Source organism: Rutidosis leptorrhynchoides, chromosome 4, assembly GCF_046630445.1.
Source record: "Rutidosis leptorrhynchoides isolate AG116_Rl617_1_P2 chromosome 4, CSIRO_AGI_Rlap_v1, whole genome shotgun sequence".
NCBI lineage: Eukaryota > Viridiplantae > Streptophyta > Magnoliopsida > Asterales > Asteraceae > Rutidosis > Rutidosis leptorrhynchoides.
In genome coordinates this window covers 93,210,289-93,282,377 of record NC_092336.1, presented here as the reverse complement: position 1 = coordinate 93,282,377, position 72,089 = coordinate 93,210,289, and the positions used below count along the sequence as shown (strand labels likewise).

The 72,089-nt window shown below is 36.7% G+C and overlaps 1 protein-coding gene and 1 non-coding gene across 2 annotated transcripts; one reads left to right on the top strand and one right to left on the bottom strand.

Moving 5' to 3' along the window:
* The first annotated feature begins 18,921 nt into the window (after positions 1–18,921).
* LOC139840813 (uncharacterized) lies at positions 18,922–19,602 on the top strand. Its single transcript, XM_071831057.1, has 2 exons — positions 18,922–19,347; positions 19,447–19,602. Exons 1-2 carry the CDS (start codon positions 18,922–18,924, stop codon positions 19,600–19,602), a joined length of 582 nt encoding a protein of 193 aa, XP_071687158.1.
* Positions 19,603–33,608: 14,006 nt separating this feature from the next.
* On the bottom strand, positions 33,609–33,715 carry LOC139845766 (small nucleolar RNA R71). Its single transcript, XR_011758524.1, has one exon. It is a non-coding gene; the product is annotated as a small nucleolar RNA R71 (small nucleolar RNA).
* Between the last annotated feature and the right edge of the window lie 38,374 nt (positions 33,716–72,089).

Here is a 72,089-nt window from a genome sequence, read left to right as displayed (position 1 = left end):
AAACTATATTCCTACACCGAAACCCGTCTTCCCTCCTTGGTCGATAGAGATGCAGCCACCATATCCTACGTATGACCCTGCCGAAGCATTCTATAGCACTTATGGTTATGCGTGGAACCCCTATTGGTACCAATATCATCCTTAGTTTACTTATTATTTTTTATTATTTTGTAATTTGTAATTATTGATACATTTAATATTTTTGTTAATATTGTAATCATTTTTATAATTATCTAACTTTTATTCTTAGATTTTAATAATTTTTGAATGTGGGGTAATAAACCAAACTTCAAAAATATGTATATATGTTTGCAGTTTATCTTATGTACACAACAGGGTAAAACAACGCATTTTCAAAGACTGGCATTAAGTTCAGCAAAAGCAACTAATTTTGACGACAAGATGCAAAATATATGTGAAATAACAACAAGACGGAATGAACAAATGATGTGCACCATTTATCATTCAGCAAACAAACGCCAATATATTTGGAAACTTTGGTAAAAATTTAATCATTTTCACACAAATCACCCTCAATAATTTAAATTGTTACTGATTTCTTGCAAATGAGGGCATTGCAAGATCTTAAGTGTGGGAAGGGATTAAATTCTTTCGGATTTTAAAATTTTTATATTAAACACTTGGTTACCATTAAAAATACTAGTAAAGCAGTAGTTGTATTAGAATCTAGTGCTCTCTGATAAAAAAGAACAGCCCTAGTCTTATATACTGACTACCCAATTCTAGTAAAATTTTTCAAAATTTTCAATTAAATGAATTAAAATCATGTTTATACATATTTATGAACGATAAAACTAGGTTTTAACACCGAAATTATTGTTACCTCGGAACGGACATAAATTGAGAAACAAACTAAAATGTTAAAATTCATTTAAAATGGAATAGAGGACGATAAAAAGGAAAATAAAAGCCAAGTGTGGGAAAATTTACCAAATTATTTTAAACATATGTCACATATATCTGTAACAAATAACTGAAAATACTTTTGCTTTGGACTAAACTAAACTGTTTTACCCAATGAAAGAAAAGAAGAGATGGATCTACACGATGAATCAATTCCATCATTAAAAGGAAGTAAAGTCTTCCGAAAAAGACACGCGCTTCTTGATTTAGGTCATGAAGTTGTCGTCCAGACCAGCTGTAGGTTGACGAAAAATCTAGAAAAGTCATCACTAAAATCAGCAGGAAATCCACGGACCTCAGCATCAAACAGGGTCGCCAAGTGGTCAGATTTATCCTAACCATGAGAAGGATTTATCTCGTACAATGGGGGGGCACCATGCAAATTAGCTGGATAAGACTAATGAATCAGATCCCCAGAAAGGATAATCTCCTTAAAGATTAAAAATCAGCTTTTAAGACTGATATTACTCAATCCTAGAGATTGACCTTAAAGATTGAGAATTACAAACTCATGGAATTCAATGATATCTAAGCTCGAGCTTAAACGAGAAAATATTTTGATCAAAATTACAAACCGATTTGTTTTCTGAAAACCCTATTTTCAATACGTTCATTACGATTGAACGTAAAATCCTAGGAATTCACCTGGAATTCATTAGGTCACCTGAACTAAATCGGGTGTCAACCGTAAGAACGGTGGTTGCATAGCATGGTCAAAGACAGGACCTTGTGCCAGACCGACAAATTATAAGGGTGAGCTTTACTATTGCTCCTACCAAGGATAGTAATTGCGTCCGACACGTTATAGACCATAATCAAAAGCATGTCACGGGACATTGCCTTAAACAGTTGCTTGTTCAACGCTTTCCTTTACAACCGGACGGTAGTTTGCCGAAAGGTAATATACGGAACAAGTAAACTGGACGTGTTGCTTTCCAAATACAAGGTTAGCAAGTGGGTGACACAAAACCGCAAGTTTTGAGCTAAAATTTTCAAATCTGAAACCCACCAAACCCACAAAAATATTTTGCAAACACCGGTAAAGGGTTATTCCGGAAAACTTATCTAGGGTAAAAACTAGATTTAATTTTCAAAAGATCAAATGTTTTCATAAAGATCCAATTTCCTTAATGGATCTAAATTTTTATAGTCATGTGGGACTGTAAACCATATCGTTACTACCATTGTTTATACCGCCGTATAGAAATCACTGATGTACAAAGTGTGAAGAATAAAGAAGTGATTCTAGTATTTCAAGACGATATTGCTTGAGGACAAGCAACGCTCAAGTGTGGGAATATTTGATAATGCTAAAAACGAACATATATTTCATAGCATTATTCCTCAAGAAAGACAAGCTTTTAGTTGCAATTGTTCTATTTACAAGTGATATTCGTTTAAATAATAAAAGATGAAGACAAAAGACAGATTCGACGAATTGAAGACGCAAACGACCAAAAAGCTCAAAAGTACAAAAGACAATCAAAAAGGTTCCAATTATTGATAAGAAACGTCTCGAAATCACAAGAGTACAAGATTCAAAACGCAAAGTACAAGATATTAAATTGTACGCGAGGACGTTCGAAAATCCGGAACCGGGACCAGAGTCAACTCTTAACGCTCGACGCAACGGACTAAAAATTACAAGTTAACTATGTATATAAATATAATATAATATATAATTAATTATATTAATTATATATATATTATATATATATATTAAAAACCGTCGGCAGCAAGAAACTCCAAGGGTGTGAGCTGTAAATATATCTCCGCGACTCGCGGAGTTTTAAGGGCATTTTGCCGCGAGTCACGGAGCCCCAATTTTCAACTCTGGCTATAAAGCCAACCGAATTCTGATCAAATTTCATATCTTATTTTCTCTATCTCTCTCAATATATACGATATATATATATATATTTATATTTTAATTTTAATTTTAATTATAATTCTAATAATAAGGGTATGTTAGCGAATGTTGTAAGGGTGTAAGTCGAAATTCTGTCCGTGTAACGCTACGCTATTTTTAATCATTGTAAGTTATGTTCAACCTTTTTATATTAATGTCTCGTAGCTAAGTTATTATTATGCTTATTTAGAACGAAGTAATCATGATGTTGGGCTAATTACTAAAATTGGGTAATTGGGCTTTGTACCATAATTGGGGTTTGGATAAAAGAACGACACTTGTGGAAACTAGACTATGGGCTATTAATGGGCTTTATATTTGTTTAACTAAATGAAAATTTGTTAATGTTAATATAAAGATTTACAATTGGGCGTCCCTATAAATTACCATATACACTCGATCGGACACGATGGGCGGGGTATTTATATGTACGAATAATCATTCATTTAACCGGACACGGGAATGGATTAATAGCCACTAGAATAATCAAAACAGGGGTGAAATTACATTCAAGGGTAATTGGTGTAATTGTTAACAAAGTAGTAAAACCTTGGTTTACACGCAGTCGATAACTTGGTGTATTCATTAAACAAAGTATTAAAACCTTGTTACAATTCGAATCCCCAATTAGTTGGAATATTTATCTTCGGGTATAATAATAATTTGACAAGGACACTTGCAATTTATATTTATGACTGATGGACTGTTATGGACAAAAACCAGACGGACATATTGAATAATCCAGGACAAAGGACAATTAACCCATGGGCATAAAACTAAAATCAACACGTCAAACATCATGATTACGGAAGTTTAAATAAGCATAATTCTTTTATTTCATATTTTATTTCCTTTATTTTATATTTAATTACACTTCTAATTATCGCACTTTTATTTATTGTTATTTAATCGCACTTTTAATTATCGTACTTTTTAATTATCGCAATTTTATTTTATCGCATTTTTATTATTCGCAATTTCATTATCGTTATTTACTTTACGCTTTAATTTAAAGTCTTGTATTTATTTTTTTTACATTAGGTTTTAACTGCGACTAAAGTCTTAAAATCGACAAACCGGTCATTAAACGGTAAAAACCCTCCTTTATAATAATAATATTACTTATATATATTTGTATTTTTATAAAAGTAAACTAATATAGCGTTGAGCTTTGTTTAAAGATTTCCCTGTGGAACGAACCGGACTTACTAAAAACTACACTACTGTACGATTAGGTACACTGCCTATAAGTGTTGTAGCAAGGTTTAAGTATATCCATTCTATAAATAAATAAATATCTTGTGTAAAATTGTATCGTATTTAATAGTTTTTCCTAGTAAAATAATAACTATTTTATATACACCTCGCTCGACATCAGTTCCCCTCTCCAACCGATGTGGGACGGATGTAACACGGATGTTACACCCATTCTTGCAAAATCACTACATACGAGCTTGCAAGATCTAAAATAGCAAATATGAACTCAAAACAACAATTAAAGTGAGTTAAATGCTTACCACTATAAGTACAAACAAGGGAGAAAGCAAGAACAAGCAATTACCAACCCGATCTAGTGATTCACTTCAAAAACCCACTAAACCTCATCCTTCTCTCTCTAGTCTCTCTCTAGGTTTGGAGAGAATAATGTTGTTGGTGATGAAGTAAAATGAGCCACCAAACAACCCTAGATCTGATTATAATTGTCTTGGGACGTTCATACGCGAAAAGACGAGTATACCCCTCATTTAACTCATTAAAAGGCTGAAAAGCATCAGATCATGTCTATTGTCGCGCCGCGGAGCAAACCCTCCGCGCCGTGGCCCAAAGGGTGATTTTAGATCCTTTTTAAGCTTTCTGGCTCTCAAAATAGGCAATTGTCGCGCCGTGGCCATTCTGGTCACGCCGCGGCATTTGCCTATTTCATCCGAACTTCAGTAAACTTGTTTTGGCCATAACTTTTTGACCGGAACTTTGTTTTCGATGAATCAAATATCTTTGGAAATGTAATAAGATTTCCTTTCTAATGGTAAGGTTTTGAAATATCAACTCAAACTTTATTTGGGGTCGAAAAGGTACGTACACACCTTGTAACTCAAACAACGTCCAGTTTTCTTCGACATTCGAACAAGAAACACGTACACGCTTGGTACACTTCATGCACTCATCGTACAATCATATTTATACTATTATACAGCCAAGTATGAACATTCTAAAGATCATCACGTACCTTGGACATGTATGATGAAAAACGGGATGTTATAAAGTGGTTAAGTAGGAGATTGTTAAACTCCTTGATGCAGGTCTTATCTACCCTATCTCTGACAGTTCTTGGGTGAGTCCGGTTCAATGTGTGCCCAAAAAGGGTGGTATGACTGTAATCACAAATGAAAAGAATGAATTGATTTCTACCAGGACTGTCACGGGTTGGCGGGTGTGCATTGACTATCGCAAATTGAATGGTGCCACCCGAAAAGACCATTTTCCCCTACCCTTCATCGATCAAATGTTGGAGAGGTTGGCGGGAAAAAGTTTCTATTGTTTTCTTGATGGTTTTTCGGGATACTTTCAAATCCCTATTGCACCCGAAGACCAAGAGAAAACAATGTTCACGTGCCCGTATGGCACATTTTCTTATCGACGTATGCCCTTCGGCCTACGTAATGCCCCTGCCACCTTCCAAAGGTGTATGGTGGCGATATTCCATGATATGATCGAAGACTACATGGAGGTGTTTATGGATGACTTCGCAGTCTACAGAGACACCTCGAGTCATGACTTCATAATCTTGAGCGTATGTTGATTCGGTGTAAAAAAGCCAATCTTGTGCTCAACTGGGAGAAATGCCACTTTATGGTTCGTGAAGGCATCGTTCTCGGGCACAAAATTTCCAAAGTTGGAATTGAGGTAGATAAGGCGAAAATCGATGTTATCGTCGGGCTTAAAGCCCCTACCGATGTCAAAGGTGTTCGAAGTTTTCTTGGACACGCCGGGTTTTACCGGCGGTTTATCAAGGATTTTTCCAAAATTGCCACGCCCTTGAATAAACTTCTCGAAAAGGATGCTCCTTTTGTTTTCTCTGAGGAGTGTCACAAAGCGTTTAATCTTCTTAAAGCAAAGCTCACTAATTCACCTATCCTTATTAGTCCGGATTGGTCTATGCCATTCGAACTCATGTGTGATGCAAGCGACTTTGCAATCGGATCCGTCTTGGGGCAACGTGTTGGTAAACATTTTCAGCCCATTTATTATGCTAGTAAGACATTGCAAGGAGCACAACTTAACTATACCACTACCGAAAAGGAACTCCTAGCAATTGTATTTTCTTTTGACAAATTTCGTGCATATCTCATACTAGCAAAGACAGTTTTGTATACGGACCACTCGGCACTTAAGCATTTGCTCACTAAACCCGATGCTAAACCGAGATTGATACGTTGGGCATTGCTTTTGCAAGAATTCGATGTTGAAATTCGGGATAAAAAGGGTGCTGAGAATTTAGCGGCCGATCACCTTTCACGTCTTGAAAACCCCTCCCGTGAGGTTCTCGATGAGACTACGATTCATGATAATTTTCCCGATGAATATCTCATGAAGGTGGAGGAGTGTGAAGACCCTTGGTTCGTTGACTTTGCTAATTACTTGGTTTATAGGTTCTTATAAAAAGGTTGGTCACATCATAAGCGTAAGAAATTCTTTAGTGACCTTAAATATTATTTTTGGGAGGACCCTTATCTTTTTAGGCGTTGTTCCGATGGAATGATCCATCGATGTGTTTCCGGAGAAGAATGTGAGCGCATTCTTGTCCAATGTCATCATGGACCGACGGGTGGGCATTATGGTCCCCAAGTTACGGGGCGAAAAGTCTTTGCGGTCGGTTTTTATTGGCCTACTATCTTCAAGGATGCCCACCGAATATGTCAATCTTGCGATGCTTGTTAATGGGCGGGCCAAATCACCCAACGAGATGAGATGCCTCAAAATGTAATTCAAGTTTGCGAGGTTTTTGATATTTGGGGGATTGATTTCATGGGCCCGTTCCCGAAATCTAATAATAAGCTCTACATTCTTGTTGCCATTGATTATGTTTCAAAATGGGTCGAAGCGCAAGCTTTGCCCACTAATGATGCACGGGTTGTAGTTTCATTCCTTAAACAACTCTTTTCTCGGTTTGGTGCCCCAAAAGCTTTAATTAGCGATCGGGGAACTCATTTTTGTAATGGCCAACTTGAAAAGGTGTTGAAACGATATGGGGTGACCCATAAAGTTTCGACATCCTACCATCCTCAAATGAATGGACAATTCTAAAATACCAACCGAGCTTTAAAGAGAATTCTTGAAAAAAAAATTGGTTCAAATCCTAAGGAGTGGTCGTTCAAGCTCGATGATGCCTTATGGGCATTTAGAACGGCATACAAAACGCCAACTGGAACCACTCCTTTTCGGTTACTTTATGGTAAAGCGTGTCCTCTCCCGGTGGAGATAGAACACAAAGCTTTTTGGGCTCTCAAAACGAGCAATCTTGATCTAAAGGAGGCGGGTCGTCTTCGTTTGAGCCAATTAAATGAGTTAGAAGAGTTAAGGCTCGATGCTTATGAAAATTCGTTGATTAGTAAGGAAAGAACAAAAGGAAGGGGATCGTGTTCTTCTTTTCAATTCACGTTTTCGTTTGTTTCCCGGAAAGTTAAAGTCTAAGTGATCGGGACCATTTATTGTTCGTAAGGTTTATCCCCATGGGGCGATTGATTTGGTTAATTCAAAAGGAGAAGAGTTTAAGGTGAACGGTCATTGGATTAAACATTATGTCGATGGACCACAAGAGGTGGACGATGAGATTAAACTCATCTTTACCTCTAACGACGCGTGATCATCTTGGTTATGATCTTTGTTGTAGAGTTTGTATATTATTTTTGTAGTTTGTATTTTTCATGCTTGAAACAGGTGCAATATGATCAACGTTATGTCTCTACTTCATGGAAAATTGAGTGAGATGAGTAAAACGAGCCATGTGTGAAAAAAAGATGGGAAAAATCGTAACTGGGGTTGCGCGCCGCGCATCAACACGCGCACCGAGCAGAGGTAAAGAAAAATATCTGGGGTTTTTGCTTAATTTCTGATGTTGTTTCATGTTGAAGCGCGCACCGCACATACCCACGCGCACCGCGCAAATTGTTTTAGCACAAAAGCGCACCGCGCATTTATGTGCACCGCGCACAACAGGTACCAGCCCCCGTCGCTGTTTAAATGACCCGAACCCAAAATTGTTTTAAAACGAAATTAAACGGGTCGAGTCGGTTTTTAAGGACTTTTAGGGTTATTTTATACCAATTTACACCCACTCAAACACACATCAACACATACGATCAACACCTAAGCTAGGGTTTCTTCAATTTTTCAAATTTTTTGTGATTTTCTCTCAAATTGATTGTGAATCATGCCTCCTAGGGTCCGTTTCTCTTACTCTTACACTTAATTTCATCTTTATTTGTGTTAGTTATGCTTAATGCAAATTCTGGTTTCCTATGACCTCAAGCTCTGATACCAACTGTAATGACCCGTCCAAATCCATTAGGATGAATACATCATTCATCGATTTCACAGTGAGGTACTGACCTCTACATGATACGTTTTGTAAACATTGCATTCTTTTAAAAAGGCACACCACAATTGAATATCAAATTCCAAGGTTTTTGACGTTTGATGATTTCTACATATAGACAATCACCGTAAAAAAAATAGTTTACAATACTACATCCTTTGATAATCTAGTTCAAATAAGATACATGGTAATGATTTTGTGAATGCAGCGTTTTCTTGAATAAAGCATGTATGACTCCATGCGCATAGCTTGTATAACGTATAAACAAACAGCGGAAGACTTCTAAGAACCTGAGAATAAACATGCTTAAAAGTGTCAACACAAAGGTCGGTGAGTTCATAGTTTTAATGTTGCGTATAATCTGTATATAAAGGTGGATCACAAGATTTCAGTTGTTTCATCCAGAAACATTTATCAAAATATTCTACAAGATTGAGCACCCTGGTAACTAAACTTTAACGTTATAATAAGTACCCCTGTTTTAACATACATGCAACCAACATGTACAATACACGCAATCCAACGTGTACTAAACTCAAATAGCATACGTCTGTTTTATAGTTCAGGCTAGGGTTTCTATACCTGGAAAAGACGGGGATGTCAAGCCCTATGGATCCATATATAACTACTCGCGCCCACCAGTTCTTATAACCGGCAGTTACTAGTTACCAAAGCTAATGGATTTTCGGTTTAAACTCGATGTAGAATTTAGTATGTACTTGTATCCATTGCGTTTAAAATAAAGTGCATGTATTCTCAGCCCAAAAATATTTAAAGCATTTAAAAAGGGAATCTATAAACTCACCTTAGCAGCACATAAGGTCATTCACCAAAATGTGACCGAAACTCGAAATGCAAAATAACCGTAGATCTCAACCTAGAGAACATATGTTGGTCAATACATGTCTAACAAGCTAGGTCGGGTCATAGTGTATCACAATCCTAATGCTCGAGACCGACATGCAAAAGTTAACAAAAGTCATCTCAATAGTCAACCTGACCCAATATGATCTTTAAATCTATAGATGTTTATTATCATAGTAAGTCTTGATAATTGAACGAATTTATAGTTTATCAAACTCAAAATATTATTTATTTCAGGAGCTATATTATATTTGAATTATCATGGCAATCGATAATATTTTATTATTTCACATAGCTTTCCAATACTTGTAAAATCAGAGTATAGTGTTTATAAAGCTTTAAAACATGATAAGATAGTCAACTTTGACAATTGTTCAACAAAACGAGACGTGCTTTATATAGAAATTCATTTACTCGATTAGTAATATTTGAAAATCTAATTTATCAATCTCATAGACAAGTTGTTTAAATATTAATTTACAGTTTCAAACACAATTTCAATTAACGTCAACCATAATTCAGTTGACCATATCTTTTAATTCTTTCATCGAAACTATTCAATATCTAAATGAAAAGTTATTGATTTTTCGCCAGCTTTCCAACGACATGCATATCATATATCTTATCTCAGTAGCATGTGTATTAAACTAATGATCTATCATAAACTATTTAACGACGAAAGTAAGCATACAAGCATGCATAATTCTATACACTCGAGCACTAGTTAGGGATACACTATTAATATATAAAAGTTAAGTTATGAGTGCTCACGTATCAATATTGTGATTCAATATTGTAGGAAAGTACGTAGACGCAACGGAGATGATAAACACTAGATTGACCTTATGAGCATACCTCCGAACCATACCCATAACCTCCATAGCTATAACCCATAATTTTCTTAGCACTATCCTTCTCAAAAACCCATTTTGAAAACATGCAAGCAGAACCTCGTCGTAGTATTTTATGTATAATACTAATAATAATAATATTACTAATACTAATATTAATAAGATTAATAATATTATTAATCTTTAATAATAATAATATAAATAATATATAATATAAATATAAACAACAGAGGGAGTAATTATATCAGTGTATGTGTGTGTGTTCTCGAGCCAAAATGTCGAATTTATATATGTGGCCAGGAATCTCACCCCATGCGATCGCATGGGAAATGTGAGTGGAAACCATGCGATCGTATGGCCCCTAGTTCCAGCTCATGATCGTTTGTTGTTTAGCTTGTCGACATATTATTATATAATATATATAATATATTTAATTTATATTAATTAATTATATATTATATTATATTCACGTGCATAGTTGACTTGTAATTTTTAGTCCGATGACTCGTACGTTTACGCTCGACTAATGTCTCCGTTTCGGTTTCTTGAATGCTTTTTCGTACGCTTAGAAAACTAGTACTTTTCATTACGCGACGTGTACCTTTATCAAAAATTAAACTTAATCATTGATAAACTATGTCACTTGAAGTGTAGCTTTAATCAATTAAGTGTTTTGGTTATTTGCTTTTATAAATCAACGCCTCGTTATTTATCAAAGCATATTTAACAATATTTGTTTAAATCAAAACGTTTTATGACTAAGTTAATATATATATATATATATATATATATATATATATATATATATAATATAAAACTTTACTTAAATTCTTCTAATTCTATTTAATCAATTTCCCTTTATAAATAACAGATTACAATAACTCAGTTTTTGAAATCGTTTTCATACGATTGAAAAATAGATCAGTCGAATATTATGAAATCTAGTTACTGACTTTTGTCTAACCTTCATCAATTGACACATTTGTTCTTACTTGTAAATCACTTTATCAATTATTCCGAATATCGTTAAAAAGAAGAGGTTTTCTAATTCAAAGTGGACCTCTCAACAGAGACCCGTAATCATAACATAATGTATCTTGATAATTCAATCATTTGATATTATCTTTTAATTCCGTCGACAAATACGTTCATGTAAAGTATTATACATTTAATACTTTGTTAATGTTTTCCAATTAAGATAACTATATATAATATATACATATCTATACACATAAATATTCGTGAATCATCGAGTACAGTCAAAAGGGTAATTGAATATAGGAACATAGTTCCAAAAATTTTGAGACCAATATTACAGACTTTGCTTATCGTGTCGGAAACATATAAAGATCAAGTTTAAATTTGGTCGGAAATTTTCGGGTTGTCACAATGTTTGCGAGTTTAAATTTAGCTAACTCTAACTTTTGAGCTTTTGTGGTTGTTTTGTGGTTAAAATTGTGAATGCAGGGTCAAGCAAAGCATACTAGAAAAGCTTCAGGTTCTTCATCACAAGCACAGGCACAACAAGAGGATCCTAGGGATTGGATTGAATACGTAAGGAATGAGAATCCGACTGAGTTTGCAAGGATAAATGCTAGGGTTATTGGTCTCACTTGGTATTTTGATTGGAGCTTCCTTGAGGAGGCTCAAGTTCGCCGAGAGGTTGATACTTTGCTGATGTTGTCTTATAATAAGACGACTCTCCGCCCGTGGGAGAGGGTGTTTTCGCTATGTGATGATATTTATCCATTGTTGTACAAGGAATTTTTCTCTTCGTTGGTAGTTACTAATACCCGCGATCCTAGTGAGCGTAATTTTATGCGGTTTCATTTAGGTGGTCAAAATCAAGCGATGAGTCGGTCCCAAATTGCTCGAGCTTTAGATTTATATCCGGAATTGGATGATATCCAACTTCCGAATTATTTGATTAGGACTGAATTTTACAAGCAGGAACCTTTTAACAATGTTGCTTTTTGGAGTAGATTAACTGGAGGTGAAATTTTTCATGCAGGAAGAGTAGGGCATGAGAAAATTAAATTACCATTTGATAGGTTGTTGCAAAGGTTGGTGGCTTGTACTTTTAATGCGCGGGTGAATGGGAATGAGAAACCGAATAATAAGGATTTGTACATGGATCAAATCAAGAGGGGGAAGCGTACTGATATTGTTGGTTCTATCGCTACTTTCTTAAGTAAATGTACAAGCGATACGGCTCCGGGAAAGAAGCTTTTGGGGTGTCATTATATTACTAAATTCGCGAGAAAATTGAATGTTGATTTGAGCAGGTTGCGTACTATAGATCAGAGTATGCCAGTTTTTGGTTCGATGTTCTATATTAATGGGAAGATTTTGATGCATGGGTTTGAGAATCATTTGGTTATGTATCGGGAACCTATGGGTTCTGGTGCGGCAGGTACGAGTGCAGCTGGAACTGCGGGTGGTTCGTCATCGGGACCTAGCACAGGAGCTGGTCCATCAGCTAGTACACATTTTGCAGGTTCTTGGTTCCCGAGTCAGGAAGGTTGGGACAGTTTGATAAACAGTGTGAACATAATGGGTTTAGATTATGGAGATGTTGCGGGTCTGGTAGAGAATCATGTGTTTCAGTATACTATGGATCAAGCTGATAATTCGGAGTTTCAGCGTGACATTCGTAGGCATAATGAGGTGGTGGAGAGACATAATGATGAGGTTAGTCGACATCATGAACGGATGTGGCAGAGTCAGCAGTGAACGGAGGAGCTCGCAAGGGCTAATCATTATGATATTGGGATTATTGCATATGGTGTTGATTGGGGACGCCATAACTCGCGTTTGTATTTTTCTAACCCAGAGCAGTATTATGGTACGACGAGTCAGGAGTCGGTTTATTACTATGATCAGAACCGTCCTGAGCATCCGCCGCGTTATAATGAGACAACAGCTATGAGGGATGCGCAGTTGAGGTTCCAACAGGAGTATCCGGACGGGTGTCCGAACAGGAGCGGTTCGGGAACCTCCGGATGGCCGTTTGATGACTACCAGGGATGAGGGCCTGCGTGCCTGTTGAGCATGTTGTATTTTGTTTGAAAACATTTTATTTGGTTATGTACTAAGATAATTATTTACTTTAATTATGTACTGTAAAATTATTCGAGGACAAGGCATTTCGGTTACCGGGTGGTGCCACCTTGTCCCGTTTTATGTAGTTTCTTTTATGTTTGTTAGGTTTGTGGTGAAACGATTTTCAAGTCTGGCATTAAGTTCAGCAAAACTGCATGATTGATGATATTGGTGTAAGGATCGGGAATGGACGATGTTCTTATGCTGGCAGTCAGTTCAGCACCATCTGTCACTGGCATTCCGCGATCAGTGGTTAAACTCGATAAGTTTTTATTTTCTTTCTCACCTAACCCTTTCGTTTTTAATCTATTTTTGATTTCAAGTAATGGGGACATTACTTGATCTCAAGTGTGAGGTGGGGATGTAAAATCTCTCGGGTTGGTTTTCTAAGGAATTATCAACATGTATGTTTTGAATCTAAAAGTCTTGACGTTTCACGGGTTTTGGTTGAAAAAAAAATGAAAAAAATTCGGAGAAAAAAAAAGAGAAAAGTTAGAGAAAAATAAAAAAAAAATAGAAAAACAATTGAAAATTCAGCCAAAACCCTTGTGTATGAAAGTTGGTTTTGATATGGCTTGATATTTTATGGCATATTTCGTGACTTCAAAGAAGCCAAAAGTGTTTCACATGTTCATTTTCTTGGACATGAAATTCTACGAGTTCGAAGAACTCAATAGTAGGTCACCTGTACCAAAACGGGTGTAAACCGTGAGAGAGCGGTGATTGCATAGCGTGATTATGACCGAATCACGAGCCAGATCAAAAAACATTTGGTTACTTGGTATAGCAGACTTCTGAAACTATACCATTTTATTATTACATCATCTAATGGTGTGATACTGTGGGAAGAGGAGCCTTGAGCTTCACCAGTGTTGTCCTTTTTAGGAACAATAGCTACGTGCTTGTGTTTGCTTAGACAACACAACCCATAGCCAAAAGCTATGGCACCTAAAGGTTTTTGTGATTTATCGGAAGTAAAGTCTTCTGAAAGATGTTTCAAACCGAGTGTCAATTGAAATAGATTGGCACTTCCGAGTGAGTTAGATCCACTCATTAAGGAAGTAAAGTCTTCTAACCATTTCACTTGGTACGTATACCTCTTAAGCTGTACCATTTCATTACCCATCATATCACGATGAGGTACTGTTAGAGGTGAAAGTCTTGAACTTTCAAAACATGTTCATTATTTTGAATGTGAAATCCTACATGAACATAAAAGTTCATACGTAGGTCACCTGCACCAAGGCGGGTGTCAACCGTATGAACGGTGATTGGATCGTGTGGTCAAAACCGGGCCATACGCTAGATCGAAAACTTATTTAGGGCGATCCTCATTGTTTCTCCTAACAAGGATAATGTTGCGTCCGACCACTTTATTTAACCATATAGGATGAATCCATTCCATCCTTAAGGGAGTCAAGTCTCTCGACCGACACACTTGATGACTTATGTCATAAGATGTAGTCCAGACCAGCTGTAGGTTGACGAACAGTCTTGAAAAGTCTTCTCTAACATCGGTTGGAAATCCACTAGGCCTCAGCATCAAACAGGGAGCTAGTGGTCAGAATTATCTCAATGAGGGAGATTTGTCTCGTAAAACGGGCCGGGGGGGAGGACACCATGATACACAAAATGTCAGTGATTCATCAAATCCCCGGAAGGATAATCTCCTTAAAGATTAATCAGCTTTTAAGCCTGATGAACTTCAATCTTTATGATTGACTTAACGGATTAGATGATTACCTCATGATTATCGATGATATCCGGACATAATGTGTATCCTCCTAAGCACATTATTTTCTTACCGACATCTCGCGATGTTAGGTACTGTGGGAGGCATTGGCTTGACCAATCGCGGGGTAGCCCGTACGGTTCTTTGGTTTGCTTGTTTCATCTTCTCGGCTCATGACTTCTACTTGTATCCCTTGTTTCATATATTTGAAGACATTATCAGGTTCGAGATCTTCTATATTTATTTGGATTACATATTTGGTACACTTGTTCGAATTATTATCATTGTGCCGATACTTTATTTGGGGATGTTGGAGATTTTGGGATTACAAGTGGAAGTCACATTGTTGATATATTCTCTTCAAACCGTACCCACGCTAGTTTCTCTTTTGGTTCATGTTCATTGGTTCTACTTACACTTATGAAGACGTTATCATTTAGTAGAAGATTATTTTCGAGTCGGATTTGCTTGAGGATAAGCAAGACTCTAGTGTGGGGTGATTTGATATTGCACATTTCTCGTATATTTATCATGGCAATATCCATCATTTTCTGTCCATTCGGATACGGTTTTGGTTATTATTCGCGATTATTTGGAAGATTATGATTTGAGAGCCGAGAAGTGTTATTTGATTGATTTATGGTATTTAGGGCGCGTTTACAGTAGTTTCTATGTTATCGGGTGACTTTGGTTGTGCTTTAGTCGAGTTATAAGTAAAAATGGGAAGAATTGTTGTGTACAGGGATGCGCACCGCGCTGGGGAGTGCGCACCGCGCAAATGTGCTTCAAAACATATCAGGATCTTTCAATTTTGTTCAGCGAATTTTATTTGGAGTGCGCATCGCGCACTTAAACGCGCGCCGTGCGTTTTCAGTCGGCCAAATTTTAAAACCTATAAAAAGGGTGCAGTTTTTTATTCTAGGGGTTATCTTTTTGGCAGCCGATTTTGAGAGCATTAAGGGCGATTTTCAGTCACTTTTGGGGAATTCCAAGGTCACTCTAACACTCCAATCATTCCGATTTCAAGGATCAATCTCAGCACTTATCAAGATTCATCGTGTTAGGTTGATTCTAAATTATCAAACAATGTTTTCTTTATTATTTCTTATCTTGATTTCTTTTGTTGCCATGGTTATTGGCTAAGTTATTTAATGTTTGTCTAGATTTATAAACCTATGTATTGGATGCTACTTATCAGTTATTCGTTTAATTTATGATGATTTGATGTTTGAATTAAAGAACGATTCTTATTAAAGCTAGACTTTTCGATTCAATTGGTTGTGTATTTGTTTGATAGGATGAGAGTTCATTAATTTAATGCATAAATTTACAATTGGGTTGTCTTAATTGATTGTTTGCTTACTCGGAGACGAGAGTAAATTGAATTCAAGAGGCTAGACGAAATAGGGGTGAATTATACACAACGAGAGTTGGTGTGATTGTGATTCGAGTCTTCATCTCAGTTGAAATAATTGGTCACAATTAGGAGGTCTTAGGCTACGGGGAATTCCATGTCGTGTAATCTTAATTGAAGTGTTTGCGCTGGGGAATTCCAGGTGAACCGACTAGATAATTCACATAAGTTAGATAACAACTGGGGCTTAACCTAAATGCATCCAATACTAGATGTAAAAGTTCTAGACAAGCATTCGTTCTCCTATTTGATTACAACTATCTCGTTTTTATTTGCTTGTTGCTTTAAAGCTTAAATCTTAAAATACCAAAAATATTGTTCTTTTCTATTCTTAGATAAAATCATTACTGATTTGGCTAATCGTTAAATAGCCACACAAAACTATTATCTAAAAATTTCCATTTTAATAGATTAATTTAGTTTAATTTCATTAGTAGCAACCTTAATTTTCACATTTAAACTGTCCTTGGAACGAATACGGATTTACCAACTTTATACTATTGCACGATCGGGTACACTGCCCGTTAGTGTGTAGTAATCCTTTTTAACTGGTATTTTCCATTATAAATTATAGACGCAATTTCACACATTAAGTTTTTGGCGCCGCTGCCGGGGACAGTTGTGTCGAAAATTAAGATTGTTATCTAATTGTTCTTAGTTTAGTTTTAATTATAGTTTATTATTACTTTTCGTTTATTCTCAGTTGAATCGATGCGTTTAATCAGTTGTTAGTTGTGATTTCGCAGATAACAGGTAGTGCATGCCACATACGCGTTCTTCAAATTCTCCTATTCTTCAGCCATTTGACGAACCCGAAAGAGAGTTATTTAGAGCGTTAAGTCAAGAGAAACAGTCTATAGTGGATTCATCAGCTTCTTCAAGTGATAATAAAATTCATTTGAGTAGTAGTTCTGAGACTGTGGTGCCCGATACACCACCTGAAATCAACGAAGCAGAAGACTCTTACGTTTCATTAGATATTTTCGAGACTGAAGAGATGGCTGATCAACCACCTCGTCCTCAGACTATGGCAGAAAAGTTAAAGGCCACCCGAGCTGGCCAAGGCCATTCGATTACTCAACCAAACATTGAACAACCTTTCCAAATCACAGGTCCAATTCTGAGTTTGATAGCTATTGATTGCCAATTTCATGGCAAGGATAGTGAGGATGCTAACGAGCATCTTCGTGTTTTCAATGATGTTTGTAACTTATTCAAGCTGAATCAGGTTACTGATACTTCGATCAAAACAAGGCTTTTTCCCTGGACTCTTAAGAGAGAAGCTAAGAGGTGGTTAGATAGTCTTGGGATGGGTTCGTGGATAAGTTTTTATCAAAGTATTTCCCTACGTCTCGAGCTGCTAGACTTCAAGCAGAAATTTCACAATTCAGACAAAAGAGCAGTGAAACACTATTTGATGCTTGGGACCATTATTCTAACATGTTACGCTTGTGTCCGCAACACGGGTTGAATGATCTACAAAAGGTCCAGATTTTCTATAAGGGTTGTGACATACCAACTTGCCAGAGCATTGATCAAGCAGCATGAGGTACTTTAATGGATAAGACAGAGGAAGAGGTGCTAGAAATAATTGATAAGCAAGCTGCCTACTCTCACGAATGGCATCAAGATCATGAGTCATCCCGTTCAGCTTCAGTTAAGAGAACCGAAACCACTGGTGCGTATGATGATTTTGGGTCTATAAATGCTAAGTTAGATAAATTTGGTAGGCATTTAAAGAAGATGGATAAGGATATTCATGGTATGAAGGTTGGTTGCGAATATTGTAGGGGATTACATTTAACAAAAGATTGTGATGCGGGGTTATCGATAGGTCAGAAAGAAGAGATAGCATTCATCAGTCAGCAGAATAATAATCAATTTCAAGGGCGTGCTTAGTTCAACCGCAACTTCAATAGTCCTTACAATCCTCAAGGTCGACAAGGGAGTAGTAGTAATAATTATCAGAATCAGCCGAGTGGAGGATTTCAACAGCAAGCTCCCGAATATTTTCAAAAGCCCCAAGCCGAAGAGAAAAAGTCTAATCTTGAAGCTATGATCGAAAAGCTTGTGATATCTCAAACTCAGCTTGTTACAACTGTTACTCAAAATAATGAGAAGAATGACCAAATGTTTCGGAATCAACAAGCCGCTATTCATAATTTGGAACAACAGATTGGTCAGCTTGCTAATCAAAGGAATGAGAGGAAACCAGGAGAGCTACCGAGTAACACGGATGCTAACCCGAAGAATGGGCACGTTAATGCTATCACCACCCAAAGTGGTTTAGCATATGATCCACCAAAGAAACCCGATGATTATGATTTGCGAGTTCCGTTAGTTAAGGATGGTGAACCGGTAGTTGTTAATGAACCAGAGGGGGATAAGGAGCCAGAACAGGTGATTGAGGAAGTCGCAAAGGTACTAGTAACAGTCGCTGCTAAACTGGTAGTTAAGGAGTATCAACCACCGCTCCCATACCCGAGGAAATAGAGGTTAGAAAAGTTAGAGGCGGAAAAGTCAAAGTTTATGAAGTTGATTAAGAAAGTGAATGTCAACTTGCCTTTTATTGATGTTATTGCGGGGATGCCCAAGTATGCTCAATTTATGAAAGATTTGCTCACCAACCGTAAAAAGATGGAAAGCATTTCATCCGTGACTTTGAATGCAGCATGTACAGCGGTGGTGACAAACCAACTTCCCGAGAAGTTGGAAGATCTGGGTTTTTTTACTATTCCTTATTTATTGGGGGATCTTACCTGTATGCGGGCATTGGCGGACTTGGGTGCTAGTATTAATTTAATGCCCTACTCTATTTACCTTAAACTAACACCTGGGAAACTTAGACCCACACGTATGGCCATACAACTAGCTGAACGCTCTATTAAATACCCTCGTGGAATTATAGAGAATATGCTAGTTAAGACCGGGACATTAGTTTTCCCCGCTGATTTTGTTGTTCTAGACATGGAAGTGGATGAAAGGATTCCACTTATTTTGGGTAGGCCATTTTTGAATACCGCTGGATGTCTAATTGATGTTTATGGCCAACAGTTGACCCTTAGAATAGGTGACCAAAAGGTGACTTTTGCTATTGATAAGGCATTAAAATACCCTGTGTCCTTAGATGATACTTGTTATTATTTGCAAACCGTGGACACGCATGTTGAGTTTTTGCAGGAGTTTCCAGAATTGCAGGGAACAGGATAATGTGAAATAGCAAATGGTGAAGAGGATATGTTGGATGAGATGGATTTGATGACCACCCTAATGGCTGAAGGTTATGAGCTAACCGAAGAAGAGCATGATGAGTTGGAGAAAGCAAATGCATACAGGAGTAAAACTTCAATTGAAGAACCTCCTGAATTAGAGTTGAAACCACTCCCAGATAATTTAGAGTATGCTTTTCTTGAGGAGGAGTCTAAACTCCCGGTGATTATTGTTGCCGATCTTTCTGTAAGTCAAAAATCTAAACTTGTTTCTGTGTTAAAAGCCCATAAACCAGCTATTGCATGGAAAATTTAGGATATCAAGGGTATAAGTCCCTCTTATTGTACACACAAAATCCTAATGGGAGATAACTTTAAACCGTGTGGGTAACGACAGAGGCGACTAAACCCGCACATGCAGGAAGTGTGAAACAACCCCAATCCGTTAAACCAAAAAAGGAGTACATTTTTTTTATATAAGTTAGGTCCCAATAGCATCCAAGTACACAACCATTTCAAAATAGTTTTCCGAATATAATTTATCATAATAACACGTTAACGTTTTATCTCGACTCTTGGTTTACAATTGACATCATACATCCTTATGAGAATGTATTTCATATACAAGGTTTGATTCGACACAACCAAACAATACGACCTCAAAACATTTATTCAACATCACGGTTAAGACACAATAGCCCAACCCGATACCAAGAGCATAATACCGAGGATCTACTAAACCCCCAATCCACATCCATATCCGAAAGCTACCCCATCGAGCCCAAGCGCTCCTACGCATCTAGTCTAATGACTAACTAGCTTCACAATCACAATACCTGTAAAAAGGTAAACAACGAGAGGGGTAAGCTTGAAGCTTAGTGAATGCAATAATTATACATATACATATATAATCTACTTACTTGCATGCACTTACGCAAATACCGCATACGAGCTAGCAACTCAACAACCATGCAATCACAATGCATACTAAAGTACCCGCAATTCAAAATAAGCTAGCATCACCAATAGCATATAGTTCACAATATAATATGCTAAAACTACAACACATAACACAATATGGTTAACCATACCCACGCTATGGTGCTACCGGATCTTTGGTTCACACCATACGTCGCATGCTATGGTGCTACCGGCTCTTTGATTCACACCACTACGCATTTGTCATGATGCTACCGGCTCTTTGGTTCACATCATAACTCTGAGTCATACTCACTCTAAGGTGCTACCGGCTCTTTGGTTCACACCTTAACAACTCGTGCTATAGTGCTACCGGCTCTTTGTTTCACACTACAACACACATACCATGATGCTACCGGCTCTTTGGTTCACATCATAGTACACTTGCACATGCTATGGCACTACCGGCTCTTTGGTTCATACCATAGCACACAAATAAATACACTATATACATACACGTATAATTATTCCACTCACCTCGAGACGCATGCACAAGTCATGTATGTAAAGTCGCCACCAAACGCAACCGAGCAAGCTTTTACCTAAAATATACATATAGGTATTCACACAATCAACACACATTCCCTTCAAGAGAATTTAACGCAAACGCCCTTAACCAACGGTTTATACCTACCTCCACAATCCGCCCATTTAGACTCCTAAGTGCAAAATACACCTTTTTATACATTTAACGACACCCGAAGGTCCAAAACTAAAGAGACTAGTTCATGCATTCCAGAAATGCCCAAATTCATCAACTTTAGCCATTAAACACATACTATCTCGTATACTACCCAAAAAACCCATTTCATGGTTGACCAAGTTTGACTTTATGGTTAAAATGCCAATTTGAACCCGAAATCGTTTTCAATGGTCTACTACCTCCAAATACGTCATTTAACACTCGACACTAGTGTATAAACATTCGTTTGACCCAAACTTGCATCATTGTCAATTTTGACCCAAATCGATTCATCCATTTTGACCTATGTTCCAAAAACACCTCTAATCACTAATAACTACTGATTAACTAACCAAAACACCATTTAGCACTTTAATCGAACCTTTAAACACTTAGTTTATCAAAACTCGATCCCAAGACATCATTTGACAAATGAACAAGGTCAATACTCGTTTTATCTAGTAAGCAAGTTCTCATGAACTTCAAAATCACCAATACTCTTCAAATCTAGACTCAAATCATCTTAGTGTTCATAAAACTTTCATTAATTAAACCAATTAACCAAAATTGACATTACATTTGTGTTCTTGCACTCTTTACAAAAAATCCACTAACCCCATTCTTGCAAAATCACTACATACGAGCTTGCAAGATCTAAAATAGCAACTATGAACACAAAACAACAATTAAAGTGAGTTAAATGCTTACCACTATGAGCACAAATAAGGGAGAAAGCAAGAACAAGTGATTACCAACCCGATCTAGTGATTCACCTTCAAAAACCCACTAAACCTCATCCTTCTCTCTCTAATCTCTCTCTAGGTTTGGAGAGAATAATGTTGATGGTGATGAAGTAAAATGAGCCACCAAACAACCATAGATCTGATTATAATGGTCTTGGGATGTTCATACGCGAAAAGACGAGTATACTTTTCATTTAACTCATTAAAAGGCTGAAAAGCATCAGATCATGCCTATTGCCGCGCCGCGGAGCAAACCCTCCGCGCCGTGGCCCAAAGGGTGATTTTAGATCACTTTTTAAGCTTTCTGGAACTCAAAATAGGCAATTGTCGCACCGTGGCCATTCTGGTCGCGCCGCAGCATTTGCCTGTTTCATCCGAACTTCAGCAAACTTGTTTTGGCCATAACTTTTTGACCGCAGCTCCGTTTTCGATGAATCAAATATCGTTGGAAACATAATAAGATTTCCTTTCTAATGGTAAGGTTTTGAAATATCAACTCAAACTTTATTTGGGGTCACACACCTTGTAACTTAAACAACGTCCAGTTTTCTTCGACATTCGAATAAGAAACACGTACACGCTTGGTACACTTCATGCACTCATCGTACAATCATCTTTATACTATTATACAAGCAAGTATGAATATTCTAAAGATCATCACGTACCTTGGACATGTATGATGAAAAAAGGGATGTTACATCTCTCCCCCACTTAAATTGGATCACGTCCTCGTGATCCTAGTCACTTAACCAATCCGAACCTACACTCTATAGTCCTTCGAAACACATCCAAAATCGATGTCCATAACAAATCCAATAACAATTTCCATTAATCCGAAGTTTTCACCACACACTAATAATCACTAGCGTGCATTACCGCAACATGCGATATTTCACGCGCTCAACGTTCAAACTGCCCCCATTAAAACTTTGTACTTTAACAGTCCATAACGCACCACTCAACCGGTCAATCAAGTATGTTCTCTATTTCAAGAACGAACCTCCCTCATTTCCGCAACCGGATTATTCCTTCAACGAAGAAATTTTGGTATCACCAAAATAATCACTCTAGGGAACACAAACTTTTCCATCGATCGATCCGCAAACAACCACCAGTCTCTGGATTAATCCAGGATGACAATAATACACCACGAACTAGGAAAAACATCAACACTCGACACAGGGTTTCTCCCTTAAACCCTACAACACATTATACACTACGGCTTCCTAGTAATAGCATGGAAACTATTCGTGTACCAGAATCTCGTCAACGGCGAATTATCATCATAACAATTCGCAATTTGCCACACTACCCACAAATATATTCACCTATGCGGGGTGAATCCTCCTTCCTAAACCGTCCGTTAAGGATGGCCTCGACATTTAAATAAAACTAACGGGTCATATCACTAGGGTACACACCCTTGCAAACAACAACATCCGCGTGTCTCGACGTGAGACAATCAGAACCGGCGCTCCCCGCCTCACAATCATCCACAAAGTGGAATAATCCACTGAAGATCCTCGCGATCACGTTTCCCTACAGGAAAAATACAGCAAACACCACAATACTAACATGTACCTACTCAATAGTACCATCCGGGTTTCATAGCAACTTAGATTTTCATTATGAGGGCACCCGCAATGACAACTTCATTCTCTCACTCCGAGATCTCAAGCTTTACATTTGGTCCCATACCGCACTCTGGTACTACACGACCACCTTGCTTAAAAAGAATTACACTTCATTCGATCCCATCATCACAACTCTACACATAACATTCCAAAATTGTAACTCACAATCGTAACGCAAGATCTCGAGTCAATATCAACAACCCGTCACTCTTCCTCGTTAGGGTTTCTGAATCTCTATTGAGGTCTAGCACGGTACACTCGGAGACTTCAGTATACAATACACCACCGGATCTTCCTCGGGCGGCAGTAAAAACTCCCCCACTTAGGATTCATCTTCACATTCTCACCGCCAAGATGATAACACCCCGCCGAATTACCATTTCGCAACACACGTGATCATTCTCATCATTGATCGTAAACACCGAATCACTGCAAATTCACTTTAGGCTCTCAGAGTCGTCATAAAAAATTACCAGAGATGTCGTACACATGACGATTTCGCACCTTCATACCACAAATCACAATCGACTGCCTTAATCGTTCGCAAAGCGAACTCCACCAAAGTCCTACATACGTCTCTATGCCTAAGCATACGTCACTCCGATAAATTAGTCGTGCATCTCAGTTGAGATCACCCGACCTTCCACTCAACGAACCTTTACCAACAATTGCTCACTCTTATGGAGAAGAGTGACCAATTCGACACAATAATTGCATCGACCAAAATATCAACACTTCATCATAACCTTTGGTCTTAACCGAACATTAAGTTCATCACCGGCTCGCCGGTCATCTTCACCCGTCTATCACAAGAGCAACCAGATTTGCTCATCCGTCACTTCATAGGAAGTGTTTACGGAAATGCCCTCTAACTTCGACTTTCACAATCTTCGAATTACTATCACCCGCCGATCACCATTGTAATCTCAGCTGCTTCCAAGGATATCTCACGGACACTGATGTGTGTAGAGGTGTATACGAAATAGTTATATTTTTACAACGAAATACTATTAAATATTACACAAGTTTTATTAATTTACGAATGTGATATACCTAAACCTTGCTACAACACTTATAGGCAGTGTACCTAATCGTAGAGTAGTGTAGTTTTTAGTAAGTCCGGTTCGTTCCACAGGAAGCTAGCTGAGTTTAACGCTATATTTTTAACAACTATATTTATATAAAATATATATAATTATATATAGTAATATTATTATAAAAGGGGGTTTTTACCGTTTAATGACCGGTTTATCGATTTTATATTTTAAGCGTAAAGATAAATGACGATAATATAAATGACAGAATTTAAATTGCGATAAAGTAAATTGCAGTAATTAAAATGAAAGTAAATAAAGGTACGATGAAATATGAAATAAAACAATTATGCTTATTTAAACTTCCGTAACCATGATGTTTGACGTTTTGATTTTAATTAATTGTTACCCGGGTTAATTGTCCTTTGTCCTGGTTTATTTGATACCTATTTGGTTTTTGTCCATAATAGTCCATCGGTCATAATTATAAAATGCTCGTCAAATTAACCTTATTTCCGAAGTCAAATATTCCAACTAATTAGGGATTCGAACTGTAACAAGGTTTTAATACTTTGTTTAATGATTACACCAGGTTATCGATTGCGTGTAATCCAAGGTTTTATTACTTTGTTAACAATTACATCAATTATCCTTGTATGTAATTCACCCCTGTTTTAATGAGATATGAATATTAATTTACCCACTTGATCAGAATGAATAATCAATTATCCAACCCGAATAATTAATTAAATGATCGTAAAAGATGTCGTATAAACGCCACTAAATAGGACATACATAATCATTTTAATAATTATTAGATTAACTAATTTGAAGATAGGTTCGACAGGTTCCAATGAGTTGTCATTAGATTAGACAATACCCCCTACCTATTAATAGTCAATAGTCCAATGTTCACAAGTGTCGGTCTTTTGTCCAAACCTTAATTATGGTACAAAATCCAATAACCCCATCTTAATATTTAGTCTAACATCACGATTACTTCGGCTCAAATAAGCATAATAATAACTTAGTTACGATACATTAATTTAAAAAGGAAGAACATAGCTTACAGCGGTGATTAATCGCGTAGCGTTTACACGGACATAGTTCCGACTTAAAACCCGTAAAATATTCTTACAATAACCTTATTAATATTAACTTAAATTAAAATTATAACTAAAATATAAATATAAATATAAATTGAAAGAGAGATAGATAGAAAAAGATGTCATCAAACTCATAGAAAACTGGCGAATTTATAGGATATGACCTGCTACAGTAAATCATGCGATCACATGAGATTTTAGTGAAATCTCATGCACTCGCATGAGTTTTGTGCCTATTTTCCACGCGATCGCATGGCCATCAGATACAGCTCACATATTTTTTGTTTGCTAGTTTGTCGACGTTATTTAATAAAATATATGATATATAAATAATTTATATAATTATTTAAATATTATATTATATTCTTGTGCAAAGTTGACTTGCAATTTTAGCTCCGTTGCGTCGCGCATTGATAGTTGGCTCAGGTCCCGGTTCTGGTTTTTCGAACGTCCTTTCGTATAATTTAATATCTTGTACTTTGCGTTTTGCGACTCGTACTCTTGTAATTTTGAGACGTTTCTCATCAATAAATTGAACCACTTGAATTATATCTTGTACATTTGAGCTTTTTGGTCATTTGCGTCTTCAAATCGTCGTTTTCTTTTTTTGTCTTTGCACTTATTTATTTAAACGAATATTACATAAAAATAGAACAATTGCAACTAAAAGTTTTACATATTAGAAGGATATTGATACTAAATATATGTTCCTTTTTAGCATTATCAAATATCCCCACACTTGAACGTTGCTTGTCCTCAAGCAATACATAATTTGAAATTAAATCACACTTCACTCGAATCACTTTTTTTATTTTCACACTTTATACATCAGTGATTTTGATACGGCGGTATGAACAATGATAGTAACGATGTGGTTTACAGTCCCACATGACTATGAAAATTTTGATCCTTTAAGGAAATTGGATCTTTATGAAAACATTTGATCTTTTGAAAATTCATTCTAGATTTTACCCTAGATAAGTTTTCCAGAATAACCCTTCACCGGTGTTTGCAAATGTTTTTGTGGGTTTTGTGGGTTTCAGATTTTAAAATTTTAGCTCAAAACTTGCGGTTTTGTGTCACCCACTTGCTAACCTTGTATTAGGAAAGCAACACGTCCAGTATACTTATTCCGTATATTACCTTTCAGTAAACTACCGTCCGCTTGTAAAGGAAAGCGCTGAACAAACAACTGTTAAGGCAATGTCCCGTGACATGCAGATAATTGTGGTCAAAAACGTGTCGGATGCAATTACTATTCTTTGTAGGAGCAATAGTAAAGATCATCCTATAATTTTTTAGTCTGGCACAAGGTCCTATCTTCGACCATGCTATGCAACCACCGTTCTTACGGTTGACACCCGAATTGGTTCAGGTGACTTAATGAATTCCAGGTGAATTCTTAGGATTTTACGTTCAATGGTAATGAACGCATTGAAAATGGGTTTTCATAAAACAAATCGGTTTGTAATTTGATCAAAATATTTTCTCGTTCAAGCTCGAGTTTAGATATCATCGAATTCCATGAGTTTGTAATTCTCAATCTTTAAAGTCAATCTCAAGGATTGAGTAATATCAGACTTAAAAGCTAATTTTTGATCTTTAAGGAGATTATCCTTTCTGGGGGTCTGATTCATTAGTCTTATCAAGCTAATTTGCACGGCGCCCTCCCCATTTTACGAGACAGATCCTCTCATGGTTAGGATAAGTCTGACCACTTGGCGACCCTGTTTGATGCTGAGGTCCGTGGATTTCCTGCTGATTTTAGAGATGACTTTTCTAGATTTTTCGTCAACCTACAGCTGGTCTGGACGACAACTTCTTGACCTAAATCAAGAAGCGCGTGTCTTTTTCGGAAGACTTTACTTCCTTTTAATGATGAAATTGATTCATCGTGTAGATCCATCTATTCTTTCAAAGGTATTACAATAAATCGGGTAAAACTGATTAGTTTAGTCCAAAGCAAAAGTACATACAATAATCTTGTACAAATATGTGATATATGTTTTGAAGAACTTGGTAAATTCTTCCCACACTTAGCTTTTATTTATATTTTTCTTTGCCTTTTTATTCTCCTTTATTTCATTTTAAATGAATTCAAGCGTTTTGGGTTGTTTTTCCATTTATGTTCTCTCCGAGGTAACAATAATTTCGGTATTATATTCTAGTTTTATCGTTCATAAATATGTATAAACATGATTTTGAATTCATTTAGTTGAAAATTTTTCAAATTTTTACAAAATTTAGCAATTTAACTAAGTGTAAACCCGAGAGAATTTATAACCCTTCCCCACACTTGAGATCATGCAATGCCCTCATTTGCATGAAATCAGTAAAAATTTAAATTCATGAGGGTGATTAGTGTAGAAAAATGATTAAAAATATCGAGTTTACAAACATATTGTTTTATATCACATTTGATCTTTTACGTCTTGTCGTTAAAATTAGTAGCTTTTGCTGAACTTTAATGTCAGTCTTTGAAAATGCGTTGTTTTACCCTGTTTTGTATATAAGATAAACTACAAACATATATAATATATATATATATATATATATATATATATATATATATATATATATATATATATATATATATATATATTTTATAAAATCTTTATTTATTAAAACAATTTAAATGAATAATTTTTTAAAAATTTTGTTTCCTTTTACTTTAGGTAGTTTCGGTATGTTTACCTAGTCCGTCCCTCGACAAAATTTAAAATTTGTCGTTTTTAAAGCGATTGTTTTAAAAGCAAAGATTTTTGGGTTTTTTAATTTTTTTGGTATACTTTAAATCAATAATATTAAAAATAATGATAACAAAATTTTTTGCCCCGCCCTCGGGTAAAGCAATTTCGGTTCCATGAACTAGTCTTTAACTTATGATGAATTTTAGAAATCATTTTTTTTAACTTAATGAAATAAAGTAATTTTTGTTTTTTTAAAAACACACAAAAATTAAATTTAAAAATGCATATAAATTTCATACGAAACCTACAAAAATTCAGAATGGGGGGAGAAAACCAGTTCTTTAGTGTCTGCTAGTGGAAAAGACCAATCGAATTCTATTCTCGAAACTACACGAGAACAGAACAACTAACCCTAGACAGCATTATTTCTTAGAACATTTGAATCTCCCCACACTTAGGTAGCTGTGGTGTCGAAATTGTGGTTAACTTCATTGTCAATTTCTCTTGGACCATAATCAACTTGCATATCTGTGACTTTTGCTTTAAGCCATTGGTCGGATTCTTGTGTAACTTCCACAAATTCAACTAGTTTCGCCTTTTCTTTAGGCGATAGATTGGATACTAACCGGTTACGTAACTTAAAGTTCCCCTTGGTTCTAGCATCGCGAATTCGTTTAATAAGTTTCTTCATTGAACTGTTAATAACGGAGTCATTTAATTTCGTATCAACAACGGGGTTATTTGTTATCAGGTCATCATTAGGTTTTACTTCATCTTCCCCACACTTAGGCATTTTATTATTGTTAAGCACTACCGTTGGAGTTGGTAAAACAATATGCTTCTCATCGATCGTTTTTGTTGGTTCAACGGTTTTGGTTAGTGGAGATTTAGACTTTCGACTCATAAAGGTGATTTATTTGTCATCATTACTAAGTGTCATTCTACCCTCTCTTGCATCAAATAACGCCCCAGTGGATGCTAAGAATGGTCGACCTAAAATTAGAGGAATGTTTGAGTCCTCTTCAATATCAATGACAATGAATTCGACTAGAAAGGTTAAATTACCCACTTGAACGGGTAGGTTGTCAGCGATTCCAACTGGGTGCCTAATGGTTTGATCAAAGAGTCGGACACTCATCTTTGTTGGACTTAACTCACCTACTCCTAATCTCTTATATAATGAAAGAGGCATAACACTTATACTCGCACCTAAATCTGCTAGTGCATTATACATGACACAATCATTAAGTAGACAAGGAACAATAAATTCACCCGGATCACCCAACCTGGGTGGAGGTTTTGGTGGAACTGTCTTCACCGAGTTTATCTTTACGGTTTTTGTTTCTTGCACTTTCTTATTCTTCTTCTTCTTTCCAGAGGTATCACAAACTTTATTACCTATTACTTTCTCATACTCAACTCCTTTTCTTAGAAACGGGATGGGTGGTCTGTATGGTGCCACCACTGGCTTTACATACTCGGGTGGTGGTGGTGTTGTAACTTCTTCATTGTTACTCACATCTAAAACCTTCCCATCTTCTGATGCTGGTTTTTCAGAATTCGTTGATACCATATTAACATTCTCATTCCGAGGATTTACTTCAGTATCAATCGGTAGCTTTCCTTGTTCCCTCTCACTCATCATGCTAGCAAGAGTACCTACGTATTTTTCTAGATTCAAAATGGAAGCTTGTTGAGTTCTTAGTGATTGATCAAACCTCTCATTTGTTTCAGTTTGAGATGTTATAAATTGTGTTTGAGATTCCATTAGCTTTGCCATCATTTCTTCTAGATTTGGCTTTTTCTCTTCGGTTTGTTTTGGTGGTTTATATAAGCCAGGTCTTTGTTGATTGAAAGTGTTGTTTTGAGTTGGTTGGTTATTCAGACCTTGTTGGTTGTACGAGTTATTGTTTGGCCCATTTGGATTGTAAAGAATGTTTTGATTTCGATTGAAGTTTGGCCTTGGCGGTTGATAATTATTTTGATAATTATTTCCCGGCCTTTGATTCATGTAGGAAACATTCTTACGTTGTTCCATCGTTTGCTCAATGTGACAATCTTTCGTTACGTATAGTCCACCGCATTGCTCACAACTGATTCGTATTGCGTGAATATCTTTATTCATCTTTTCCATTCGTCTTTCGAAAACATCTATTTTTATGGAAACGGAATCAAAGTCATGGCTAGAATCGGCTCTAGCCGCTTTAGATGAACGAAAGATATCTTTTTCCTGGTGCCACTCATGCGAGTGGGAGGCTGTGTGATATTGGCTAAAAAGTCACGTTTTCACCCCGGTAATAAGGCCCAAAAACAAGAAAGATTCGAACTTTTTCGGCAAAATACCCACTTCGTCAGTTATAATTGAAGAACAAGTAATTACGAAGGCGGTGCAAAAAGAATCAAGAGAATCGGAGCTAAAACAAAGATTCTAGAGCGAAAACGATGAAAGACAAGAAATCAAGTTACGATCCAGGAAATCAAGGCTGACCAGCAAGCCATACGGCCTGCCATACGGCCTGCCAGTATGGAAATGGCCTGCCATATACGTGCCACCACACGAGCCACCATACGGCCTGCCTTGCATACGGCCTGCCAAAAACGGGCTGCCATACGCCCTGCCATACGCCCTGTCAGGCGTATGCCGGCAAATTCCAAGTCTATTTAAAGGGTCTTTGTCATTCATTCCAACACACACTTCAATTCACTTCTTTCTCTCTCTTGTACAATATTAGTCATACTCTCAAGGCCTTCGACTCCGTGCGGGAAACCTAGTACCCAGAGAAGAATGCTGAAGATTGTATTAGGAGCGGTCTGGAGTCTTGAAGTTGTCACTTTTGTATTCAGAACTCGTTTAATCTACTGGTACTTCTATCCTTTATCTTATATAATTTTTTATGATATTATTGCCATGATTAGCGAGTAGTTATCTTTAGTGTATGCTATGATGTAAGCAGTTATAATGCCGAAATAATATTATGGTCTGTGTATGCTGTCGAAGTGCTTTCCGATTATGCTTTAAACTCAATCGCTTTTCCAACTAATAGAATGTAGTTATAGGCTCTGTTATTGGGAAGTCGCGAACCCCGATTCATAGTACACTATATGTGTCACCCCTTGGTAAGAGAAGTCTATCGGATACAACGTAAGATCGACCGAGGCACACCGGTTGTAGTAAGTCTATCGAGCTTTGGATTCCGACTGAGGACTCTTTCGTAGTGAATCATCTGACTAGACCCCTAGTACATTGTCGGTCCTAGACCATGCTAGTGTAGTCACCAAGCATATAAACTTCGTACGTGCACGCTGAAGCACATCGGTTGTTGTAAGCTGTACCTCTGCTAAGTAAGGCCATGGAACACGGTTAGTGTTGACCAGTACACTGCACCATAACGCGGTCTCAAGCATTGCACCCCGCTTGAGGGATCCTTAGTTAATTAAGGAACTGTTTGTTTAGACACACAAAGGATTGGACCGTTAGGATAACCGAACGTGTTCATGGAATTCAGACTTGACTTGGCCATGGTGTTCTTTATGGTTGAACTCTTTTTAAGGGCCTAACTATCTTTTACCAATCATTAACGAAAGCATTGAAACACATCACGTCTCTCGGATATGGTAAACCATGTATTCTATTATGCTTAAGAAAGTTTAGACCATTTTGGAATGTTAATGCGTCACCCAACCGAGTCGCTCAATTGGATGAGCCGCCTGAACGTGTATGCCTGTAGTCAGACTGCACGGGCGTCGGGGGTAAGGGACGTTGCTGTCTACTCAGAATCTTCAAGCCTAACGCAGTACCCAGTGACATGTCTTATGACAGGGGTGTTTAGGACCAGTGTAATGAATACAAGGCCTCTGCCTATTCATGAGCCAACATTCTATAATCTCGGCAGAATAACTAATGAAGTCATAGTATGCACTTACTTTAACCTTATCTGAATTACAAATTTTATCGCATTTACTTTATCTATCTTATAAATTAGAAAATCCCAAAATAAATATTCACTAATCCTTAACTATCTTAGGTTACAATATAGGTTCGATGTTACTGATATCTCAAAAATACGACTCTAGGTCATACTTCCTTACTTATAAGGAGTAGTAAGATTTAGGCCCCGCTAAATATAAATTTAAAACAGTACCCTCTCTCACGAGTGGCTGATCCTGGCGAGCCGTGGCCTAACGAAACCGCGCAAATACAAACCATCCGTTTCGGCCATATCAAGAGTGGTACCTAGTTTTTGGCGCCGCTGCCGGGGAACTGGTATCAGGCAATACTGTTTTCAATCAAACTTATTCACAAGCATTTAGTGGTGTCTAAGAAAGACAATTATACACGGACTTGGTTATTGGATTTTCCGAACAGTCGCCAATTATATTGGGACCAAAAGGATCCTGCCTCTTCGTAGTCGGCCTGGCCACTTGGTTTGTTGAATAGTTTGTGCGGAACTTTGTTACCGAAATACCAGGGAATCAGTAGCCAGAACCAAAAACATATTCCACCATAGGATAGTTAGTTAATTAGATTAGATTACTTTAGATTACTCTAGTTTACCTTAGATTAGACCACCTTAGATTACCTTAGATTACCTTAGAATTTAGTTTAGCTTATTATAATTTAGCTTATTTACAAAAATTAAAAACAAAAAGGCATACCCAGTGTATGACCCAAACCCGATCTAGACCAGGGCCGTTGTTATTCGTACCTGATCCAGACGCAATAATCTCTAAAGCACGCAAGGAAGCACGAATTAGAAACCAAATGGCGTTACGCGTTACTTTAGCAGAAAACACGAAACCCTCGATTGAAGGTCGAGGAGGACCAATCAGATTTCCAGAGATTCAAGGACACTCGTTCGAGTTAAAACATCACATCATCCAGCTCATTCAGAATAGCTGTCAATTTCATGGATTACCAAATGACGATCCTAATTCTCACCTTGATAAATTCATATCTCTTTCGAACTCCTACAAACAGCCAGGGATAGGACAAGATATAGTCCGGCTATACTTGTTCCCCTATTCTCTCACTCATCATGCTCAAACTTGGTTTGAAGGACTGGAAAAAGACTCCATCACGTCATGGACGGAGATGGCGACTAAATTCCTAACCAAATATTCCCCTCCTTCTAAACAAACCAAACTGAAGAATGACATTATTAACTTCAAACAAAGTTATGATGAATCTCTTTACACTGCATGGGAGCGTTTCAAAACCCTGCTGAAGAAATGCCCTAATCACCAGTTAGAACGGTCAGCCCAAATCTGTACCTTCTACAATGGTCTTACAGTAAATCATAGGACGACGATCGATGCAGCAGCTCAAGGGAATCTGATGAACCAAACCGCAGATGAAGCAAGTGAATTGCTCGAGAACATGACGATGCATCATCATGACTGGAACAGTGGTGAAACAACTTCATCATCTACCCCACTCTCTGCACTTAACAATCAAACGGAGGCCATCAAATCCCTCACAGATAAGATGGAATCTCTTTCCAAGCAACTCGGAGAATTGAAGACGTAACCGCAGCAGGTTAACCAAGCTCAGGCTTGTGTTAATTGTACCAACCCACAACCTACTGAAGACTATCAAGTTGAGTACGAAAACCCTGACGGTTCAGTCTGTTACGTTCAATACCCAGCTCGTCCACCAAATCCCGGATTCAATCAACCACCAAGGGTTAATCAATTTCAGCGAGGCAATCAATCTTTCTGCTATCGCTATCCACCTTATCCAGCCCAACAATCTCAATTGACCTACGATCAACCACTTCCACTCACTGGTCCCCCAGTTGAGGAGAATTCCCTACCACCCAGATTACAAAAGCAGCTAACCCCACTCTCGGAGCTGATGATCAGTTAACTCAGTTCATCCAAGGACAACAACAGTTAAATCAGAGAACTGCAACCAGATAAGATCAGACGGAGATACTAATGAGAAATCAATTGGCTCTGCTCAAAAGTTTAGAAACGCAGCTCGGACAGTTATCACAACGCCTTGAAACCCGACCGTAGGGAAGATTGCCAAGTAATACTATCCAGAATCCCCACATAAAAGAAACAAAGCAAATGGATTCCGTAATCCCAGAGGAAGAACTACAGAGAAGGTCAACTAGGCTCAAGAACAAATCAACATATACTCAGAAGCTGACCCCTAAAACTCCAGTTCGCGTACCTTATCCTGAAAGGCTACAAGAAGAACCATCCAAGCTTTATTCCTTTAGACTAGATGGAAGATTCTTGGACACTATGTCCAAAGTTCCCAACCAGAAGAGATACATCCGAAGGCTTCTATCTACAAAGGAGAGGATACCAGACTCTAACAAAATTCCACTAAGTGAAGAATGCTCTGCATTACTCAGAAACTCTCTACCACCTAAGCTAGGAGATATGGGTCAATTCGTTTTCCCGTGTTCAATCTACCAATCTGGAACCATTCATGCGCTAGCAGATTTAGGAGCAAGTATCAACCTAATCCCCTACTCTCTCTACAAGAGATTAGAGTTAGGAGATTTGTCACCAACCAAAATGACAATCCAACTTGCCGATCATACAATTCGATATCCTAAGGGCATAGTTGAAAACGTCTTGGTGAAAGTCGACAAATTCTTGTACCCTACGGATTTCGTAGTAATGGATATTAAAGAAGACCTACACACCCCAGTAGTGTTAGGAAGACCTTTCATGAATACAGCTAGGACTGTCATTGATGTGTACAATCAAACCATGATCTTACGATCAAATGGGGAGAGCGTTACCTTCAAAATTGACCGACCAACCGATCTTTCTGGACAGGCAGAGATGTTTGCTATTTCCACCAGACGGATCACTTCCGATGATGAGTCATTACCACCAGCTGACGATATCGAGATGGGTGTCGAATCACAGTCTATAGACGACCCAGAAATGGAAGAAGAGGATCTCAGCGAAGAAATAGAGGAAAAGGAGGAATCTGAAGAGGAAGAGGAAATGGAAGACGTAAAAGAAACTGCGACAACACCCGTTCCAAGCACTGAGCGTCATGAAGAAATAATGAGGCTTGAAACGGCAGATCACAGTTTAATCATTCGCTTCAAAAAGAAGAACGACAAGGCTGAGGTTAAGGATATAGAAATTGATCCTGTAAGTATCAAAGTGGAGAATCAGAATACTGAAGGAACCCGTTCATCAGACGCATCCTCAGAGGAACCGGATACCGATGATGACGAGGAAGAGCATCACGAAGACATTCTGACTAACTCACACTCTCCAACCGAAGTAGATCAAGGGGAGCCGGACTCTTCTTCAGATCAAATTCCGGTTATATCCACACATGCAGACATGATTACCTTCATTAATGATACCGATGAATTTGAAGACATTCTCGAAGCCATCTGAAAGTCAACCATTGATTTTTCGCTACGCTTAACAGAACGAATCATGGCTATCAGAGAAGAGCACCACCTCTATCTCCGAAGAAAAGACAATGATGTTGAAATCCTAGAAGAACTCATTCAAGACTTTATCAACTCTCTTCACGATCATATCTATCACGAAGAAAGGCAACGAGAGCATAATTCAGTGGTTCGCACTATTCTCAAGACAAGATTCTGTCGAGATCAGAAGATCATTTACTTTAAGGTTTATAATGCCTTAACCGGATCTGCACTTCCGTTCTCACGAAACGAACGAGCACTACTGACTCTCATTCGGAAGCATATGAATCTTTCCACCGACCGCCCTACTTATCACTCTGATTTGTAAATGATCGAGGATATTCACAGTCTTTTCACTATTCTGGATAGAGATAACTTCGAAAACACACCAGACAGACTAGTGATTTACGTAACAATTGATCACCACGCTGATCTGATTATCAAAGAGTTACAAGACGCTGTTATGAAGGAAGCAAGACGAAACAATCCGTTCTCTCATCTTGAACCAGATCGAGTCAACATTGCCACCTATGTTACAAAGCAGCTATCACGTATCTTCCACGAATCCACAGATCCTAGTTTCAAATTTAAAGCTGGATGTCGGGAGATATACTCAAAGACGGTGAAATTAATACTCGGATCAGGATTGTTGTTCACTTCTTTCCAGCTTCATCTCTTAACTAATCTATGCAAAGCTACAGACTCTTACTGTGGAGATCACCATTCCGAAGACTTCGAAATTCTAAAGATACAGTTTCTTACATTGTTTGAAGACCTCCGAAATGAGCATCCCATCAGAGAAATCATCAACACCAGCACTGCGACCATGATTGACATTCATGGGTCAACTAGCAGAGCTGTGGATCATATTCTCATTGGACTTTAAGACTTATCAAGAGCAGAAACTACGCACTACTTATCGTTCAGAAGATCTTCAAGAGAAGTACCAGACTTGTTACCACTATTGGTCTGACACTTTCTCAGGACTTATCCACCAAGACTCACATTCCCTCAAGAAGACCAAGATCACAACCATCAACGAGGAATGTTTGCTTTTTGAAGAATCACTACGGTCGAGCCAACGACCTTAAACAAAAGCGCTTCTCGGGAGGAAACCCGTGCAATAAAGTAGAGTAGAAGAATAAAGGATGACAAATGAGCTGATAAAGAAGCAAGGAAGCCAGCCGCATCTGCTAGGGGTATTTCTTTCTTTTCGCTACTAGCTCAAGATTCAAACCATACCGCATCCTAGTTTATCACTAAGTGTGGGATAACACCCAATTAAAACACTAGACAAACACTCCCAAATCTTCAACTAAAACTCCTAAGTGTGGGATACACTAGGAACATCGAGGACAATGTTCATCTAAGTGTGGGATGTTGGTATCTTTTTATGCTGTATCATGATAAACCATTACGAAGATTCTAAGTCCTTAAGTCAAATCTCAAAATTTTTACAAAAGAAACCCTTTTCGAAAAAGTATTTTTGAAAACCTAAAACGTTTGGCAATAAAAATAAGGCTTAAGTAAGGTGGAATTCTTGTTAGACTAAAATCTCTAATAGAGCATTGCATGACTAAGGCATTATCGACCTAAATTGATTATGGTGAGGCACCCCAAATAAGACCAGCATCATCTTTAATGCTTCACTATTTTCCGTTGAGAGTGCCAATGTCTGTGCTCAGAATCAGAACTTACTTTAGATCTACATCTCCAGGCAGCAAAGCGTGGTTCGGTTGTAATCAAAATAGCTACCCATTTGTCAAACATAAGCCTTCCACACCTCCACTGCTTCTACTCCACCATCACATCCATATCACCTTTACTACTTCTCAGAAAACCCAGAAAATGAGATTCCTTTCAAAAACCCAATGTTATAAACCTCTCAAGTATCATGGCAAAGATCTTGAAAAAGTTTACCGGCAAAAAGTTTCTCGAGATGAAGTCTCCAAAAAAAAATAAAAAAATAAAAAATTGATGAAGGAGCAGAACTAAATAAGAGAAATGCCGAAGAGAACTCGACCGAAAATGATTATCAAATGAAGAAAAGTTCAAAAGTGCTTCTCAAAATATTTCAGCACTCCTATCTATCCGAATAAAAGTCTGTATAAAGACTATATTACCCTTTTATCTCACTCTTCAAAAACAACTTCACTACCACTCCAAAATTCCCTCTCCATCATTGACAAATAACCCATAAAGCTGAGATTACTACCGTTCTCGCGTTAGCAGCAAGGATTTGAGTCTTTATCAAGCCTATGACGATGGGTGCAGCATGACTGGCTATGAGTGTATTCATTTCATAGATCTATAGGGAACCCTAAACACTTGAGTGATTTGAGTGACCCGTGAAAGCTAGCCTATGTCATGTAACCTCCTCGCATGCTTGTAGAGATAATTTCAATCCTAACATAGATGACTCACCTTATCTTTTTGCTCTTATAATAAAACAAACCGCTTAGGCTATTAGAAAAGAAACGCCGAAAAGATTCTTTAAAATGAGAGTTTGCTTGAGGACAAGCAAAGTCTAAGTGTGGGATATTTGATATCGGCTAAAAAGTCACGTTTTCACCCCGGTATTAAGGCCCAAAAACAAGAAAGATTCAAACTTTGTCGGAAAAATACCCACTTCGTCGGTTAGAATTGATGAACAAGTAATTACGAAGGCGGTGCAAAAAGAATCAAGAGAATCGGAGCTAAAACGAAGGTTCTAGAGCGAAAACGGTGAAAGACAAGAAATCAAGTTACGATCCAGGAAATCAAGGCTGACCAGCAAGCCATACGACCTGCCATACGGCCTGCCAGTATGGAAACGGCCTGCCATATACGTGCCACCACACGAGCCACCATACGGCCTGCCTTGCATACGGCCTTCCAAAAACGGGCTGCCATACGCCCTGCCATACGCCCTGCCAGGCGTATGCCGGCAAATTCCAAGTCTATTTAAAGGGTCTTTGTCATTCATTCCAACACATACTTCAATTCACTTCTTTCTCTCTCTTGTACAATATTAGTCATACTCTCAAGGCCTTCGACTCCGTGCGGGAAACCTAGTACCCGGAGAAGAACGATGAAGATTGTATTAGGAGAAGTCTGGAGTCTTGAATTTGTCACTTTTGTATTCAGAACTCATTTAATCTACTGGTACTTCTATCCTTTATCTTATATAATGTTTTATGATATTATTGCCATGATTAGCGAGTAGTTATCTTTAGTGTATGCTATGATGTAAGCAGTTATAATGCCGAAATAATATTATGGTCTGTGTATGCTGTCGAAGTGCTTTCCGATTATGCTTTAAACTCAATCGCTTTTCCAACTAATAGAACGTAGTTATAGGCTCTGTTATTGGGAAGTCGCGAACCCCGATTCAGAGTACACTATCTGTGTCACCCCTTGGTAAGAGAAGTCTATCGGATACAACGTAAGATCGACCGAGGCACACCGGTTGTAGTAAGTCTATCGAGCTTTGGATTCTGACTGAGGACTCTTTCGTAGTGAAACATCTGACTAGACCCCTAGTACATTGTCGGTCCTAGACCATGCTAGTGTAGTCACCAAGCATATAAACTTCGTACGTGCACGCTGAAGCACAGCGGTTGTTGTAAGCTGTACCTCTGCTAAGTAAGGCCATGGAACACGGTTAGTGTTGACCAGTACACTGCACCATAACGCGGTCTCAAGCATTGCACCCCGCTTGAGGGATTCTTAGTTAATTAAAGAACTGTTTGTTTAGACACATAAAGGATTGGACCGTTAGGATAACCGAACATGTTCATGGAAGTCAGACTTGACTTGGCCATGGTGTTCTTTATGGTTGAACTCTTTTTAAGGGACTAACTATCTTTTACCAATCATTAACGAAAGCATTGAAACACATCACGTCTCTCGGATATGGTAAACCATGTATTCTATTATGCTTAAGAAAGTTTAGACCATTTTTGGAATGTTAATACGTCACCCAACCGAGTCGCTCAATTGGATGAGCCGTCTGAACGTGTATGCCTGTAGTCAGACTGCACGGGCGTCGGGGGTAAGGGACATTGCTGTCTACTCAGAATCTTCAAGCCTAAATAAATATAAATTTAACCTTATCTGAATTACAAATTTTATCGCATTTACTTTATCTATCTTATAAATTAGAAAATCCCAAAATAAATATTCACTACTCCCTAACTATCTTAGGTTACAATATAGGTTCGATGTTACTGATATCTCAAAAATACGACTCTAGGTCATACTTCCCTTACTTATAAGGAGTAGTAAGATTTAGGCCCCGCTAAATATAAATTTAAAACAGTACCCTCTCCCACGAGTGGCTGATCCTGGCGAGCCGCGGCCTAACGACACCGCGCAAATAAAAACCGTCTGTTTCGGCCATATCACTGTGTTATCAATAATTTTGTAAGCTTCAGTTGTGGTTTTCTTCATAATGGAACCACCAGCTTTTATGTCGATGTCTTTTCGTGTAGCAACATCGCATCCTTGATAGAATATTTGTACTATTTGATAAGTATCAAAACCGTGTTGAGGACATCCTCTCAACAATTTTCCGAATCTTGTCTACGCCTCATATAATGTTTCATTTGGCTTTTGTCTGAACGTAATAATTTCTCCTTGAAGTCTCACAGCTTTAGATGCCGGAAAGAATTGTTTAAGAAAATTTTCAACTAAGACATCCCATGTGTCAATCGCCCCTTCAGGTAATGATTCTAACCAATCTTTGGCTTCTCCCTTTAAAGTCCATGGAAATAACATGAGATAGATCTATTCATCCTCAACTTCTCTGATTTTGAATAGAGTACAAATCCTATTAAAGGTTCGAAGATGTTCGTTTGGATCTTCCTTCGGCGTACCACTATATTGGCATTGATTAGTTACCATGTGTAGGATTTGTCCTTTGATTTCATAATCTGGCGCATTAATGTCTGGCTTAATAATGGCGTGACCTTGGCCCGTGCGTGTAGCTCTCATTCGATCTTCCATACTTAGAGGTTCTAGATTTTCCATGATTGAATTTGTTGAATCTGAATCACTAGAGGATTCTGATTTAATGGTTTCTTCCTCGAAAATCTCTGGATGAGTAATTTGTGGTTCAGGAGGAATGATTAGTGGTTCAGGATCTCTGATTTGTCCCTGAATGTCCTCCGGATTCTCAATTGTGAGGTCGGGTTCAAAAAATGGATTATCGGAAATTTGAATTTGAGTACTTGGTCGACTAGATGATGATTCTAAAGAAAAATCAACGGCGACAATATTGGCTAGATGTCTTAATCGAGTTACAGGTGGTAAACGTATGAAAGGTGGTGGACGTTTTGCTCGGTGCATTCACTGAATATCCTATTAGTTATAAAAGATAAAAATTATATAAGTTATCAAATTAATAGACTTTTCTGATTTTTCCCACGTTTCGAAAAGCCAGTAGATGCAGCAGGTAGCCAGAACCCTTTAAATCGGAAGCCCACAACTCGCCACTAACAAATCCAACTATTACTACGAACCAGAAAATTTGGATGTCTATCAATTTAACTGCTTAAAATAATTTTTCGTCGAAGTTTTGAAATAAAAATTTATGTCCTAAAAACTAGAGCGTCGAGAAATAAGAAAGAAAAAGAGTGCGTCGAAAAACGTCGAAAAATAAAAGGTCGAAAAATAAAAATAAGAAAGAAAAACGTCAAAATTTAAAAGTCTAAAAACTAAAAATAAAAACTTACGTCTAAGGTATTAAAGCTTAAAAGGAATTCTATATCCAAAAGGCAATAACTTTAAAAGTACTGAAATCTTAAAACGGCGTAGCAAAATTCTAAAACACTTAAATCTTAATCTAAAGAAAAAACACTTAAGGGATTTTACAGCAAAGCCTAAAAACTATAAATATAACAAAAACTACGGCAAAATACTAAGTTTAAAACTAATTACGAACGATAAATATATAAATTACGAATTAAACGATTAACATATACAATTTATAAAAAGATATAAAAAATAATAAAATTACTTATTTTTATAAAAATATTATTTTTATATTATTATTTTATAAAAGTATTAAGTTTATATATTTATTAAAACTAATTATAACTTAAAAATGCAAATTAAATAAAACTAAAACTAATTAATAAAATAATTAACCCTAATTAGGTTAATAATAATAATAATAAATAATTTAAACCCTAAACCGTACCAGCTCGGGATCAGACCTGTCAGACAGGCTCATGCGATCGCATGAGTCTTCTGTTATGAGGCCATGCGGTCGCATGGACTGTGGATCCAGGCCATAAGTTGGGCTGCTACAGTGTTCGGCCCAGTTCGTTTTAATTATATTTATATTTTTTTTTTTTCAGATTTTAACTTTTACCAAATAATAAAAACAAACTTATATTTAAAAAAATTAAAAATAAAATAAAAATACTTTTTAATTTTATATATTTTAAATGAAATCTTAAAAATATTTATATTTTTATATTATTATTTTTTCATTTTATTATTTTCAACACTTATTATAAATACAAAATATTTTTATGAAATAAGAAATAATATATTTTTACAAAAATATAGTTTTACTAATATATAGCGTACAAATATAGCGTTTTGCCGAGTCCTCAGCAGCGGCGCCAAAAATACTTGATGTATGTAGAGGTGTATACGAAATAGTTATATTTTTACTACGAAATATTACACAAGTTTTATTAATTTACGGATGTGATATACCTAAACCTTTCTACAACACTTATAGGCAGTGTACCTAATCGTAGAGTAGTGTAGTTTTTAGTAAGTTCGGTTCGTTCCACAGGGAGCTAGCTGAGTTTAACGCTATATTTTTAACAACTATATTTATATAAAATATATATAATTATATATAGTAATATTATTATAAAAGGGGGTTTTTACCGTTTAATGACCGGTATTTTAAGCGTAAAGATAAATGACGATAATATAAATGACAGAATTTAAATTGCGATAAAGTAAATTGCAGTAATTAAAATGACAGTAAATAAAGGTACGATGAAATATGAAATAAAACAATTATGCTTATTTAAACTTCCGTAACCATGATGTTTGACGTTTTGATTTTAATTAATTGTTAGCCGGGTTAATTGTCCTTTGTCCTGGTTTATTTGATACCTATTTGGTTTTTGTCCATAATAGTCCATCGGTCATAATTATAAAATGCTCGTCAAATTAACCTTATTTCCGAAGTCAAATATTCCAACTAATTAGGGATTCGAACTGTAACAAGGTTTTAATACTTTGTTTAATGATTACACCAGGTTATCGACTGCGTGTAATCTAAGGTTTTATTACTTTGTTAACAATTACATCAATTATCATTGTATGTAATCCACCCCTGTTTTAATGAGATATGAATATTAATTTACCCACTTGATCAGAATGAATAATCAATTACCCAACCCGAATAATTAATTAAATGATCGTAAAAGATGTCCTATAAACGTCACTAAATAGGACATACATAATCATTTTAATAATTATTAGATTAACTAATTTGAAGATAGGTTCGACAGGTTCCAATGAGTTGTCATTAGATTAGACAATACCCCCTACCTATTAATAGTCAATAGTCCAATGATCACAAGTGTCGGTCTTTTGTCCAAACCTTAATTATGGTACAAAATCCAATAACACCATCTTAATATTTAGTCTAACATCACGATTACTTCGGCTCAAATAAGCATAATAACAACTTAGTTACGATACATTAATTTAAAAAGGAAGAACATAGCTTACAGTGGTGATTAATCGCGTAGCGTTTACAAGGACAGAGTTTCGACTTAAAACCCGTAAAAAATTCTTACAATAACCTTATTATTATTAACTTAAATTAAAATTATAACTAAAATATAAGTATAAATATAAATTGAAAGAGAGATAGATAGAAAAAGATGTCCTCAAACTCACAGAAAACTGGCGAATTTATAGGATATGGCCTGCTACAGTAACTCATGCGATCACATGAGATTTTAGTGCAAATCTCATGCACTTGCATGGGCTCATGCACTCGCATGAGTTTTATGCCTATTTCCCATGCGATCGCATGGCCGACAGATCCAGCTCACATATTTTTTGTTTGCTAGTTTGTCGACGTTATTTAATATAATATATAATATATAAATAATTTATATAATTATTTAAATATTATATTATATTCTTGTGCATAGTTGACTTGTAATTTTAGCTCCGTTGCGTCGCGCGTTGATAGTTGGCTTAGGTCCCAGTTCCGGTTTTTCGAACGTCCTTTCGTATAATTTAATATCTTGTACTTTACGTTTTGTGGCTCGTACTCTTGTAATTTTGAGACGTTTCTCATCAATAAATTGAACCACTTGAATTATATCTTGTACATTTGAGCTTTTTGGTCATTTGCGTCTTCAAATCGTCGTTTTCTTCTTTTATCTTCGCACTTATTTATTTAAACGAATATTACATAAAAATAAAACAATTGCAACTAAAAGCTTTACATATTGGAAGGATATTGATACTAAATATATGTTCCTTTTTAGCATTATCAGACACCCCAGGTACAAAGTGATCATACCATCACCGGAGTTGAACATCACACTTTGCATGTATAAAGGGGCACCTGACGCAGTGTCATGCAGATTCCCACCACAATCTACTGAAATTTAGGAACTCGATCTTTGGGTTCCATACACCCGATGTCACCCATCTCTCCACAATAATGACCTGAAGTCATACCTACTCGACAAACCTTACGGTTTATTGTCTTCTCGAAAGTTCCTAGCGATCACACGCTACCCACAATTTTCACAAGGCCAAACGATATAGCCTCACGAAACCCTTCATCTAACACTAAAGAGATGCTTGGAAACACCAAGTCTTACACTCTTTTGCACATCGACACAACCACATCATCAAGGGGTATTCCGTTAGGAATGTTACCCTATAATCCACAACATGCTAACACACTACGCAATCACCGTCATACGGGTCCCACTCCCATGAGTTTAACGACCCAAAGACTCCTCGATTCGCCAATTCCAAGGCGACTCACAACAAGAATCCTAACACGATTCTCTAACCACACACTCTACCGAGTGTAACTCAAAACTACAATCATTAGACTTGTAGCATTCCATTACGAAATTTAAGTCCTCGACGCACACACACGCGTACAATAATCGGTCATTCTAGTTACGATGGGTAACTACAACCAATGACGAATCTCAACAGTGCACCCACTACCTAGGGTGACTACGCACGCGCCGAACTCGTGAGTTGCTCACTCACCTTAGCTAACCGAAACCACCGTAACACTTCCCAACTCACAAAGAACCCGATGTGACAACAAGTACATCACTCGAGATCACTATATCCTAGGAACCAATAAAAGATTCCTAATTCGTCCCGTTCTACCCCAACCATGCCACATTTCCTCCGCTCGGTACTCGTCATGTCATGCTTGGTGTCAAGATACACTTTCGTAATAATGGTGATCAGTCACTATTACAATTGCGTACCTTACCATTTTCACATGGTCACACAAAGTACTTTACCCGGACTGACGTTACATTCGAACAAGATAACAAGCGATAACTCCTAGTACCCGAATGACCAAAGTCCTTACCGCGAACTTGATCACTCAAAACTGCCAAACATCCGAATCTCTCCAATAGATTCCTCTCTAGGACACCGCACCAATAGATACCTGTATATATATACCTATATACAATATAATAATAAATATACACAAGTACACCGCAACAACAAGTCAACCTACAACCTATGTGACTATCACTAAAACAACGTCCAAGTTCGCCTACTTACATTAGGCACTAGCAATCTAAGGCACTAATTTACACACGAAATAAGGTACCGCATAATCACGCCTTGGACAATCACAAGTCCTAGTTAGTCACCTACTCTAAGGCGCTAACAAATCTCAAACCGACCCGTATTCCTACAAGTCCCGCAAATAACGCACAACCGTCAATAAGTCTAAGACTAGGCACCTATTCCAAGGTCACCTAATTCCCTTAGACTATGCTCTGATACCACTTGAAACAACCCCAATCCGTTAAACCAAAAACGGAGTACATTTTTTTTATTATATAAGTTAGGTCCCAATAGCATCCAAGTACACAACCATTTCAAAATAGTTTTCCGTATACAATGTATCATAATAACACGTTAACTTTTTATCTCGACTCTTGGTTTACAATTGACATCATACATCCTTACGAGAATGTATTTCACATACAAGGTTTAACTCAACACAACCAAATAATACGACCTCAAAACATTTATTCAACATCACGGTTAAGACACAATAGCCCAACCCGATACCAAGAGCATAATCCCGAGGATCTACCAAATCCCCAATCCACATCCATATCCGAAAGCTACCCCATCGAGCCCAAGCGCTCCTACTGATAATGCTAAAAATGAACATATATTTCATAGCATTATCCCTCAAGAAAGACAAGCTTTTAGTTGCAACTGTTCTATTTACAAGTGATATTCGTTTAAATAATAAAAGGTGAAGATAAAAGACAGATTCGACAAAATGAAGACGCAAACGACCAAAAAGCTCAAAAGTACAAAGTACAATCAAAGTGGTTCCAATTATTGATAAGAAACGTCTCAAAATTACAAGAGTACAAGACACAAAACGCAAAGTACAAGATATTAAATTGTACGCAAGGACGTTCGAAAATCCGGAATCGGGACCAAAGTCAACTCTCAACGCTCGACGCAACGGACTAAAAATTACAAGTCTACTATGTACAAGAATAAAAAATAATATTTAAATAATTATATAAATTATTTATATATTATATATTATAATAAAAACCGTCGGCAAAGCTAGGATCCAAAGTCTGTGAGCTGGTTTTCAGACTTCCGCACTCGCGGTACTTTTGTGAAGGAAACCTCAGCACTCGCGAAGGTCTACAGTGAAGTCAGGATCTATAAATTCAGCATTTTCGGACGTTTTATTTACACATATTTTTATTTTTATTTTCTTTTTCTTAAAAACCCCATGTACCAAGTATCACTCCAATTAGTAATCTCAATTTGTAATTTTAATTTTAAGTTAGTGATAATAATAAGGTTGGGTTAGTCGAATGTTTTAAGGTCTTGTAAGTCGAAACTCTGTCCGTGTAATGCTACGCTATTTTTAACCACTGTAAGTTATGTTTATGTTATTTTCATTAATGTCTCGTAGCTAAGTTATTATTATGCTTATTTAAGCCGAAGTAATCATGATGTTGGGCTAAAAATATTAAAATTGGGTAATTAGGCTTTGTACCATAATTGGGGTTTGGACAAAAGAACGACACTTGTGGAAATTAGACTATGGGCTATTAATGGGCTTTATATTTGTTTAACTAAATGATAGTTTGTTAATTTTAATATAAAGATTTATAATTGGACATACCTATAAATAACCATATACACTCAATCGGACACGATAGGCGGGGTATTTATATGTACGAATAATCGTTCATTTAACCGGACACGGGAATGGATTAATAGTCTATGGAATTATTAAAACAGGGGTGAAATTATGTACAAGGACACTTGGCATAATTGATAACAAAGTATTAAAACCTTGGGTTACACTCAGTCGATAACCTGGTGTAATTATTAAACAATGTATTAAAACCTTGTTACAGTTTAAGTCCCCAATTAGTTGGAATATTTGACTTCGGATATATGGATAATTTGACGAGGACACTCGCACTTTATATTTATGACTGATGGACTGATATGGACAAAAACCAGACGGGCATATTAAATAATCCAGGACAAAGGACAATTAACCCATGGAAATAAACTAAAATCAACACGTCAAACATCATGATTACGGAAGTTTAAATAAGCATAATTCCTTTATTTTCATATTTAATTGCACTTCTAATTATCACACTTTTATTTATTGTCATTGTATTTAATTGCACTTTTAATTATCTTACTCTTTAATTATCGTAATTTTATTTTATCGCACTTTTATTTTATCGCACTTTCGTTATCGTTATTTACTTTACGTTTTAAATTAAGTCTTTTATATAATTAATATTTTACATTAGGTTTTAACTGCGACTAAAGTTTTAAAATCGACAAACCGGTCATTAAACGGTAAAAACCCCATTTTATAATAATAATATTACTTATATATATATTTGTATTTTTATAAGTTAAAACTAATATAGCGTTAAGCTTGTTTAAATGTATCCCTGTGGAACGAACCGGACTTACTAAAAACTACACTACTGTACGATTAGATACACTGCCTATAAGTATTGTAGCAAGGTTTAGGTATATCCATTCTAAAAAAAAAAAAATATCTTGTGTAAAATTTTATCGTATTCAATAGTTTTTCCTAGTAAAATATAAGCTATTTCATATACACCTCGCATAACATCACCTACGCATCTAGTCTAACGATTAACTAGCTTCACAATCACAATACATGTAAAAAGGTAAACAACGAGAGGGGTAAGCTTGAAGCTTAGTAAATGCAATAATTATACATATACATATATAATCTACTTACTTGCATACACTTACATAAATACCGCATACGAGCTAGCAACTCAACAACCATGCAATCACAATGCATACTAAAGTACCCGCAATTCAAAATAAGCTAGCATCACCAATAGCATATAATTCACAATATAATATGCTAAAACTACAACACATAACACAATATGGTTAACCATACCCACACTATGGTGCTACCGGCTCTTTGGTTCACACCATACGTCACATGCTATCGCGCTACCGGCTCTTTGGTTCACGCCACTACGCATTTGTCATGATGCTACCGGCTCTTTGGTTCACATCATAACTCTGAGTCATACTCACGCTAAGGTGCTACCGGCTCTTTGGTTCACACCCTAACAACTCGTGCTATAGTGCTACCGGCTCTTTGGTTCACACTACAACACACGTACCATGATGCTACCTGCTCTTTGGTTCACATCATAGCATACTCGCACATACTATGGCACTACCGGATCTTTGGTTCATACCATAGCACACAAATAAATACACTATATACATACACGTATAATTATTCCACTCACCTCGAGACGCATGCACAAGTCATGTATGTAAAGTCGCCACCAAACGTAACCGAGCAAGCTTTTTCCTATAATATACATAAAGGTATTCACACAATCAACACACATTTCCTTTAAGAGAATTTAACACAAACGCCCTTAACCAAGGGTTTATATCTACCTCCACAATCCGCCCATTTAGACACCTAAGTGCAAAATACACCTTTTTATACATTTAACGACACCCGAAGGTCCAAAACTAACGAGACTAGTTCCCGTATTCCCGAAATGCCCAAATACATCAACTTTAGCCATTAAACGCATACTATCTCGTATAGTACCCAAAAAAACCCGTTTCATGGTTGACCAAGTTTGACTTTATGGTTAAAATGCCAATTTGAACCCGAAATCGTTTTCAATGGTCTATTACCTCCAAATACGTCATTTAACACTCGACACTAGTGTATAAACATTCGTTTGACCCAAATTTGCGTCATTATCAATTTTGACCCAAATCGATTCATCCATTTTGACCTATGTTCCAAAAACACCTTTAATCACTAATAACTATTGATTAACTAACCAAAACACCATTTAGCACTTTAATCGAACCTTTAAACACTTTAGTTTATCAAAACTCGATCCCAAAACATCATTTGACAAATGAACAAGGTCAATACTCATTTTGACAAGTAGGCAAGTTCTCATGAACTTTAAAAGCACCAATACTCTTCAAATCTAGACTCAAATCATCTTAGTGTTCATAAAACTTTCATTAATTAAACCAATTAACCAAAATTGACATTACATTTTTGTTCTTGCACTCTTTACAAAAAATTCACTAACCCCATTCTTGCAAAATCACTACATACGAGCTTGCAAGATCTAAAATAGCAACTATGAACACAAAACAACAATTAAAGTGAGTTAAATGCTTACCACTATGAGCACAAACAAGGGAGAAAGCAAGAACAAGCGATTACCAACCTGATCTAGTGATTCACCTTCAAAAACCCACTAAATCTCATCTTTCTCTCTCTAATCTCTCTCTAGGTTTGGAGAGAATAATGTTGTTGGTGATGAAGTAAAATGAGCCACCAAACAACCCTAGATCTAATTATAATGGTCTTGGGATGTTCATACGTGAAAAGACGAGTATACCCCTCATTTAACTCATTAAAAGGCTGAAAAGCATCAGATCATGCCTATTGTCGCGCCGCGGAGCAAACCCTCCGCGCCGTGGCCCAAAGGGTGATTTTAGATCACTTTTTTAAGCTTTCTGGCTCTCAAAATAGTCAATTGTCGCGCCGTGGCCATTCTGGTCGCGCCGCGGCATTTGCCTGTTTCATCCGAACTTCAGCAAACTTGTTTTTGCCATAACTTTTTGACCGCAACTTCGTTTTCAATGAATCAAATATCATTGGAAACGTAATAAGATTTCCTTTCTAATGGTAAGGTTTTGAAATATCAACTCAAAGTTTATTTGGGGTTAAAAAGCTACGTACACACCTTGTAACTCAAACAACGTCCAGTTTTCTTCGACATTCGAACAAGAAACACGTACACGCTTGGTACACTTCATGCATTCATCGTACAATCATCTTTATACTATTATACAACCAAGTATGAACATTCTAAAGATCATCACGTACCTTGGAAATGTATGATGAAAAACGGGATGTTACAAAGTGGTTAAGAAGGAGATTGTTAAACTCCTTGATACAGGTCTTATCTACCCTATCTCTGACAGTCCTTGGGTGAGTCCGGTTCAATGTGTGCCTAAAAAGGGTGGCATGACTGTAATCACAAATGAAAAGAATGAATTGATTTCTACCAGGACTGTCACGGGTTGGCGGGTGTGCATTGACTATCACAAATTGAATGATGCCACCCTAAAAGACCATTTTCCCCTACCCTTCATCGATCAAATGTTGGAGAGGTTGGCGGGAAAAAGTTTCTATTGTTTTCTTGATGGTTTTTCGGGATACTTTCAAATCCCTATTGCACCCGAAGACCAAGAGAAAACAATGTTCACGTGCCCGTATGGCACATTTTCTTATCGACATATGCCCTTCGACTTATGTAACGCCCCTGCCACCTTCCAAAGGTGTATGGTGGCGATATTCCTTGATATGATCGAAGACTGCATGGAGGTGTTTATGGATGACTTCGCAGTCTATAGAGACACCTTCGAGTCATGACTTCATAATCTTGAGCATATGTTGATTCGGTGTGAAAAAGCTAATCTTGTGCTCAACTGAGAGAAATGCCACTTTATGGTTCGTGAAGGCATCGTTCTCGGGCACAAATTTTCCAAAGTTGGAATTGAGGTAGATAAGGCGAAAATCGATGTTATCGCCGGGCTTAAAGCCCCTACCGATGTCAAAGGTGTTCAAAGTTTTCTTGGGCACGCTGGGTTTTACCGGCGATTTATCAAGGATTTTTCCAAAATTGCCACGCCCTTGAATAAACTTCTCCAAAAGGATGCTCCTTTTGTTTTCTCGGAGGAGTGTCACAAAGCGTTTAATCTTCTTAAAGCAAAGCCACTAATTCACCTATCCTTATTAGTCCGGATTGGTCTATGCCATTCGAACTCATGTGTGATGCAAGCGACTTTGCAATCGGATCCGTCTTGGGGCAACGTGTTGGTAAACATTTTCAGCCCATTTATTATGCTAGTAAGACATTGCAAGGAACACAACTTAACTATACCACTACCAAAAAGGAACTCCTAGCAATTGTATTTTATTTTGACAAATTTCGTGCATATCTCATACTAGCAAAGACGGTTGTGTATACGGACCACTCGGCACTTAAGTATTTGCTCACTAAACCCGATGCTAAACCGAGATTGATACGTTGGGTATTGCTTTTGCAAGAATTCGATGTTGAAATCCGGGATAAAAAGGGTGCCGAGAATTTAGCGGTCGATCACCTTTCACGTCTTGAAAACCCCTCCCGTGAGGTTCTCGATGAGACTACGATTCATGATGATTTTTCCGATGAATATCTCATGAAGGTGGAGGAGTGTGAAGACCCTTGGTTCGTTGGCTTTGCTAATTACTTGGTTTAGGGGTTCTTAGAAAAAGGTTGGTCACATCATAAGCGTAAGAAATTCTTTAGTGACCTTAAATATTATTTTTGGGAGGACCCTTATCTTTTTAGGCGGTGTTCTGATGGAATGATCCATCGATGTGTTTCTGGAGAAGAATGTGAGCACATTCTTGTCCAATGTCATCATGGACCGACGGGTGGGCATTATGGTCCCCAAGTTACGGGGCGAAAAGTCTTTGCGGCCGGTTTTTATTGGCCTACTATCTTCAAGGATGCCCACCGAATATGTCAATCATGCAATGATTGTCAACGGGCGGGCCAAATTACCCAACGAGATGAGATGCCTCAAAATGTCATTCAAGTTTGCGAGGTTTTTGATATTTGGGGGATTGATTTCATGGGCCCGTTCCCGAAATCTAATAATAAGCTCTACATTCTTGTTGCCATTGATTATGTTTCAAAATGGGTCGAAGCGCAAGCTTTGCCCACTAATGATGCACGGGTTGTAGTTTCATTCCTTAAACAACTCTTTTCTCGGTTTGGTGCCCCAAAAGCTTTAATTAGCGATCGGGGAACTCACTTTTGTAATGGCCAACTTGAAAAGGTATTGAAACGATATGGGGTGACCCATAAAGTTTCGACATCCTACCATGCTCAAACGAATGGACAAGTCAAAAATACCAACCGAGCTTTAAAGAGGATTCTTAAAAAAACAATTGGTCCAAATCCTAAGGAGTGGTCGTTCAAGCTCGATGATGCCTTATGGGCATTTAGAACGGCGTACAAAATGCCAACCGGAACCACTCCTTTTCGGTTACTTTATGGTAAAGTGTGTCATCTCCCGGTGGAGATAGAACACAAAGCTTTTTGGGCTCTCAAAACGAGCAATCTAGATCTAAAGGAGGCGGGTCATCTTCGTTTGAGCCAATTAAATGAGTTAGAAGAGTTAAGGCTCGATGCTTATGAAAATTCGTTGATTAGTAAGGAAAGGACAAAGAAGTGGCACGATAGTCATTTAAAAGATCCTAAAGAATTTAAGGAAGGGGATCTTGTGCTTCTTTTCAATTCACGTTTTCGTTTGTTTCCTGGAAAGTTAAAGTCTAAGTGATCGGGACCATTTATTGTTCGTAAGGTTTATTCCCATGGGGCGATTGATTTGGTTAATTCAAAAGGGGAAGAGTTTAAGGTGAACGGTCATCGGATTAAACATTATGTCGATGGACCATAAGAGGTGGACGATGAGATTAAACTCATCTTTACCTCTAACGACGCGTGATCATCTTGGTTATGATCTTTGTTGTAGAGTTTGTATAATATTTTTGTAGTTTGTATTTTTCATGCTTGAAACGGGTGCAATATGATCAACGTTATGTCTCTGGTTCATGGAAAATTGAGTGAGATGAGTAAAACGAGCCATGTGTGAAAAAAAGATGGGAAAAATCGTGACTGGGGTTGCGCGCCGCTCATCAACACGCGCACCGAGCAGAGGTAAAGAAAAATATCTTGGGTTTTTGCTTAATTTCTGATGTTGTTTCATGTTGAAGCGCGCACCGCACAGATTTTTTTAGCACAAAAGCGCACCGCGCACAATAGGTACCAGCCCCCGTCGCTGTTTAAATGACCCTAACGCAAAATTGTTTTAACCCGAAATTAAACCGGTCCAGTCGGTTTTTAAGGACTTTTAGGGTTATTTTATACCAATTTACACCCACTCAAACACACACCAACACATACGATCGACGCCTAAGCTAGGGTTTCTTCAATTTTTCAAATTTTTTGTGATTTTCTCTCAAATTGATTGTGAATCATGCCTCCTATGGTCTGTTTCTCTTACTCTTACACTTAATTTCATCTTTATTTGTGCTAGTTATGCTTAATGCAAATTCTGGTTTCCTATGACCTCAAGCTCTGATACCAACTGTAAATACCCGTCCAAATCCATTTGGACGAATACATCATTCATCGATTTCACAGTGAGGTACTGACCTCTACATGATACATTTTGTAAACATTGCATTCTTTTAAAAAGGCACACCATAATTGAATATCAAATACCAAGGTTTTTAACGTTTGATGATTTCTACATATAGACAATCACCGTAAAAAAAATAGTTTACAATACTACATCCATTGATAATGCAGTCCAAATAAGATACATGGTAATGATTTTGTGAATGCAGCGTTTTCTTGAATAAAGCATGTATGACTCCATGCACATAGCTTGTATAACGTATAAGCAAACAGCGGAAGATTTCTAGGAACCTGAGAATAAACATGCTTAAAAGTGTCAACACAAAGGTCGGTGAGTTCATAGTTTTAATGTTGCGTATAATCTGTATATAAAGGTGGATCACAAGATTTCAGTTGTTTCATACATAAACGTTTATCAAAATATTCTACAAGATTGAGCACCCTGGTAACTAAACTTTAATATAATAAGTACCCCTGTTTTAACATACATGCAACCAACATGTACAATACACGCAATCCAACGTGTACTAAACTTAAATAGCATACGTCTGTTTTATAGTTCAGGCTAGGGTTTCTATACCTGGAAAAGACGGGGATGTCAAGCCCTATGGATCCATATATAACTACTCGCGCCCACCAGTTCTTATAACCGACAGTTACTAGTTACCAAAGCAAATGGATTTTCGGTTCAAACTCGGTGTAGAATTTAGTATGTACTTGTATCCATTGCGTTTAAAATAAAGTGCATGTATTCTCAGCCCAAAAATATTTAAAGCATTTAAAAAGGGAATCTATAAACTCACCTTAGCAGCACATAAGGTCATTCACCGAAATGTGACCGAAACTCAAAATGCAAAATAACCGTAGATCTCAACCTAGAGAACATATGTTGGTCAATACATGTCTAGAAAGCTAGGTCGGGTCATAGTGTATCACAATCCTAATGCTCGAGACCGACATGCAAAAGTTAATAAAAGTCATCTCAATAGTCAACCTGACCCAATATGATCTTTAAATCTATACATGTTTATTATCATAGTAAGTCTTGATAATTAAACGAATTTATAGTTTATCAAACTCAAAATATTATTTATTTCAGGAGCTATATTATATTTGAATTATCATGGCAATCGAAAATATTTTATTATTTCACATAGCTTTCCAATACTTGTAAAATCAGAGTATAGTGTTTATAAAGCTTTAAAACATGATAAGACAGTCAACTTTGATAATTGTTCAACAAAACGAGACGTGCTTTATATAGAAATTCATTTACTCGATTAGTAATATTTGAAAATCCAATTTATCAATCTCATAGACAAGTTGTTTAAATATTAATTTACAGTTTCAAACACAATTTCAATTAACGTCAACCATAATTCAGTTGACCATATCTTTTAATTCGTTCATCGAAACTATTCAATATCTAAATAAAAAGTTATTGATTTTTTGCCAGCTTTCCAACGACATGCATATCATATATCTTATCTCAGTAGCATGTGTATTAAACTCATGATCTATCATAAACTATTTAACGACGAAAGTAAGCATACAAGCATGCATAATTCTATACACTCGAGCACTAGTCAGGGATACACTATTAATATATAAAAGTTAAGTTATGAGTGCTCACGTATCAATATTGTGATTCAATATTGTAGGAAAGTACGTAGACGCAACGGAGATGATAAACACTAGATTGACCTTACGAGCATACCTCCGAACCATACCCATATCCTCCATAGCTATAACCCATAATTTTCTTAGCTCTATCCTTCTCAAAAACCCATTTTGAAAACATGCAAGCAGAACCTCGTCGTAGTATTTTATGTATAATACTAATAATAATAATAATATTACTAATACTAATATTAATAAGATTAATAATATTATTAATCTTTAATAATAATAATATAAATAATATATAATATAAATATAAACAACAGAGGGAGTAATTATATCAGTGTATGTGTGTGTGTTCTCGAGCCAAAATGTCGAATTTATATATGTAGCCAGGAATCTCACCCCATGCGATCGCATGGGAAATGTGAGTGGAAACCATGCGATCGCATGGCCCCTAGTTCCAGCTCATGATCGTTTGTTGTTTAGCTTGTCGACATATTATTATATAATATATATAATATATTTAATTTATATTAATTAATTATATATTATATTATATTCACGTGCATAGTTGACTTTTAATTTTTGGTCCGATGACTCGTACGTTTACGCTCGACTAATGTCTCAGTTTCGGTTTCTCGAATGCTTTTTCGTACGCTTAGAAAACTAGTACTTTTCGTTACGCGACGTGTACTTTATCAAAAATTAAACTTAATCATTGATAAACTGTCACTTGAAGTGTAACTTTAATCAATTAAGTGTTTTGGTTATTTGCTTTTATAAATCAACGCCTCGTTATTTATCAAAGCATATTTAACAATATTTGTTTAAATCAAAACATTTTATGGAGTATCCGACTGAGTTTGCAAGGATAAATGCTAGGGTTATTGGTCTCACTTGGTATTTTGATTGGAGCTTCCTTGAGGAGGCTCAAGTTCGCCGAGAGGTTGATACTTTGCTGATGTTGTCTTATAATAAGACGACTCTCCACCCGTGGGAGAGGGTGTTTTCGCTATGTGATGATATTTATCCATTGTTGTGCAAGGAATTTTTCTATTCGTTGGTAGTTACTAATACCCGCGATCCTAGTGAACGTAATTTTATGCGGTTTTGTTAGGTGGTCAAAATCAAGCGATGAGTCGGTCCCAAATTTCTCGAGCTTTAGATTTATATCCGGAATTGGATGATATCCGACTTCCGAGTTATTTGATTAGGACTGAATTTTACAAGCAGGAACCTTTTAACAATGTTGCTTTTTGGGGTAGATTAACTGGAGGTGAAATTTTTCATGCAGGAAGAGTAGGGCATGAGAAAATTAAATTACCATTTGATAGGTTGTTGCAAAGGTTGGTGGATTGTATTTTTAATGCGCGGGTGAATGGGAATGAGAAACTGAATAATAAGGATTTGTGGTACATGGATCAAATCAAGAGGGGGAAGCATACTGATATTGTTGGTTCTATCGCTACTTTCTTAAGTAAATGTGCAAGTGATAAGGCTCCGGGTAAGAAGCTTTTGGGGTGTCATTATATTACTAAATTCGCGAGAAAATTGAATGTTGATTTGAGCAGGTTGCGTACTACAAATCAGAGTATGCCAGTTTTTGGTTCAATGTTCTATATTAATGGGAAGATTTTGATGCATGGGTTTGAGAATCGTTTGGTTATGTATCGAGAACCTGTGGGTTCTGGTGCGGCAGGTACGAGTGCAGCTGAGACTGCGGGTGGTTCGTCATCGAGACCTAGCACAGGAGCTGGTCCATCAGCTAGTACACATTTTGTAGGTTCTTGGTTCCCGAGTCAGGAAGGTTGGGACAGTTTGATAAACAGTGTGAACAGAATGGGTTTAGATTATGGAGATGTTGCGGGTCAGGTAGAGAATCATGTGTTTCAGTATACTATGGATCAAGCTGATAATTCAGAGTTTCAGTGTGACATTCGTAGGCATAACGAGGCGGTGGAGAGACATAATAAGGAGGTTAGTCGACATCATGAACGGATGTGGCAGAGTCAGCAGCGAACGGAGGAGCTCGCAAGGGCTAATCATTATGATACTGGGATGATTGCATATGGTGTTGATTGGGGACGCCATAACTCGCGTTTGTATTTTTCTAACCCGGAGCAGTATTATGGTACGGCGAGTCAGGAGTCGGTTTATTACTATGATCAGAACCGTCCTGAGCATCCGCCGCATTATAATGAGACAGCGGCTATGAGGGACGCGCAGTTGAGGTTCCAACAGGAGTATCCGGACGGGTGTCCGAACAGGAGCGGTTCGAGAACCTCCGAATGGCCGTTTGATGACTACCAGGGATGAGGGCCTGCGTGCCTGTTGAGCATGTTGTATTTTTGTTTGAAAACATTTTATTTGGTTATGTACTAAGATAATTATTTACTTTAATTATGTACTGTAAAATTATTCGAGGACAAGGCGTTTCGGTTACCGGGTGATGCCACATTGTCCCGTTTTATGTAGTTTCTTTTATGTTTGTTAGGTTTGTGGTGAAACGATTTTCAAGTCTGGCATTAAGTTCAGCAAAACTGCATGATTGATGATATTGGTGTAAGGATCGGGAATGGACGATGTTCTTATGCTGGCAGTCAGTTCAGCGCCATCTGTCACTGGCATTCCGCGATCAGTGGTTAAACTCCATAAGTTTTTATTTTCTTTCTCACCTAACCCTTTCGATTTTAATCTATTTTTGATTTCAAGTAATGGGGACATTACTTGATCTCAAGTGTGAAGTGGGGATGTAAAATCTCTCGGGTTGATTTTCTAAGGAATTATCAACATGCATGTTTTGAATCTAAAAGTCTTGACGTTTCACGGGTTATGGTTGAAAAAAAAATGAAAAAAATTAGGAGAAAAACAAGAAGAGAAAAGTTAGAGAAAAATAAAAAAAAAATAGAAAAACAATTGAAAATTCAGCCAAAACCCTTGTGTATGAAAGTTGGTTTTGATATGGCTTGATATTTTATGGCATATTTCGTGACTTCAAAGAAGCCAAAAGTGTTTCACATGTTCATTTTCTTGGACATGAAATTCTACGAGTTCGAAGAACTCAATAGTAGGTCACCTGTACCAAAACGGGTGTAAACCGTGAGAGAGCGGTGATTGCATAGCGTGATTGTGACCGAATCACGTGCCAGATCAAAAAACATTTGGTTACTTGGTATAGCAGACTTCCGAAACTATACCATTTTATTATTACATCATCTAATGGTGTGATACTGTGGGAAGAGGAGCCTTGAGCTTCACCAGTGTTGTCCTTTTTAGGAACAATAGCTACGTGCTTGTGTTTGCTTAGACAACACAACCCATAGCCAAAAGCTATGGCACCCAAAGGTTTTTGGAATTTATTGGAAGTAAAGTCTTCCGAAAGATGTTTCAAACCGAGTGTCAATTGAAATAGATTGGCACTTCCGAGTGAGTTAGATCCACTCATTAAGTAAGTAAAGTCTTCCAACCGTTTCACTTGGTACGTATACCTCTTAAGCTGTACCATTTCATTACCCATCATATCACGATGAGGTACTGTTAGAGGTGAAAGTCTTGAACTTTCAAAACATGTTCATTATTTTGAATGTAAAATCCTACATGAACATAAAAGTTCACACGTAGGTCACCTGCACCAAGGCGGGTGTCAACCGTATGAACGGTGATTGGATCGTGTGGTCGAAATCGGACCATACGTTAGATCGAAAACTTATTTAGGGCGATCCTCATTGTTTCTCCTAACAAGGACAATGTTGCATCCGACCACTTTATTTAACCATATAGGATGAATCCATTCCATCCTTAAGGGAGTCAAGTCTCCCGACCGACACACTTGATGACTTATGTCATAAGATGTAGTCCAGACCAGCTGTAGGTTGACGAACAGTCTTGAAAAGTCTTCTCTAACATCGGTTGGAAATCCACTAGGCCTCAGCATCAAACAGGGAGCTAGTGGTCAGACTTATCTCAATGAGGGAGATTTGTCTCGTAAAACGGGGGGAGGGCCCATGATACACAAAATGTCAGTGATTCATCAGATCCCCGGAAGGATAATCTCCTTAAAGATTAATCAGCTTTTAAGCCTGATGAACTTCAATCTTTATGATTGACTTAACGGATTAGATGATTACCTCATGATTATCGATGATATCCGGACGTAATGTGTATCCTCCTAAGCACATTATTTTCTTACCGACATCTCGCGATGTTAGGTACTGTGGGAGGCATTGGCTTGACCAATCGCGGGGTAGCCCGTACAGTTCTTTGGTTCGCTTGTTTCACCTTCTTGACTCATGACTTCCACTTATATCCCTTGTTTCATATATTTGAAGACATTATCAGGTTCGAGATCTTCTACATTTATTTGGATTACATATTTGGTACACTTGTTCGAATTATTATCATTGTGTCGATACTTTATTTGGGGATGTTGAAGATTTTGGGATTACAAGTGGAAGTCACATTGTTGATATATTCTCTTCAAACTATACCCACGCTAGTTTCTCTTTTGGTTCATGTTCGTTGGTTCTACTTACACTTATGAAGACGTTATCATTTAGTAGAAGATTATTTTCGAGTCGAATTTGCTTGATGAGAAGCAAGACTCTAGTGTGGGGTGATTTGATATTGCACATTTCACATATATTTATCATGGCAATATCCGCCATTTTCCGTCCATTCGGATACGGTTTTGGTTATTATTCGCGATTATTTGGAAGATTATGATTTGAGAGCCGAGAAGTGTTATTTGATTGATTTATGGTGTTTATGGCGCGTTTCTATGTTATCGGGTGACTTTGGTTGTGCTTTAGTCGAGTTATAAGTAAAAATGGGAAGAATTACTGTGTACAGGGATGCGCGCCGCGCTGGGGAGTGCGCACCGCGCAAATGTGCTTCAAAACAGATCAATATCTTTCAATTTTGTTCAGCGAATTTTATTTGGAGTACGCGTCGCGCACTTAAACGCACACCGTGCGTTTTCAGTCGGCCAAATTTTAAAACCTATAAAAAGGGTGCAGTTTTTTATTCTATGGGTTATCTTTTTGGCAGCCGATTTTGAGAGCATTAAGGGCGATTTTCAGTCACTTTTGGGGAATTCCAAGGTCATTCTAACGCTCCAATCATTCCGATTTCAAGGATCAATCTTAGCACTTATCAAGATTCATCGTGTTAGGTTGATTCTAAATTATCAAACAATGTTTTCTTTATTATTTGTTATCTTGATTTCTTTTGTTACCATGGTTATTGGCTAAGTTATTTAATGTTTGTCTAGACTTATAAACCTATGTATTGGATGCTACTTATCAGTTATTCGTTTAATTTATGATGATTTGATGTTTGAATTAAAGAACGATTCTTATTAAAGCTAGACTTTTCGATTCAATTGGTTGTGTATTTTTTTGATAGGACGAGAGTTCATTAATTTAATGCATAAATTTATAATTGGTTTGTCTTAATTGATTGTTTTCTTACTCGGAGACGAGAGTAAATTGAATTCAAAAGGCTAGATGAAATAGGGGTGAATTATACACAACGAGAGTTGGTGTGATTGTGATCCGAGTCTTCATCTCAGTTGAAATAATTGGTCACAATTAGGAGGTCTTAGGGTACGTGGAATTCCATGTCGTGTAATCTTAATTGAAGTGTTTGCGCCGGGAATTCCAGGTGAACCGACTAGATAATTCACATAAGTTAGATAATAACTGGGGTTTAATCTAAATGCATCCAATACTAGGTGTAAAAGGTCTAGACAAGCATTCGTTCTCCTATTTGATTACAACTATCTTGTTTTTATTTGCTTGTTGCTTTAAAGCTTAAATCTTAAAATACCAAAAAAATTGTTCTTTTCTGTTCTTAGATAAAATCATTACTGATTTGGCTAATCGTTAAATAGCCACACAAAACTATTATCTCGTAATTTCCATTTTAATAGATTAACTTAGTTTAATTTCATTAGTAGCAACCTTAATTTTCACGTTTAAACTGTCCTTGGAACGAATACGGATTTACCAACTTTATACTATTGCACGATCGGGTACACTGCCCGTTAGTGTGTAGTAATCCTTTTTAACCGGTATTTTCCATTATAAATTATAGACGCGATTTCACACATCAATCACCCCATCGGAAACTTACATCTTTTCTGGTCAATTTGGTTAACGGACCCGCTATTTTAGAAAAATCTTTTATAAATCGGCGATAATAACCCACAAGACCCAAGAAACTCTTAACTTCTGTCGGCGTCTTCGGCGAGTTCCAACTCATTATCGCTTCTATTTTTGTCGGATCCACTTTAATACCTGCCTCACAGATAACATGACCTAGAAACTGCACCTCTCGAAGCCAAAACTCACACTCCGAGAACTTAGCGTATAACTGCTTTTTCTTTAACAACTCTAACACTAATCGAAGATGTGTCGCATGATCACCCTCTATCTTTGAATATACCAATATATCATCGATAAACACAATAATATACTGATCTAAATATGGTTTACAAACCCTGTTCATCAGATCCATGAAGACTGCCGGAGCATTTGTTAACCCAAATGGCATAACCAAGAACTCGTAATGCCCGTATCTAGTTCTGAACGCTGTCTTCGGTATATCTGATTCTGCAACCCGAACCTGATGATACCCGGATCTACGATCTATTTTTGAAAAATACGACTCACCCTGAAGCTGGTCAAACAGATCATCGATTCTAGGCAACGGATACTTATTCTTAACCGTTCTCTTATTCAATTCTCGATAATCTATACACATTCTTAACGAACCATCTTTCTTCTTTACAAACAACACCGGTGCACCCCACGGCGAAAAACTCGGTCTTATAAACCCTCTGTCTAACAATTCTTGTATCTGAGACATCATCTCTCTGATTTTGGAAGGTGCTAACAGATAAGGAGTCTTAGCTACTGGAGTTGTTCCAGGAACCAACTCAATCTTATACTCTACTTCTCTTACCGGCGACAACCCCGGTAATTCATCAGGAAACACCTCAGGAAATTCCGAAACCACCGGAATATCAGTAACAGATCTCTTCTCTATCTTAGCATCAATAACATAAGCCATAAAAGACTCACACCCCTTCGAAAGTGACTTCTTCGCCTTCATCATAGAAATCAACGGAAAACTGAACCCACTTCGTTCCCCTAAGGCCACAATACGGGTTCCATCGGTCAAACGGAAGGTCACAATCTTCTTATCACACTTAATGTAGGCCTTATGTAGGCTCATCCAGTTCATCCCTAACACTACATCGAAACTAGGGATAGGAAACACTAAACAGGACATAGCAAGCGGTCTACCATCAATTTCTATACTAGCTCCAGAAACATACGTTGTGACTAGAACCGTCTTACCATCAGCTACCTCTACTCTAATAGACTCAGGCAGCACAGTAGCAGGTAACCCTAACTTAGTACATAAATCTATAGACATAAACTTCTATTTGCACCCAAATCAAACAATACTCTAGCAGGTATTGAGTTGATCAAGAACATACCGGTTATGATGTCATCATTATTAGTTGCGGCCTCAACTGTTATCTGAAAGGCCCTGGCTTCCTCAGTCGGTGGGTTCTTTCTCTTCTGTCCACTTGAGGCTGTAGAACCCCCGACAGATGCCGAACGCGCCCCTGACCCTGCCCCGGAACTTGTGCCCTTTGACGCCTGACAACTAGCTGAACGGTGACCCGGCTGATGACAACTCCAACACACATTCTCCCTGAAGCAACATCCCTGAGACTCGTGACCTACCATACCACACCTTAAACATCTTCTCGTTGCCTCAGAACATTGCCCGCTGTGAGAAGACTTACAACCTTTACACCATACTCTCTTTTCCGAACCAGACCCTGAACTTGCTTAACCACTTTTACCCTTTTGTCTAAATCCAAATGATTTCTTTGACTTAGAACCTGATTGACTGGTAGCTTGACTACCCTGCGATGCACTGTTTTCCCAATTCATACCTCTAGCCGCTCTAACATCGCTTTCAACCATCTTGGCCATCACAAAAGCTTGAGACAATGTCGGTGCTGACCTCACAAAGGTCCTATACTCTGGCAAGATCATATTCACAAAATGCTGGATTCTTGATTGTTCATCCTTCACCCACTGTTGCACAAACCTCAACTTATCCATGTACTTCTCAATTACTTCATCAATTGACATCTGCGACGTCATCCGCATTTCAAGGAACTCCATCTTAATTCTGTTCATGTCAAACACATTGCAATACTGCTCACATACTTTTGCGTAAAACTGCTCCCAGGTGATCATTCTAACTTGCTCTAGTGGAACACTAGCTATCACAGAATCCCACCACACCATTGCTCTATCTTTCAATAACCTGCTTGCATAAGTCACCTTTAGTTCTGGCTCACACTGACAAGCCTCAAATGCCTTTTCAACCTCCCATAAGTCCGTAACCAATTGAGAGTCACAATTGGATCAGGACTTCCCGAAAATGGAGACGGTCCACAATCTCTGAATTGTTTAAAAGTGCATCTCTTTGGTGGCTGGTATTGTTGTTGGAATTGCTGTTGTGGAAATGATTGTTGATATATAGGTGGCTGAACTTGGTTCATCATCATTAGGTTTGAGTACTGGTACTTAATCTGTGGTGTCGTGATGTATTGAGGGACTTGATTCTGGAAGGGGTATTGATACTGGTTCTGGTTTATCTGTGGTACGGTATGTGATTGAGCAGTAGCAAAACCCGGTGGTGTATCCTCATTACCCGAATTTCTAGCTAACTCAAGCTCAGCAATCTTTTTCTAAGCTTCCTTAAACTTACTTTCAAGCTCGTGCACATAATCGGCATCGTAAACCTCTGCCTCATCCTCCACATCTGGAGCATTGAACATTCCTGGGTGAATCGGGTTTGTAGCGTTCGCATCTCTGTTATCTTCCATCTGTGCTACAAAACACTCGCACAAAAGCTTAGTGGATAACTGTTAGTTTCCTAAACACTAACATGCACAACATCCTACATTCACTTAGCTCCCATCCCACGGACATGTTTGACTTAACTCAGGGATTAGGAACAATTACGCGCACGTACTTGCTGCTAAACAACGCTCTGATACCAAGTTGTAACACCCTGATTTTTTTTAAACACAGCGGAAGTAAATATGTAATTACCAAAGTAACCTTAGTTAATGTTTACATAACATTGTTTACAAACCAACTTTATACAACAACGGTGTTACGTGAAAACATAATTAAATTAGAAAACATCAGAGTCATCGCATAGTCAAACATGTCTTCTAATCCGTCTGCAACACCCGTCCTAACCAGCAGTACCTAAACCTACAAAGGGTGGAAATGTGGGGGGAATTACCACAACTGCTAAGTGAATGGATACGATCTAACAGACCAAGCATAAGCAACTGAACATGCAAGGGGTCACAACTATGCTAACGTCCTGAACTAGCATACAACAACAACTGACAATATGAGGATCGGCGGCTTGTACGAGCACACGACTTAGTTGATCAAGCTACAGTCTACCGATAGTCCGCTTTACTGATTCCACTACATAATTGTACAGACGCAACACATGTGTCCTTCTATGCTATACTGAACAATCAGTAACATCATGACCCGACCAGGCTACCACAGTCAACCTCACATTAACCCTACCTTACCGCCTCGGTGGGTTCCCAACCTTGCCGCCTCGGTTGGTGTCCAACTAACAGTACGCACATAAGATCATAGATAAACAGTCATGCAATCATCCTAACTAGCATGGCAATATCTAACTACGCATGGTAATCATGCTGAACATAAACATAATATAAAGAGTCTGAACAAGTAGCGTGTCAGCTACTTAATACTCTATCCGGAGATAGACCCACTCACCGAATACCATCAACTAGCTCAGATAATCTATCACTCAGCGGCTTCCTTATCCTTATCACCTGAACATAAGGCAAATCAAGTTAGTTTCTGTCTGTTAACACAAAACAACACAGTACAGAAATCAGTCACAAAAAGCGCCACTAAAAGTCCTCCTAACACTTATGCATTTTCAGAATTTACATCCTGATTATCATAAGTCACACGGGCAGCATAAAGGCTAGACATCAACACTTAGTAAAATATTCTGCCCACAAAGAAACTCGGCCGACTGACTTACACAGTCGGTCGACTGTGTCTACACACACACACGGTCGTGTGTTGTGATGACCCGGGAATTTCCGACTAAATTTAAACTTAATTCTTATATGATTTTGATACGATAAGCAAAGTCTGTAAAGTTGAGTCTAAAAATTCTTGAACTGTTATCATGATTTCATTTAACCCTGTGACTATTTCCCAACGATTCACGAACCATTGTTGTAAATATTATATGTATATTGAAATATATATATATATATATATATATATATATATATATATATATATATATATATATATATATATATATATATATATATATATATATATATATATATATATATATATAAAATTCAATTATGATATAAGTATCACATATTTGAAAATATAAAAAAATAATATATAAAATGAAATTCCAAATTGAAAATATATTTGTCCAATATTATTATTACCTTTATTATTATTAATATTAATGTTAATATCAATATCAGTATTATTAATATCATTATTTTTAAAAATGAAAATAGGATATATGTAACTTGTTGATCACTTGTATTATTAGATATTATTATCATTGTTAAGAACTTTATTATTATAACTAATAGTGAAATTATAATGTTAGTTATTATGATTAGTAATATTATTATTACTTTCATCTTTATTATTATTAAAACTGATATCAATATCAGTATTGTATTATTATTGTTATAATTAAGAAGTTATGGTTATCAAAATAAAGATGTTAAACATAAATATTATTATAATAATGATTAAAAACTATAATTTTGATTATTATGATTAATTTTTTTTATTATCATTTAAAAATATTATTATTACTTTTATCATTATCTTTATTGTTATATTCATATTATTATTATCTTATCTTTATTATTATTAGGAATAACATTATTATTAATAATTATTATCATCATTATCATTTATTATTATCAATATTAATAGAATTTTTATACATTTTTTTTATTAATTAGAATACTGTTTATATATATATATATATATATATATATATATATATATATATATATATATATATATATATATATATATATATATATATATATATATATATATATATAATCAATTCAGTTTAACATATCTATCCAGCTAATCGTTTTTTTGTTTTTATCTTCAAATGATCAGATATAATTGGAATCAAGTAGCCTTTATGATCTAGCTTTTTATTTTATTACTTTCTTGATATTTTTTTTACCTACTCGTATGATCCTGTCTTCATTGTTGTTACACGTCCTAATCTAGTCTCATTTCTAACAAGTCAGTATCAATTATAAATATTACCTTCATTCATATACTCAGGCATACACAGTTATCACTGAAACTTATTAACTTAACAGAAAATAAAGAGTATTATTATGTTCTTCCATTTTTTTAGTCAAAACACGAATTCGTATGGCATTTTAAAATCCTTTAGTGCAGGGTTGTTATAAATCATGTGAGTAAACTATCTTCAAAGTTTCAAATTCCAATTTTTCAAAACAAGATCGAATTTATGAGTCAAAGTTTTAAGGTCAAAAGTCAACGGATTTGTTCATCCTAAAATACGAGGTCATATTGATGTTTACGGTTAAATTAATGATTTCAAAAGTTTGTAGGAGTAATTTGAAACACATTTTATGATATAACCTTTGTCTATAACGTTCCAAATATCAAAATCCATATTTTTTTTAAACCGTGAAGTAGCAGCAGCGGTTTATTTTTTTTATAATTTTTTTTTCTTTTCTTTTTCCCTATTAATCTCAATTAATTGTTTATGTGCTGAATATTAAATTCTAAAAGCGAATTGATAAGTGTTATTACAATTAACATGAGTTGGATCGATTTACATATGAAGAAGATGAAGAAGTAGGGAAAAACGAAATACGGGTTATAAGAATTGAAAGTGATAATAAATCAGAAAAAAGGAGTAGCTCAGATGGTTAAATGGATTAGCGGGTGGGCGAGAGGTCGAGGGTTCGAGCCCGGGCTATAGCATTTTTTTTAGGAATTGTTCTTTTAAAGGTATCCTTATTATTTCTTTTAATATTATTATTATTTTTGATACTTATTATTGTTAATATTATTATATTTGTTATTATTATTATTATTATTATTTATGATTGTTGTTAGTTAGTAATATGAGTAATAAGATTTCTAGTAAAATTAATATTGTTATTATTTTTGTTACTACTAAAATTATTATTATCATTAAAATGTAATTTTTATCACTAACATAAGTATTAATTATCATTTATTATTGTTATTACAGTACAATTATGATTATTATTAATACGTATTACACATTTATGAATTAAACTTGGAAATAATGGAAACTCTTATGATCTTGAATAAGATAGGTATTTAGATAAATATAAGATTTATATTGATTATGATATAACTATGATCGTGCATATTGTAAATGAAGTATATATACATACGTAAGTATAGGTATAAAACCATTAAGTTCTTAAGATATGAATAAGTATTATTATTATTAACAATATCGTTACTATTAGTAAACCATTATTATTAAAACTATAATTTATTTTTTATAAATATTATGTATATAAGGTATACATATTACACATACCATAATTACACTAACATTTCATATAACTGTATATCAAACAAATATATATATTTTCTTATAAATACCTTCGTATAACAAATTACTAAATAATACTAAATATATATATAAATATATGGACATATATATATATATATATACAAAATAAATATATATCACATATAATTTAAGATATAATATAAGTATATGTTTTAAATGTAATTTAATATAAATCCTATATAAATACAAATATATATAAATAATATATTAATAAATAAAAATTATGTGATTTCCGTTATATGTTTTAATATATATACAAATGATATAGGTTCGTGAATCCGAGGCCAACCCTGCATTGATCAATATCGTCATATGTATTTTTACTACAAAATACAGTACAGTGAGTTTCATTTGCCTTTTTACCCTATATATTTTTGGGCTGAGAATACATGCGCAACTTTTATAAATGCTTTACGAAATAGACACAAGTAATCGAAATTACATTCTATGGTTGGATTATCAAATCGAATATGCCCCTTTTTATTAAGTCTGGTAATATAAGAATTAGGGAACAGACACCCTAATTGACGCGAACTCTAAAGATAGATCTATCGGGCCCAACAAGCCCCATCCAAAGTACCGGATGCTTTAGTACTTCGAAATTTATATCATGTCCGAAGGAGGATCCCGGAATGATGGGGATATTCTTATATGCATATTGTGAATGTCGGTTACCAGGTGTTCAATCCATATGAATGATATTTTTGTCTCTATGCATGGGACGTTTATTTATGAGAACTGAAAATGAAAATCTTGTGGTCTATTAAAATGATGAAAATGATTATTTATGTTAAACTAATGAACTCACCAACCTTTTGGTTGACACTTGAAAGCATGTTTATTCTCAGGTATGAAAGAAATCTTCCGCTGTGCATTTGCTCGTATTAGAGATATTACTTGGAGTCATTCATGACATATTTCAAAAAAAACGTTGCATTCGAGTCGTTGAGTTCATCAAGATTATTATTTAGTCAATTATAGTTAGACATATTATGAAATAGTATGCATGCCGTCAACTTTCGATGTAAATGAAAATTTATCTTTTAAAACGAATGCAATGTTTGTAAAGTGTATCATATAGAGGTCAAGTACCTCGCAATGAAATCAACTATTGTGAAACGTTTATAATCGATGTGGACTTCGTCCGGATGGATTAGGACGGGTCGCTTCATGTGTCCTCTCACTCGGTCGACTGAGTAAAATAAAGCATCTGGTCAGAACTCAGACACACTCGGTCGAGTGTGTCACTCAACCGATCGATTGTCTATACGGTCGGTCGAGTGTCAAGAGACACTCGGCCGAGTGTTCATCTGATGAAGAAGATGAACACAGCTACGGGTTTAACTCAAAATTCGTCATTTCTTGCTCTAGAATTCGTTTCTTACCTCAAAACTGACCAAATCGACTACACTAAACATCAATAAGCATAAACCCACAAGATTTTGACACAAACAACATCAAAATCAACCAATTTGACACTAAAACTCACTTTAACAAAACCTAACACAAAAATCTCATTTTCTCAAAGATTAAAGCTTGACACCCATTGATTCTTACCTCAAAAGGCTCAGTAAATCATAAGGAATAAGATGATATGAATGATTTGAGCTCTAGAACACAAATTGGAAATCTAGGGTTTGAGATGGTGAGGAAGGAGAGAGTACGGGGTGTTTTTGGAGGAAATTCTAGAGAAAGGGAGAAATGAGAAGAAAAAAAACAGCACTATACACTAAATTTGGTTAAAATCCCATACCCCATCACACACAGGTATTTACCAGTTATCTGATAACTTTCGTACTTAATTTGACTGCCCTAACGGAGTCCAAATTAAATAAACGAACCTGTTCTGGACCCTTGTCACAAACTGGTCTTAACCAAATAATAAAATAATATAAACTATTCAACTAAAATAAAAGCATAAATAACCATACAATTATACCTAAGGGCAAAAAGGTTATCTTACATCTAAGCCCTGTCTGAGGATGTTACATATATTGTTTCCAAAGTGTTATCATCAGTAAGTTCACTTTTTCATTCATTTTCATTGAAAAGAACCCACAAGAACATTTTTAACGTGTATGATCTTTAACTCACACCTACATAATTATACACCATTTGGTTTAACTGCATACAGTTAACTTGGTGTTCAACACAAAACTCCTTCTAATCGTTGTGTGATCACCAGTAAGCCAACCATTTTGGAATGAAATTTGGCCTCCCCAAAGAAAATGAACCATGAATGGACGAATTATAGACATTTTTGTAATTGTTGATGTATGCAAACGATTAAGATTTGTTTGAATTGTGTTGTTGGTGTTTGAAACTGACTTTAAAATGTTTGAATTGTGTTCTTGGTGATGTTTGTGTTTGAGTTCATGATAATGGTGATATAAATAAATGAAAAAAGATGATAAATCAGATTTTGACATGATAGGGTAGCAGGTTTCAGTCCATAATTGAGACTAGGGTTGCAGATTTCAGTCCATTATTGTAACTGTTGAAGCAGACTGCAAAACCGAAGTTTGGAACTTCGATTTTACTGCAAAACCGAAGTTCCAAACTTCGGTTTAGGTTTTCCACTGACAAGCAGGCCAAAACCGAAGTTTCAAACTTCGAATTTGGCAAAACCGAAGTTTGGAACTTTGGTTTTACCATTTTCGTAACGTTTTTTTGTTAAATTTCCATTTTTGCAAGTCTGGTTAAAAAATTACTATTTAAAAAAAATAAAATTCCAAATCCACCGATCTACCTGTGTAACAACCCAAACCGTAGCCGACCAAACACGACGAAATTGCAAACAAAAAAAATTTTCTGGTGCAGATCATCTGCGCGGCGCGCCAGGTGACCGCGCGGCGCGCCAAATCACCTGGACAGCCCGCTGTCCCCGGAAGTCTATTTAACGAAAATGTTTGACTAGTTCCCGACATTTTTAGCCAAAACGCTTTTAACCATACATTCATATATGTAAAACTAGCACATAACTAAGGTTTGAGCGAGTTTTACAAAGTGGGGCCCACACGTGCCCAAAACGCCACTAAGTTAAAAATACAATGTTTAATACAAATTAGAGTTTCGACCACGAAAAGTTTATTTGCCAAACGATACAACGAGCATGGTGTTTGGGGTTAAACTACCCAAGTCTCGGTCAAACTCCAAAATCGTCACATCCCAAAAGCGTCACTAAACAAGACGGGATCTCTAATCCAACCGGATGCCCTTACCCTTGTCCACACCGGAACCTATAAAAATAGTAAACAACGAGAGGGTAAGCAAAGCTTAGTGAGTAAAACATATATATACATGCATATACAACTTACCCACACGCATCCACGATATCAAATAACACATAACAATTCTCGATAAGCAAGCTAGTATCACCAAACGTATCACTAGCAATAATCATAGCATAAATACTCATAACAATAATCAAATGCTAGTATGAACAACAATAAATCATGGTTAACCAATCTCTTCGCTAGGGAACGACTTCGCGAAACAAGTCATCGATGTTCATAACATTCGTTAGCTTCCAAAAACGGCTATGGCATGCTAACCCCCCGAGGTGTTCCAAAAACGGCTATGGCATCACCCCTCAAGTGTTCCAAAAACGGCTATGGCATCACTTGCTCAATGTGAGTAGAACACGGCTATTACTCACGCTTTCGTACACCAACACGGCTATGTGTACGGGTAACTCAAATAACAACGTGGGAGTAAAACACGGCTATTACTCGCCACTAAATGCAC

Excerpts from the sequence above, each read along its gene's own strand:
- LOC139840813 (XM_071831057.1), top strand. The coding sequence starts at position 18,922 with ATGAAGTTGATTAAGAAAGTGAATGTCAACTTGCCTTTTATTGATGTT. Across the intron at positions 19,348-19,446 it reads TAGTTTTCCCCGCTGATTTT|TTGACCCTTAGAATAGGTGA; the intron begins GTTGTTCTAGAC and ends TATGGCCAACAG.